Raw genomic sequence first — 72089 nt, 5'->3', positions numbered from 1 at the left:
ATCAATCGGATGAGTGACACATGTGGAAACCTATTGTCATACTATCCAAAGTGCACAGAGTTTCACATGTTCCTCTTTGTCTGCATACTTTCACCATTAGGTGCAGGTTGCCAAGGTAGACTGTTGGGATAACCGCTGGACATCAATCAGCTAAAACCAAGTAGTTTGCCATTGCGAACACTATCTGGCAACTTCCTGCTGCTTGTCCACCGAGGATAACCATTAGGCTGGGGTACCAAACACATTTTCTCCAGCTTCTCCTTAACCAGTAGGAAAAACTAGTTGCAAGTTCCAACCTGAGATTGGATCTTGAACATAAATTCAATTATGCAGACATGAAGAGTTGAGCACATCTACTTGTGGTTGCTGTGAACATGACCCACACCTTAGTAATCTCATTATACCCGGTCAGAAATTTTTTCTCATAGTGTGGGCGGGAAGATTGTGGCAATTCTCTCTGATGTTGAGCAATGCAGGGAGTTTCTGATACCTAATATTAACTTAGTGAGGGCTCAAACCTATGGTATTCTGATGTCAAATAACCAACCAGTGACTATCTTCCTGTGGGGAGAGGTAAACAACTGGCTCCAAGGTGACATATTTGGCAACAGAATCAAGCCAACCCTCTGTGTTCCTGAGCCAGATGGGACCACAATATTCCAGGACACTGCTGATGATAACACAGCCAGCCTGGGACATGGACAGAACTTGGAAGGGCAGACCAGTCACTGGGAACAGGTCTCTTCCCACTCTGCTCCCATTAACCCTGCAAGCCCAAACCCTAATGAGTAGGGTGGTCCTAGCTTTATATGGCTCTATATCAAATGCTTTCAATGGCAAGCTATGCAGTTTTAGCTGGTTGGACTCCAACAGTACCCCAACACACACTCTGGGGTCCCCAAGCCTTAGCTCTTGCCCAATGTGCTTCATGCTCTCCAGATTAGTTAAGCAGGATGCTTCCCTGCAGGGAGAGAGTGCGCATTTCATACCAGTAAATAGCTCGGGAATTTTCACGGAGCTCTTATTTTTATTTGGATATGCTTAGATAAAGTGATGAGTTTCCATCTGTGTCAGACACCTGGCTGACCACCCACCCAAAAGAAAATCTCATAGCGTGAAGGTCTTGTAATTTTTACGCAGTATGGAACTTTTATGCACTACAGATTTTGGGTCAAAAACTGACAGAGAGAGTTAGTGTCAAAGAGCATGAAGAGCAGAGTATTATCATCAGCAGTGCCCTGGAATACTGCAGTCCCGCCTGGCTCACAAACACAATATAACTCCCGATGGAATAGCTTTTCAGTTTTTCCTTCACCCACCCATGCTAATCAACAAACAATTCCCCATAGCAAACACGGTACAGTGTAAACAGTGTACAGCAGACCTGCATTAAACAAACGTGGTTGGCGTTGGTTGTTGGTGCTTACAGTCGCAAACATGAGAACATAAATTGTCTTTTTCACTATTTTGAAGAGATAAGATTACCTATTACATGGAGATGTCATTATTCTCTGCATCACTTTAATACCCAGTAAACGTAATCAAGCTTAATGTGGCCAGTTGCCAAAAATTCAAATAAAAAATGAATGATTCACCACTGGTGTGTAAATTGATCCGCATGGTATGAGATTTTAGTAGGATTCTAATGTTATGCTAACAAAGGCAAATTTAAACAATACTGTAATGTAAGATTCTCCCTAGAGCTGCTATTAAAAGATTATTTTGATCATTTGTGTACAATTTAATACAATAACTATGAGATATTCAGTACTAGATTTCTGCTCACAAGGCTGGAAATAAGTTTTCCAGTTACTTTTATTTTAAATCTCCTCCTTTATGGCCTCTGGTCATGGAACACTTTTTATCTTTTAAATAATAAAATAATCCTCGCATTTGATATAGTGGCTCATCACATATCTGAGACGTCTGAGAGCATTTCACAGGATATACTGTAGAGTGTAGTGATTGTGTGTTTTAGCTCTCAAATGTAGAAGGTAAGTGACTTGGTTGGGGGCGGGGAGAATAGGTGACATGAATGAAAAAAAAACATTAATGCTAGACAAAATATTTGTTTATTTCGTCATTAGTGCTGTTAAGAACTACAGCAAACTACAGAGAAAAACATTGTGAGATATTACAGGCCAATTGATAGTGATGTTTCTTTACATTAAGATCATTTGGTGAACTCCATTCCTCACGCTAGTGTATTTTTACAATTAATTAGATGAAGTCTTTAATCAAATAAAACCATTGATAGCAAATAAATTATTTATGACCTGTGTGTGTAACCATTTTTGCTATTGTCACCTGCCATGATTAAAACAAAGATTAGATTTAAAATCTAGGCTATCGTTGCTGTATAGGTACTTTCTCTGTAGAAAGGAAGCAGATAACTGGATAAACCACCATTTTTTGATATATCATAATTCAATTTGTTTTCAGTTTTTCTCAGGTTAAGCTCAGATGTAGGATTTACAGGTGGAACGCATTCAAAAAATGGAAGCATAAAATATTGGTGCATAATCGACCACATTTTATTGTGGGTTTTACGAATTTAATGAGGAATTTCTCATTAGATTGAAGGCATCCCTCTGCGTTTGCCATCTCCTTTTTGTTCAAATGGGGAATTATTATTACTATTACTAATTAACTTAAATGTACTTCACTCAATTGCTGCACGGTTAAGTATTCTAAGGGGAAGTACCTGTTCATTTATTCGTATTCTGGTCTTCACTTACACCAAGCTATGAAACTGCTGTTCAGAAGTAAATGTTTCGGTAGAAATTCACCATTTGTGTCACCGAGTTGTCCTATTTGTGAGTCGAGACAATGAGTTAGGAGCACCTAAAGACAAATCGCTTTACGTACAGAAAGAATTCAAGAAAAGATAATGTAAAATGTGACTGGAAACATGATAAAAGAAGCCAGCATTGTTCCCAGCAAGTGTAAAACAAAGTTCATTCTGATGTGCAATAAAGTAGATGCTTGTAGATGATTTGAGCCAAAGCCAAATGTTCTTCCAGTAAATAGCAGAAAATATTGCCCAAACTTTTACACCAAAGGTTGACATCAGTTGTATTTTAATTATACAACTTCTAAGGTCCACGTGTTATCTAACCAGTGATGGTTCAGGCCAAAAATAAAGTACTACCATCAAGGAGCGGGTAGGGCAGGGGACATGAAAGACCATCAAGGCTTCCAGCCTTTCTGCCTCCAAATTCTGGAACTCCATCCTGGTGTGCCTCCAACTTGCTCCCTCCTCCACCTTGTTCAAGGTCCATCTCAAGACCTGCATGCTTTTGGTTATCTTTCTCCTCCTCAAGTCTTTATTGTCATATCCCCCCCATGTGAAAGGTCCTATATAAATGTAACTTGATATTGTATTATTCTAACCACACAAAAGTATGAAACATCCAGTTATACAATTGGAGTCCTGTAGTGTCGTGGTTAGCACACTAGCCTCGTAAACGGGAACACCTGGGGCGAAAACCTTTGGCAAGTTTCCTTACTCCACATTCATAGAATCATACAGCACAGAAGGAGGCCATTTGGCCCATCATGTCTATGCCGGCTCTTTTAAAAGAACTATCCAAATCAATCCCATTCCCCTTCTCTCTCCCCATAGACCTGCAAACTTGTCCTCCCCAAATAATTATCTACTTCTCTCTTACAATTTGTTATCGAATCGGCTTCCACCACCCTTTCAGGCAATGCATTCCAGATGCTGTGTGAAAATATTTCTCCTCTCCTCCCCTCTGTTTCTTTTAACAACTATTTTAAATCAGTGTCCTCGGGTTACCGACCCACCTGCCAGTGAAAATAGTTTTTCCTTGTTCACCCTATCGAATCCCCTCATAATTTTGAAAACCTCTATTAAGTCTCCTCTTAACCTTCTCTGCTCCAAGGAGAATAACCCTAGCTTCTCTCGCCTCTCCTCATAACTGAAGTCCCTCATTCCTGGTACGATCCTGGCAAATCTCCTTTGCACCCTCTCCAATGCCTTGACAACCTTTCTAAAGTGTGGCGCCCAGACCTGAACACAATATTCTAGTTGATGCCTAACCAGTATATTATAAAGTTTTGTCATACCTTCCTGACTTATTATAAAGTTTTATCATAACTTCCTGACGATGTCCCTATTTATAAAGCCTGGTATCCCAAATGCGTTTTCAACAGCTTTATTTACCTGTCCTGCAACCTTCAAATATTTACTTATATGAACCCCCGGGCCTGTCTGCTCCTTCACCCCCTTTAAGATTATACCGTCAGCTTATATTGCCACTCCTCGTTCTTCCTCCCAAAATTCATCACTTCACATTTTTACACATTAAACTTCATCTGTCACGTGTCTGCCCATTTTACCAGTCTGTCTTTGTCCATTTGCAGTCTGCTACTATCCGCCTCACTGTTCACTACTTTTACAGGGCGAAACGTTGGGCAAGTTTCCTTATTCCACATGCCTCTGTTTACCAGTAGTAAGAAGGAACCCGGTTGTTAGTAAATTGGTAGATCACTTTTCTGGAGGTAATAATTCGTTCAAACATAATAATAAATTGGTCACTCAATCCAAGATTGTTTGCGGGACACTGCTGTGCTCAATTGGCTGCTGCATTTTGACCACAAAATATACAGTCAATTCACTTCACAGTATATTCAGTATGAATCGCTATGAGACATTTCGAAGATGTAATAAGCAGCTATATAAAATGCAGGGATTATTATTATTATTACGTGCTTCATGAACTGGAGTCAGAGCATTTATCTGAAAATAGCTTCTGGTCAGATTTTGACCCTGCCAAAGTTTAACACTAAAAAAGGGCAATTTTCATCTCTAATCTTTTTGACGCAAAACAAGTATGATCGTCGCTCCCGATACACAAAGACCACGTGACTAATGGAATTTCAACCCAAGAGTGACCTCTGGGGTGATACTTGATGTTAAAGAGGGAAGTATTATGATAGTAAAAAGGAAGTGCCACATTACAGGGATCACAACAGTTAAGCAACATATATTGTCACTTTGCAGTTTATTTGCAGAGCAGTATAACGATAACTCAAGGATCCAAAGTTTACAAGAGAAAAAAATCTTAATTGCTTTTACAGTAAGAAAAGCAATTAAAATGGCAATCATCCAGACATTGTTGGTATAGAAGTGCATATCTTAATTCATGCATAATAAATATTATTTAGAGTATTAAGAGAAGGGTCCATGCCAAAAATTCATCACACTGCCCAATCTCTCCCACGGCATCAAGAAAAGCACTCACCGGAGGTCAATTTGGTACTCAGATTATATGATAATAATAATCCTTGCATTTGATACAGCACCTTATCACGTCTTCGAGACGTTTCAAGGCGCTCCACAGAATATATTGTATAAAGTGAATTGACTGTATATTTTGTGGGCAAAACAGGGCAGCCAATCGCTTACAGCAGTGTCCCACAAACAGTCGTGGATTGAAAATGACCAATTTATTATTGTTTTGTTTTTTTTGGAGGGATTATTATTTTGAATCCTGGTGGAATTAGACATTTCGCCCACAAAATCAATCCACTTTACAGTATATTTTGTGAAGCGCTTTGAGACGTCTCGAAGACGTGATAAGGCGCTATATTGAGTGCAAGGATTATTATTATGGGGATAAATTCCATAAATTACACTTGAAAAACTTCTAATATGTTTTACTACAGAGCAGATTATGCAGGTTGGAGACCATAAATCTTAATGTAGCACATGTATAATGTTGTCTGCAACATGAGGCAATGTTAGAGGAGGTGAGGTGATTCCCCACAGGGAACAGATGCTTTCACATTTCCCCAGCACCTAGAAAAAACGTACTGTAGGCAAAGGGTCAAAATAGGCCTAAGATGCTCAGATAATAGTTGAAAATAAAAAATGTGTGACTTTCACTTGAATGTAGATAAATAATTGTTGCACGTACAGATCAGAAATTAACATGGAAGATATTGCTTTTAGGATTGTATACATTAGATCAATATATGATTAAGTAAAATTAACCTTATTAGAAATGTAGGTATACGATTTTATGCTTGACCAGTTTTGGGACTTATTTTAAGTACATATGATTGCTAAAATGCTAATTATGCATCACTGCAGAATATCGGATGGATTCTACTGTGGATTTAATATATATAATTTATGAATATAACAATAGTAATAATTATCTTTGCATTGGCTATAGCACCTTAACACACCTTCGAGGCGGCTCAAAGAGCTTCACGGAGTACACCATAAAGTGTTGTTACTGTATATTTTGTGGGCGAAACATGGCAGCCAATTTCGCACAGGACACATATATAAATAACATTTGGACAACAGCCATTTGATTGCTTCATTTTCCCGAAAAAGCAATTAAACTTTTTTTTCACCTGTAACCTTTGGATCCTTGAGTCACTATTATCGTGTCATACAAACAAAGTTATACTATATCTGTTGTGAGATTTACACTCTGGTTTAATCATTTTATTAGGTTGTACATGGTACTGACAACCAAAAATGGTACCAATAAGTGCCCATTCGTGAGTGAATGAGTGTAAAGCAAGGCATTCCAAATGCACTTTGCAATAATATTCTAGGGGTTTACTACTGTGCTTTTCATAAAAAGATGTATTTGGTGCATAGGTACTCAAAATATTCTTCTTGTAAACACTACATAATGCACAGGATGGAACATGTAACTTAGGGTTTGACACACATTCTCCAACGTCTAAGCTTACTATGTATATTGGGTATGGCCTAACATCTCCATGTATGCATCCAATAATAATAATCCTTGCATTTGATATAGTGCCTTATCACGTCTTCAAGACGTCTCAAAGCGCTTCCCAAGATATACTGTAAAGTGAATCGACTTGCGGGCGAAATATGATTGAGTTGCTCATGGGTTACTTTGGCGGCACTGACGAGATCAGCAGCTACCAGCGTACAGCCACATTCTGAATCCACCAACCCTGAACCGTTCTTCGTTTAATATCTACCATCATCTGGAATTTCTCTAATCCTTGCTGTGCAGTAGCCGGGAGACACAACCAGACATATGAGCAACCCATAAAATTACAATCTCTGATGTCTCTGTTGACCACAAGTCCAACATTCAGGATTATCTTTCTCGGATTCCGTGGCTCATGATGGGGTGGTTGGTTGCCGAGATATAACTATCTGTACCCCTGTTCTCCCTAACGCCCTGTAAAGACCTCATCAGTTGCTCGTTGGATACATACAGCAAAATGGGAGACGTGTTTGCCGACCTCTGCGTCTATTTCTTCACCTTTATTTTCTGTCCTGAAATTTTTGTCGTTTTTGCTATTGATTTGCCCTGACGTCGTTAAGGGGTCAGCAGGGGGAACAAGGAAAGGCTTTGTTTCAATTCCATTTGCAGCTGCCACCAACGTCTACCGTTGTAAGCCGTCACTGTGCTTTCAAGCAGACACTGGATCTATCTGTCTGGGTCAGGCTACTAATCCTCATTCTGAATCCCATTCACACTATCCAGAGAGAGAGCCATTTAAAATAAGAAACTAATATTAATATTAAAAAGCGTCATGTTATAAGCTTAGACACTAATTATTTGGGCAGTGCAAACAGAATTAGATTCCGGACTTCTGTTTCTTACTTACTGAGGGATAATTATTTCCAAACGAGTATTTTTAAATTCAAACAGTGGTGTTTGTCAAGGAACAGATTAAAAGCTATACTCCACGCCCTTGGAGAACTGTATGTTCTAACAAAAAAAATTGGTCACCTCAATCCACGACTCTGTTTGTGGGACGCTGCTGTGCGCAATTGGCTGCCGCGTTTCGCCCATAAATATAGTCAATTCACTTTACAGTATATTCTGTGAAGCGCTTTGAGACTCCAGAAGACGTGAAAAGTGCTATATCAAATGCAAGGATTATAATTTTATTTTATTTGATTGCTCTTCAGTCTGGATCGACATCCTGGCTTATCACTAGAACTCCAATCATGCAGCCCTTGTTTGCTCCCTTTGAAAGTAGATTGAGCACCAACAACCATAAAAGGCAGTGACAGTGTTTCCCCACCCCCCCACCTCTCACACAAGGATACAGATGATTCAAAAACAAAATAGGAGGGTTAGGAAAGGTTTCCATGTATATAAGGGATGCATGTCAGGTTAAGGTTGTTGAGCCTACATCATAGGATCAATCATGGTATGAAATCCTCTGGTTAGGTGAGTTCTATAAGAAAAAGGGCATACTAACATTTCTAGTTTCAAAGGCCAAGGGAGCAGGTAGTGGAATTTATGCTAGAGATAAGGGAGAAGAGGTGTGAAGGAGGTACAGGGTCAAATGTGTGGAGTGAAGAGTGGCTGGCGGAAGAGGAGAGGGTAGGGGAAAGGGGGTGGCAGAGACAGCAACAACAACAAAATTGCAGATCCTTGCAAATTTGGACCCAAGGAAGTCCATTAACTATTCACATTTGGAATTGGAGGAGAGGATGAGGAGGCTCGGAAAAGTGGCCTAACAAGGTGGTTTGTGGTGGAGATTAGGAGTCTGCAGCACAAGTTATCCTTGGGCTCCAGAAAGATTCTGAAGTAGGAGGTGAGGGTGGAGCGATAGTTTTTTGTTTGGTCCAGCCAGATCTGGATTTAAGTCTTGTGTTTCAAGCACGTACCTGTGATTTGAGGGAGTGGAGATGATTGCTGTACCAGAGGGACTTGCGGAGATTGAAGGCAGTGCGAGATATGATGGGGGCAAGGGTGTTGAGAATGGTGGTGTAGCAGTTGTGCTGGAGGGTGGCGGAAGAGGTAAGGTCAAGGCAGGGAGAGGGCTAGGAGGCAGAAGTTCAGGAATTCTGGTTTCACCTTGAAGAGGGAGTGGGGGATTATTTTGTTCCAGGAGCGTTAAGAGATGGTGGTGTGTTTGGTGGCAGGGAGGGGGAACGAAGGAGTTTAGGGAGATGAGGAAGTGATCAGTGATGACATTGAGAGTGAAGGTGATATCGGAGACGGAGAGACTACGGGAGACCTATCTCTGATCAATAGTCATTGAGGACCCTAATACCCACATACCAAGATGCTCAGCAAAACACCCAATGACCCCTGAGGGATACCACTATTTACACATCTTTGTAAATAACACCCTCTGTTTCCAATCCTTTAACAATTTCTCAAATCACTAACTTTCCATTAATACCGTGCTCCCCAATTTTTTTTAAACAAGCCTCTTATGTAGCACCTTATCAAACGTCTTCTGACAATTCATATGTACATCGACAGAATTACTTTTATCTATTTTCTTAGTTATTTCACCAAAAAAACTTTACATTTCTCAGGCAAGACTTGCCTTTAACAAATCCATGCCTTTAATCAACCAACCTGTGCCTTTCCAAGTGGTTATTAATATTATCTCTTTTTTATAGCCTCTAAAAGTTTGCCCACTATGGACATTAGACTTACAGGTCTATAATTATTAGGGCTGGTCCAAACCTCACTTTTTAAGCATATGCATTCCATTAGCTATCCCCAGTCTCGTGGCACAACTTACGTATCCAAGGATGTTTGAAAAATTGTAGTCAGATCATCTATCTATCTCCTCAATGTCACTCAATGCCTGACTAGCACTCTCTTCTATAAATAAAAGGCAAAGTATTCATTAAGTATCTCTGCCATCTATTTGCTTCTATATTTTCTATTTGCTGTCTGGTTTTCTTTTGTATTATTATTTTTACATTTATTTTAGGTCTCCCTTGCCTACTCATACAAAGAACTCCAGTTTCAGCAGCTCCCCTTCATTAATTATAGGTATCTGCCCTGCTTACCTTGGCTTTGAAAGTTTACCACTTTCGCAGTGTTAGTTGTCAGTCTTTCTACTCAATATTTTTATCTCTCTGTAATACCTTTCAATTTTCATCTCCTTCATAAGAGGAAGAGACTTGGATACATACCTTAAACGATATTTATGCTTGCAAGTTCTATCACTCTAATGTTCTTCCTTCCTGTTATTTTCAGTATTGGTGTTAAAAGTTCATGCACTCTGACCTGACTAAAGCTTCATTGATAATAATAATCCTTGCATTTGATATAATGCCTTATCACGTCAAGGCATCTCACAGCTCTTTACAGGATTGACTATTTTGTGGATGAAACGCAGAAGCCAATTGCACTCAGCGGTATCCTACAAACAGTCGTGGATTGAGTGACCAAATTATTATTATTTTATTTTTTTGAAGGGATTACCCCCGGAAAAGTGATCCACCAATTGACTAACAACCAGGTTCCTACTTACTGTTGAGTGAACAGAGACGTGTCGAGTAAGTAAACTTGCCCAAACTTTTCCCCCTGCCTGGGAATCGAACCCAGGTCCTCTCGCTTAGGAGGAGAGTGCTCTAACCACTAAGCTACGTGCCTCCACTAGTCTCCTGAAAGTGTGCATGTTTTTGGAGTTTAACCTTCTATTTGAAGCTACCTTGAGGAAGAAGCCCAAGCGTAAGAACCTGTATCGAAACAATGAAAGCAACATCCAATTTACCCGACAATACAAAAATTTGATTCATAATCACTGAATTGGACAATAGTTTGTACAATTTTTATTATGTATCAAATGAGCATTAAAACAAAGAAGGAAATTATTTAGTAGTGTACAAAATATAAAATATATTCACAACCAAAAAGTTTTATAAAAGAATATCTTGGTGCACGTGGACATTTTTGTTATTCACGCAGAGATGGTGAAAGCATAGAATGCACCTGAGGTACCACTATCTAAACCAAGATATAATCATTATATGTGATAGTCACCTCTACAACATATCATACAAATTTTTAAAGGGACTCATTAGCTAAAGCATTTACTTGAAGGCAAATTTGTGTTACGTTGGAAACAGTGTGACATAAAGTAACCTAAGTTCTGTGTTAGATGTAATGCATGATTATAAAAATAACTAATAATCTGATAATTATCATAATAATGTTGCTATTTTTGAGTGGATTTGTTCCTCATAGAAAAGTTAACTCTGACGTTAAAGAGTAACATATCTATGAACAAAATCTAGTTTTGCATCTTTATTTATTGTGACTGCAGATGAGCTTAATGTCAAAATAACATAAAGCATGATTCAGTCTTTGTTGCTGGTAACATCCACGCATTGACAACTAACTTTGCGTTACAATGAGTTCTCAAAGAAAGAATTGGAAAACTTTCAAACTGAAGCAACTTTAAAACAAATAGGCTATTGCTGTCCTTGTTAAGATTTCTACAAATGATCTAACCACATAAATAATTGACAGGACTTCAATTCAAATAGCAGCAAAATATCTTGTTCAACAAACAACAGAATTCCTGGCCTTACTAAACTTGGTTTCCCTGTGCCGTGCATGTTCTCGCTCTGTTCAGGAGGTCAATTGTGCTAATAAGTACCGCTATAAAAATATATTCTTTCTGATTTTTATAACAGCGGGCAGAAACTTGCAAATCAAGCCGACAGGATAAGAGTGAAGTCCTCATGCCAATGAAACGTGGGGAAAAAAATGTACATCGTGCTTCCTGCTCCGTTGGACGACAGTCTTTAATTAAGTGCAACTGATGAGTGATCCAGCCCATGTACCGGAATCAAGCCAGGTTACGAGGTCTGTTGCTGGTTTCACATCTGTATGAAGTCTGAGCTCAAATTCACCTGTAACAAATGTTTTTAAAAAAATTGTTAATTTTTCATGATATTTAAGGTCACCTCATTTCCCACTGTAAGATTTTGCTTTTAAAAAAAAACAAAGTCTATTAAAAGCATGCAAGGCAGTTACACTAGATTGAAGAATCAATCTGATTTTTTAAAAATACCAAAATATATCTGTTGATCAACGAGATTGTACATCTAAGACTTTTTCTTAAAATTGATCAAATCGCAGGTTTTATTGTGAATGGGAGTGTCTGTGGGTGAATAGACTAGAAACACAACATAGATTACAACAGGTTTATTCAAGCCCAAGCTATTATACAATGAGACAAAAAATATACTTAAATGTATAGAAGGCTGGTTTGTGTCATGAGAATGAATGAAGGCAGTCGGAATTTTATCAGTCAATTTGTTGGAGCAGAGTGGTTCTTAGTTAAACATTTTGCACCAGATGAAGCTGAGGGGTCCCTCCTCACCAAGAGAATGACAATTATTAGACGTCCAAAAATGTGAGGGGATTGGTACCTGTCGAGTCTGTCCAATTGCCATCTTGAAGTGCCAGATGTGAGTTGGTTGCCTGCTCGCTGGATTTGAGGTCACATTCGCTGGTAGTTTGTGACATTGTGCCCACTATGTTGCTGAAGTAGCCTTTCCCTTCAATGTTACTGTGCTCCCATTGACTATGTTCCTGTCCCTGTAATAGTTCATTTGCCATCTAAAAATAATCGCAAAATTTGAAGTATAACACTCTGCATCTTGAGAATGGGTTCTTAGTTTCATCTCAACTGCCAGCATTTCTAACTGATTGAAATTCATTAGTATGGGGAGCATGCGGAGTTTTGTTTTAAAACTACCGTGATCTCACGACAACCATAACAACAAATTACATTTATATAACACCTTTCACTTGGGGAAGACGGCCCAAGGTGCTGAACAGACAACATGTTGCCTGAAAATGGTTTGCTTTCAGATAATCCATGTTAGTATTAATCCATGTTCAGTTAATCCATGTTAGTGTACACATCCTATTTAAACTGCCTTCTTTCTTAAGAAATCATTTGACCTGATTTTCATCTCTACGTTTTGGGCCATTTAATGCATATTGGGAGAATGCAAGCACTGCACACTCGAGATCAGAGTTCCTACCACAAGAATGATGGGATTCAGACTTTGTTGTTCAGTTTCTCTGGATCCCAGTCATTCTGCTTTGAAGAGGCTTGGAAGTGATTCTGGCGTTTTCATTCGGAAAAGGAGGGAAAAGCAGAGGAACCACTGCCTTTCGCCCAATCCCGTGTTAGCACCAATGATGTGATAAGGCACTTTATCAAATGCAAGCATTATTATTATTATTATTATTGCTAGGAGTCTGGAAGCAGATGCATATGCACCCTTTAGGCCTGGAGACCAGTAGTTTGAAGGATTGAATCCTTAAAAAAGGCCCATTATCGTAACAGTAACTAACTGTGCTCAGGAAGAATATCTTATTGATCAACCAAAACTTGAAAGCCATATAAATGAGCCCAAATCATATTGAACTCAAACATATTATGCATAATCCAATTTTATCTAGTATATTTAGTACCATCTACTCACCTCAACCATATCGTCAGGCAAGAAGTTCTCTACTGCACTGGCAGCTGTAAAGAAAAAAAGCAAAGAACATTTAGCATAAACACATCTTCCCTCAATTCCCAAAAGAAGCTACTAGAACCACTCTTAATGTTTCAAGAGAAAGCTTCATGAAAGAGACAGAGGAAACAGGAAACTTAGTGACCTTTTGATGTTTAGTAAAATGAGGTTGTTAGTGGGTGAGGATGTGAACACTACCATCGGTGTGAAGGGTGAGAAGTTTCACTGATGAGATTTCAGCTTTGGTTTGCAGACATTGCTAACAAAATGTGGTTTTAATGTAAAGCTTAATCTGATACTGGTATTTTATTTATTTTTCATTAATATATTTGTAACAAATATTTACTGCATTTATTTATCAAGTTATATAAGTTGACACTGATCTTGCTGAGATAAGAATGCTGAGATCCACAGATATTTGCAACATGATTCTAGGACTTTGCATTGTTTTTCTATATATAGACAGTGTACTCAAGCAAATATTAACCACAGAGTTATGAGACAATGGCTTTCTGTTTTGTGTGTCCTCTCCTCCATGCCCACTAGTAAAGCGCTTCACAGCATATACTGCAAAGTGGATTGACTGTGTATTTTGTGGGCAAAATGTGGCAGCCAGTTTGTATATCCCACAAAAAGTCATGGAGCGAGTGACCAATTTTATTTGGGACCAAGAGTTTGAATAAATTGGCTGAAAGCTTGTCCTTTGATGTTGGGGCAGAGGATATGAAACAGGCTTCAATTGGCAGAGCAGAAGTATGGCGGCCATAAGAGATCATAGGGTTAGTGTGGGGTAATGCTGTGGAGGATATTAATACATCAATCTGTTGGGGAATAAGGAGCCAGCAGAGCTTGGTGATGATGGGGGTGATGGGTTTGTATAGCCTAGTGTGGGAGAGAATGCAAACTTCTAAACCATCTCGAGTGTGTGGAGGGCAGAGATGCAAAGGCAAACACGGCATTGGACAAGTCAAGTTTGGAGGTGACAAAGATCATGAGGGATATACATGAAGGCTTAAAAGAAAATGAGGGTCAAGCAAAACACTGAGATTTCATATTAGATATGAAAGCTGGTGTGAGCAGAAGTTGAGTATTAATGCTAAATGCATTGGCAACTCAGCCATATTAATGCCATCCTTCAGATGAGACACTAAACCAAGGTCCTGTCTGCCTTTAAGGTGGACTTTAAAGATCCCGGTGTCCTGGTCAACAAATCCTGCAAGTAAAATTGGTCACTCATTTCATGGCTGTTTGTGGAACATTGCTGTGCCAATTCACTTTACAGTATTGTCTGTGAAGTGCTTGAGATGTCTCAATGAAGTGATAAGGCGATATATCAAATGCAAGGATTATTATTATACAGGTTTTCATGACTGAGATTTCATGGTAACTTTCTTGAAGCATTTGAAAATTCAAACCTGCGGCAATTAATTCTCAAGTTTTTAACGCTAATATCTAATCAGATATAACAATAGGCAGCATTTATTCACCATCATAGCAGGTCATTATAACAGAGCTTCTTGCACTAACCTGCGGGAGAAGGCAATGGAGAAATCTGGAATGGATACACATCGCTTGTGCTGGCAACTTGAGCTTCATCCGTTGCTATAATTTCACTTGGAAAAAACCACCCAGACAGGTCATCATCCACTGTTGTGCTGGATTCTGATGGATTGAAGGCAAGAGGACACATGTTTAATGCTCGGCAGGGCTTGAGTTGTTTAGTCTTTATCCACTGAGGGAGAAGAGTAACTACCAATTTCCGACATGCACAAGTACAGCTTACTGATGTACTATCATTTCAACACAGCATAACTTGCTCAATAATGGCATTATCAACTGGCCGCAAGAGTGAAAATCCCTTTGACTCTGACGTAATGGTTAAGATGAAGTCAATTCAAAGATTTCAGCAGCCACCATGATTAATAAAGCTGCTAATGACTTGAATGTCAAAATACATACATTGTTGGTATGTTAGGGCTGGTGTTTACAATTAATAATAGGAATGATTTCTCACCCTTCCATGTCTCTAGATGGCACTGAATTGAGATGCAGGACAACATACTTCCCCACTTCTAAGAGCACTGGGTCTTGAATCAACATCCCGCTATCCTTGCACCCCTCTTGAAAAACTAGCAAAGGGCTCTCCCTCCCTATCAGCGGGGAACTTTGTGTGACATTAGTGAAGAAACAAGTTAAACAAACAACTTAAGGAGGTAGGTGGGAGTTTTGAAAAAGAAACAGGGGAATGAAATAGAATCTCTCACATCTACATTTGCTTATTTCTATTAAAATAATACTCCTTTGTTGCATTAGTTTTGCAACCGTGTCTAGAAAAAAAAACAAAGTCAATTGCAGCCTTCGGCTTTCTCACCGTCCATATTTGTGCTATCAATCACCATTTCCTGTTGAGCACAATCATTCGGTGAAATGAATGAGCTGCGATCTGCTGGTTTTGTCGGCTCTATCGCTTCTACTTTGAGCTTTGACTTTGTTTCCTGCAAGAGATAAAAATAAATTGATATTTTTTTTTAAAAAAGGTGTTTAAAAATCTTTAAGATTTGGGTCCTAGAGTGATTGGTTTTATACTCTATAACCCCTATTAATAAAGCCTGGACAGCTTTACCCACCTGCCTTCTCACCTTTACAGATTTATGTACATAATTCCTTAGGCTCCCTGCTCATTTTACCACCTAACCTATACACATGTTTCTCCTTATGTATAACCTCATGTTATCTGCATTAAATTTCATTTACCATTTCTCTGCCCAATCAACTAAGCTGCCTATGCCACCAGAAGTGGCTTACATTATTATTATTATTCTTTGTTTATTACACTCCCTAATTAAAATTGTGCCCTTTATCCAGTTATTTATATCAATGGAGAAAAGTGGTCCGCACACAGACCCCTGGAACAATACCCTTTACATCTCTGCATTGTGAATAACAACTCTGTACTCCCATCCTCTGTTTACCATCCTTTAACCAATCCATGTTACTACCTTTCCATTAAATTTCATGAGCCTTTTTTTTAATATAACACCAACAACTTCCATTCATATAACACCCTTCACACAGGGTAGTACCCCTGGAGCATTTAACAGTGGAGGAGCCTAGCACAGAGTCAGGGGGAGGTGAGTGTAGGTGTAGTCGAAGAGGAAGGTCTGGGCAAGGCATAGACATTAGAGAGTGCAAGGCGTAGTGGTTGAAAGCACAGCCACCCATCAATTTACAGTAGACGTCTCGAAGATGCCTTAAAGGGTTGTAACTAGGCTGCTCTTCAAGCCTCTTCCAGCTTAGCATCATAGAATTGTACAGCACAGAAGGAGGCCATTCGGCCCATCGTGTCTGTACCGGCTCTTTGAAAAGAGCTATCCAATTCAATCCCACTCCCCCACTCTCTCCCCATAGCCCTGCAAACATGTCCTCCCCAAATAATTATCTAGCTTTCAGACACACAAATAATAATTGATTTAATCAGAAAAAGAAACTGAAATCCAAAAGGTAAAGTTATTCAAAAGGGTATACTTACTTTTTTCCTATTTTTGCTTTTTGAATCTTTGGATGACTTTGAATATTTTTCTGTGGGGAAATAAAACAATGGATCTTTAAACTTCCAAATTTCAGCATTGATTATTAAAACTAGTTAAAAAAACAAGAGATTTCATTTTCAAGTACTGTACTTGCATTGCACCTTTCACAAAGGAAATGGCTTAACGACATGTTAAGGTGCTTATCCTAAATCATTTTTAAAAATTGGTCATTCAATCCACTACTGTTCATGGGACGCTGCTGTGCGCAATTGGCTGCTGCATTTTGCCCACAAAATATACAGTCAATTCACTTTACAGTACATTCTGTGAGGCACTTTAAGACTTCTCGAAGATGTTATAAGGCGCTATATCAAATGCAAGGATTATTATTATACGCAAGGATCATTATTATTATTTTGTTCCAAAACACATTTGGGAGATGACCAAAAGAGCAGTCAAAGAGGTCACTTTTTAAAAAGATTTTTAAAACAGCAACAACTTGCTTTTATATAGCGCCCCTCACACAGGGTAGCGTCACAGAGTGCTTGACAGTGGCGGAGCAGTACACTGAGCAGGGGCGAGAGGGGAGGGGATTGTAAGCAAGGTCAAAGAGGAAGGTCTTCGCGCGCGACATGAAGATGGGGAAGGAGGGGGCAAGGCGGAGATATTGAGGAAGAGTGACGGGGCATAGTGGCTGAATGCCTGGCCCCTGATGGTGGAGCAGAGGCACTAGGGATAAGCAGGAGTTAGGGTTTGAGCTGTGACTTAAAGACAGAAAGAGAGAGGGCGAGAGACCAGGGAGAAACAAGAGGCATTGCCTTTGTCTTATCCATATTGGTCATGTATTGATAAAAAGGGACAGAGGCATTTGAATGAGGATCCTAAATGCAATTCACTGAGAAATATGGAGCCTAGCAAGAATGGGAAAGATGGGCTCCTTCAAAAAGGAGACTTGGTCGTTGCGAAGAAAGGCTAAAACAAGAGTTGGGGATCAATCAAAATGCCAAGATTGGACACTGGTTCCATGAACTGAAAGAAGCAATTAATACTGAAGATGAGAAGCCAAAAGTGAGGTGGCTGAGCAGGTTGTTATCGAAATTAAGGCTCATGGAGGACTTGATGGCCGGTCAGCAGATGTCCTAGAGTCAAAGGTAGAGACAGACAAGTAGAATTTCCTGCATGCGAATCATGTGTCAAGGTGTGTAGATAATGGAAAGGTAAGGACCAAAGATAGAGCCCCGAGCAACACTCCAAGTAACTATGTGGGGGGCAGGAAGAGAAAACATTGGAAGGGACACAGGGAAGACACTGGGATAGGTTTGAGTGGAACAAGGAAATTGCTGTACCTTTTTGTTTTGGTTTGTCAAGGTGACGCAGTATGTTGTAGACTCGAATAGCACCAGAGCCTCTATTGATACTCTTATCCTTCACTTCTTCTATATCAGGCAATGAATTCATTGCACAACGGAAATTAGCTTTCCATGTTTTAGGGTCTGGGGAATCTTTTCCTGGTCTGAATCTGCCTGTAAAACAATAAAATATATATTTTTGAATAATTCATACACGCTGAATAATATTTAGCGGCAATTCAGAAAACTTGTATTTCAGCAGCGGTATTTAGACTGAATTATCAACCCAAAAGCAGTGGTTATTAATGAACGTAAATCCCCAAATTATTTTTCAATCTTTAATGCACTTTCACATTGCTTTTAAGTAACTATATTTGTAAACTAGTTGAGCTGTTGTATTTGTATGATATAGATGTACAATTTGAGCTGTATAACGACAATATAATAAGAATAAAATAATAACAAAAAGAGTTATCCTTGCATTTGGTACAGAACCTTTCACATCACATCATCCCAAAATGCTTCACGGGATATAATAAAAATAATGGAGTGACTGTGTATTTTATGGGGTGTCAAAGTAGCCAATTTGCACACAGTGATGTCTCACAAACAGCCATGGACCAATTTTTTTTTATTTGGGAGATTGTTGGCCAGGATAGACAAACTCCTTTTATAGCATCATTTGGAAAACATGCTATAGTGTACATTGCTTCAAGTTGAATATATATATATATTATATATATATATAAAATATACACACAGTGAAAGCTGGTTAAGCCGGACACATCAGGGGACGGACATTTTGTCCGACTTAAGAGGCGTCTGAGGTAAATTTAAATACCATTCCCGCCCGGCAGAGGAGCTAATACATATATATATATATAATACCGTATAATAATGTGCAATAATGTTGTTTCAACTTGAAGTAATCTAAACAATGTAAAGTTAAAATACTCACAAAATTCAGTAAAAATATATTTACCCGTGTTTGGCTACAGTACTTACCCGCCCAGCATTGCCGTCCCCATTGGACGGGAAGGGGGCCAATTAGCCGCGGGATTAGAGGCGATTGGCAGCCGGTTGTGAATAGAGGGGCATTCCAGCCAATCACAAGTGACTGCAGACTGTCAATCAGTCGCGATTTCCCGCCCTTATTCTGCCCCCTTCCTCCGCCCTCCTTCACTGATTGACAGCCCAACTCCAGCCACTAGTGAATGGCCGGAGTCCGCTGTCAATCGCAATTTGACCCCGCCCATCCACATCCTGGAGCCACCAGTGGCCGAATGGAGCCGCCCGAGACACTGACGGTGGCATTGTATCCGTAATAACCGCACCGTTGTATGAATTAACCAGCGTTTAAAACGGGTAAGAACACAAATGAATTGGGACCCCCCGAGTGTTTCACCCGGTATCCACGGTCAACTGGTGTCCGGTAAAGCAGCTTCCACTGTATACAGGTTCTCTGTCGTAAATATTGTTGTAACATTTAGGAGTGATTGCAACGGATTGTAATTATCCGATTGTAATTATCTTATAATTATTATTATTATCATCTTATATAACATTACTGACACACTTTCCATTTTACGAGTAAAGTTGTACGTATTGATTGTATGGCAAGTGCATCATTTCTTCACTAACAAACATAAAAATCGTGTCCTCTACCTGTATGTTCCGCCCAGTTTCTGAAAAGACTTGCGTCGGTTTCTAAGTTCCATCCGTGACGTGCAGCATGCTTCCATGGAATTTGGAATATTCTCTCCTCCTGGATTTTTAAAGGACCCCATTTAATTATTTTCAGTGCTTATTACATCTAAAATACATGTTACAATTTGACAATTGTAGTCATGCTGGTTCTCAAGTGTGAATAATTTTGACTTTCCGGCCGGGTGGTTCACCCGATGTTGCTCCATTGAGTCAGGTCCCATGATCGGAATACTCATGATGGAAGCGCTCATCTTTGGAGGCCGGTAGCTCAGTGGTTAGAGCAGTCGCCTCGCAAGCGAAAGGACCTGTGTTCGATTCCCGGGCAGGGCGTAACTTTGGGCAAGTTTCCTTACTTCACACTGTTTCCCAGCAGTGAGTAGGAACCCGGTTGTTAAGTCGATTGGCAGATCGCTTTTTCGGGGGTAATAATCCCTTAACAAAATATTAATAACAATTTGGTTGCTCAATCCACGACTGTTTGGGGACAATGCTGTGCGCAATTGGCTGCCATGTTTCGCCCACAAAATATACAGGCAATTCACTTTACACTGGATTCTTTGAAGCACTTTGAGATGACTCAAAGACGTGATAAGGCGCTATATCAAATGCAAGGATTATTATCTCCCCCACCCATATCTTCAAATGCTCCATTTCACACAAATCATGGAACAATCCTGAATCAAAAGTCTCCTGTGCTTTCTCCCAAATTGAAGTACAGTAGAAGCTTTGTGAGCTTTGCTAGAAGGAAAGTTCCTTCCTCCCCATGTCCACTGCAGAAGCAAAAAAACATATCTGGGAAATGATTTTTTTTTTAAAAAAGGTGCGCTAAAGTTATCTTTGATTACTGCATGGTGAAGAATAGAAATTACTGTAGGTTTGGGATGAAATAAACAATAAATATTTACCTTGTTTAGCCAAGCCAAGCCTGGAATTGTGTTTGAATCTATCTGCATTTCCAACCAAGGTCTCATACGCATTCTTGCCACAGGCATGATGTCTGTGAAACAGCAAAAAAAAAGTATTATGTAAACTGTAGTTGAATAACCGTATGCAACTTTCGAACATAATTACAAAGTGTTTGGCTTAATACGTAACGGCAACAACACGGACTGAGCTGTACAAACAATTACAGTACAGTACAGTTGTCTCGCTGAGTTGTCTTATTTCAACTGGAGCAGGCCTACCATCAGCCACATGAGGTGAGGAAAGAAAAATAATCAGGAATCTTACTGGGGATCAGTTACGCCTTTGGTAAGGAAATGCGTGTGTGGACTCAGGCTGAAGATAGGATATCTGCTACAGTTGAATTAACCTGTCAGCACTCTCTGACCAGGCTTACACTTATAGAATTGTCACCTTATTATATTCAGAATAATAATAATAATCCTTGCATTCGATGTAGCAACTTTAGTGTGGTCGAGACATCCTGAAGCGCTTCACAGGATATATTGTAAAGTGGATTAACTGTGTGTGTTATGAGCAAAACATGGCAGCCAGTTGCATACAGCAATATTCCCCCAAACATCTGTGGAGTGAATGAGCTGTATATTTGATTGTAAAACCTGATTTATGGAATAAATCGATCAAGCACTCCTGGTAATTCGAATTCACTGCCGCATATCTTTTTAACCATGGAAATTAAAATGCAATGTTCGAAGGATTAACCTTTGCACCTTCAGGATGCTGTGTTGTTTCACCAAACAATTTGTGAATCGAACCACTAGGTGGACTGATCCAGCCAGAGGTTTCGGAGAAGAGGGAGGAACTTCCTAATGTGTTGTGTCACACAGTGTGTGATAATGAGACATACCTCACTCACTCTTAAGCGGTGGGTAATAATACCCCCCAAAATACTGTACAAAACACCGAAGGTTTAAAGTGAACTCTAATCCAATTTTAGTCTTATTTGTCAAATACATGAAGGAACACCGTTTTTCTTCTCGCTCTCCCTCTCTCTCTCTCAAACGCAGTACGGTCAAAAGGTGGGAAATGCACATTTATATTTAAGATTATTTTTACATCCAATCGCCCAGCTTTGTGAAGTTCGGCGTCTGGTGCAAACTGCAAAACTAATGGAGCAAAGCTAACACCGTGCAACCCATTACACTATCAAGCCTGCAGACGTCTTACGTGTTATAAACCTTTAGATGTACAGTTCCTGTTGCTGTTTGTCTCAAGTAACCACAGCACACAAATGGCTCTAACACGGTGCATAATGTGCGCATATCTTTACGGCTTCCAATCGGAAACCTGTCTTAAATACGATTCGACGGCCAACACGTACAAAACCACTGCTGAAATATATACACATATATATATATATATATAATTTTTTTTGAATTTTTTTTACTGTATTGATTGCAAACTGTTACGTTACAATGACACTGGAGTTGGTCACATTACAACCTCCTAATTTATTTCCACACTACTTCCTGATTGCTATGTTATGTTCTGCCAAACCTTGTGTTATGCAGAGAAAGCGTCGTTCGAATCCTTTTCGACTCTGGAAACCAAACTTAACCAAAGCCACTGATCAATGGGAATAGATCACAACCAATTTAAGACCGAATCTACTGTCAATTTAGACAACTTCAGTTATTGGCATTTTAATGCAATGCTTAAGTGCCAACAATACAAACATTATCAAAGTCTTATTGTTTCTAAAAATGTTTTTAATCATAATCGGTGAACATTATCTTAGCATCTGATTAACAGAGACTATATATGTGTATATTATATATATTTTAAATTAACAATAAACAATGCATTCCGACTACTTTCTGCACCGCTTCACATTCGCACAGACAGCACACGCTTTACACACCGAGAGTGGAAGCGCCAAGAAAGGATCACGACGGATTCATTATTAGTTAGTGATTCTCACGATCGCGACGATTCAATTAATTTGGACAGTTTAACGGGCGAAGTCACGCTGTTTTTCATTTAAAACCGGGAAAAACGACGTCGGCAGCGTTCACACGCACACACATGGGGGGGGGGACAGAGACACACACACACATGGGGGGGGGGACAGAGAGATACACACACATGGGGGGGGGGGGCAGAGAGACACACACACATGGGGGGGGGACAGAGAGACACACACACACCACACACACACACACACACACACAGAGGGGGGGGGGGACAGAGATACATACACACACACCACACACACAGGGGGGGGGGGGGGGGGGGAGAGACAGAGAGAGAGAGAGACACACACACACATGGGTGGGGGGGACAGAGACACACACACGCACACACACAGGGGGGTGACAGAGACACACACACACACACACGGGGGGGGGGGGGGGACAGAGACACACATACACACAGGGGGGAAATGATGGTATTTAGCAAAAAATAAAAATAAGAGAGAGAGACTCAGAGAGAGAGAGACATAGAGAGAGAGACATAGAGAGAGACAGAGACACAGAGAGAGAGAGACGGACACGGACGCCGTTGGAGACAGAAACGGGAGCGAAGTGGAGGGATTGATTACCTGCGTTATATCACAAAAAGTGCACCGACACCTGAAACACCTGAAACACCACCAACGCGCAAAAGGAGAGTCCGAAACCGGAGCGGTGCGGGGAGTGGGGGGAGTGGGGGGCGGTGAGGGGCAGTGCGGGGAGTGGGGGGAGTGGGGGGGGGCAGGTGAGGGGAGTGAGGGGCAGTGCGGGGAGTGAGGGCAGTGAGGGGAGTGAGGGGTAGGTGCGGGGAGTGAGGGGCAGGTGAGGGGAGTGAGGGGCAGGTGAGGGGAGTGAGGGGCAGTGCGGGGAGTGAGGGCAGTGAGGGGAGTGAGGGGCAGTGCGGGGAGTGAGGGGCAGGTGAGGGGAGTGAGGGGCAGTGCGGGGAGTGAGGGGTAGGTGCGGGGAGTGAGGGGCAGTGCGGGGAGTGAGGGGCAGGTGAGGGAGTGAGGGGCAGTGCGGGGAGTGAGGGCAGTGAGGGGAGTGAGGGGCAGTGCGGGGAGTGAGGGGCAGGTGAGGGGAGTGAGGGGCAGTGCGGGGAGTGAGGGGGCAGGTGAGGGGCAGCGCGGGGAGTGAGGGGCAGGGCGGGGAGTGAGGGGCAGTGCGGGGCAGGTGAGGGGCAGCGCGGGGAGTGAGGGGCAGCGCGGGGAGTGAGGGGCAGCGCGGGGAGTGAGGGGCAGCGCGTTGCGGGCGCGTAAAGGTGAGGGGCGGACGGGGGCTGTCGGGGAGGTGACGGGCGGCGAAGTGCGGCTCCGAATGGGGTTTGGATCCGAATGTTAATAAAGAAGCGGCGGAGGAGGAGGAGAGAAAATCAAAACAGGACTCGGGATTCCCCACCGACTCCCATCACAGAGCTCGAGGCCAATCACAGCCCCGACCGCCCGCCCCGACCCCGGGACCGCCCGCCCCGACCCCGGGGCCGCACCGCGGCTCTCATTGGTGCTGCGCCGCATCATCATTTCGGGGAAATCAGACCGTTTATACAGCGCTGCGGCCCCGAGAGGGGGGAGAGGGGGGCGGGGGGGGGGACCCCACTCACTCACTCACTCACACTCACACACACCAGGAGGGGGGGGACCCCACTCACACACTCACTAACACCACTCACACACACCACCACTCACACTCACTCTCACTCACACACACCAACACCACTCACTCTCACACCAACACCACCACTCACACCGGGAGGGGGGGGACCCCCCACTCACACACACTCACTCACACCAGGAGGGGAGGGGACCCCCCACTCACATTCACTCACTCACACTCACTCACACCAGGAGGGGAGGGGACCCCCAACACACTCACACACTCACTCACACTCACACCAGGAGGGGAGGGGACCCCCCACTCACATTCACTCACTCACTCACTCACACTCACTCACACCAGGAGGGGAGGGGACCCCCCAACACACTCACTCACACCAACACCACTCACACTCACTCACACCAGGAGGGGAGGGGACCCCCCACTCCAACACACACACTCACACACCAACACACACTCACACACTCACACACCAAGAGGGGAGGGGACCCCCCAACACCACTCACACTCACACACACACCAACACACACTCACACCAGGAGGGGAGGGGACCCCCCAACACCACTCACACACACCAACACACACTCACACACACCAACACCACTCACACACACACACTCACACACACCAACACACACACCAGGGAAGGGACACCCCAACACCACTCACCAACACACACTCACACACACCAACACCACTCACACACACACACTCACACACAGCCCAACCCCACACACCAACACACTCACACCAGGGAGGGAGGGGGGCACCAACACACACACACACTCACATACACACACACAACCCAACACACCTCACACACACACCCCAACACACACACACTCACACCCACAAACACCCACACACACCAACACACACTCACACCAACACACACCCACACACTCACACCAACACACACTCACCCACACACTCACCAGGAGGGGAGGGGGCAGGGGGGGCACCAACACCAACACACACACCAGGAGGGGAGGGGACAGGGGGGGGCACCAACACACCCCCCCCAACACACACACACCAGGAGGGGGGGGGGCACCAACACACACACACACACACCCCAACACACACACACACACACACCAGGAGGGGGGGGGCACCAACACACACACACACACCCCAACACACACACACACACCAGGAGGGGAGGGGGCACCAACACACACACACACACATCAGGAGGGAGGGGCAGGGGGGGGGGCACCAACACACACACACACACCCCAACACACACACACACACCAGGAGCGGAGGGGGCAGGGGGGGCACCAACACACACACACACACCAATACACACACCAACACACACTCCCCCAACACCAACACACACTCCCCCAACACACACTCCACCAACACACACACACACCAACACACACACACACACCAACACACAGATACACACAGACACACACACACACCCCAACACCAACACACCCCCCAACACCAACACACAGATACACACATACTGATACACACACACAGATACACACATACACACACACACACAGATACACACACTCACACAGATACACACACACACATTCTCACACCGCCGCCGCGAGTTTTATTTATTTATTGTAAAAAATATTTTTATTTATTTATTATTTATAAAAAATATTTGTATTTATTATTTATAATAAAATTAGTTTTATTTATTATTTATAAAAATTATTTTTATTTATTTGTAAAAAATATTTTTATTTATATTCTAAAAATTGTTTTTATTTATTATAAAAAATATTTTTATTTATCATTTATTTGTAAAAAATATTTTTATTTATTATTTATAAAAAATATTTTTATGATTATAAAAATTATGATTATAAAAATTATTTTTATGATTATAAAAATTATAAAAAATATTTTTATGATTATAAAGACGTTATTTGGTGAAGCGCTTTGAGACGTCGAGAAGACATGAAAAGCGCTAATACCAAATGCAACGATTTTTAAAATATATATTAAAAAATCAAAAAATTATTATGATTTTAAACGAAATTGGGGTTAAAAACCTTTTTTTTAAATTTTTTTAATCAAATTTTTTTTTAAAAAATATTTTTTTATATTTTCAAAAAAAAATTTTCTGTTTTTTTTAAAAGAAATGTTTACACAAATTATGTATTAACTTTTTAACTTTTTTAATACAATTTTAACCCTCCCCTCCTCCCCGAGCCGCCGAAAAAATTATCATTTTTTTTAAACTCTTCTAAATGTCACGGCCATCGTTCGAACGCACCCCAGTTTGTGGCCGTCTTGTGGCGTCGCATCTGGACCCGGGTTGGGGGGCAAATTCGAATAGAAATGTTAGAAATGATGCATTAAAAATATAAAATAATAATAATAATAATCCTTGCATTTGACACGGCGCCTTATCACGTCTTCTCAACATCTCGAAGCGCTTCGCAGAATATACTGTAAAGTGAATTGACTGTATATTTGTGGAGGAAACAGCCACAATAATTGTGGGGTTTTTTGGGTGTTCCTCCCTCCCCCCCCTCCCACCCCCAAGGCTGTTTGGCTGCAGTGTTTTTGTTTGTGTTTCTGGGTGGGAGTGGTGGGTTGGTGGGAGAGAAATTTGAATGCATCCTTTCTATATTTCTATTGCATTTCTATTTGAATTTGCCCCCAGCACGATGCGATGCTACAAACCCGAAGCTGGCATGCAAAAGATGCGCAAATCTTCAATCATTACTTGTTTTCAGGTGTAAAGTGACACTGGACATGCATGGTTAAAGCTATTTAACTTGTCTGTACCACTGCCCATTAATATCATTTAGTCGATCGTTCTCCCCTGATGATTTCCATGAAGGTTGGTAACTGACAATGACATGAAAACACCAAAAGCTTAAGAATCGAAGAATACAACACTGCACATCACTGTGTTAATTATTCATTTCAATAGCTAGCAAATAATGAATGAGAAAGATGTTATCTCACTTGGCTCTTATGGTTTTATATAATAATAATCCTAGAGTTTGATATCGTGTCCTATCACATCTTCCAGATGCCTTAAAAGGCTTCGCAGAATATACTGTAAAGTGAATTGACTGTATACTTATGGGCGAAACACAGAAGCTAATTTCGCACAGCAACTAAACAGACATGGATTGAATGACCAAATTATTGTTTTTGTTTAGGGATTATTAACCCCAGAAACAAACGGGTTCCCACTCACCACTATGCAAACAGAGGTGTGTGGAGGAAGGAAACCAGCCCAGGGGTTCAGCCCCGCTGTGTTTTTGTGACGGGGTGAGGGAGGGGAAGGTTTCCTCTACGCATTCCACTTTAATAATAATAATCCTTGCATTTGATATAGCGCTTTTCACGTCGGGAGGACGTCCCAAAGCGCTTCACAGAACACACTGTAAAGTGAATTGACTATATTTGTGGGCGAACGCGGCAGCGAACTTTGGCGGAGGGATCAAAACATACCCGCCGCGGGATTCTGCCACCCTTTGCAGGGCACAGTCACCATTAGGGTCTCCGGCCTGCTTCACGTCCCCCCGCCTCGCCCGCCCGCTCCACCATTGCCGGGTGGACCTTCAGCCACTCTCTGAAACTCCGTCCCACAGTCCCTCCGCTGCCTCCGTCAAGACCCGCCTCCAGACCGTCTTCTTCGACCGTGTCTTCGGTCACCCTCCTTCCGCCCCTGCCCTCCACCATCCCCGATCCTAACCCCCGGCTCGGGGCCAAAGCATGGATTGTCCAGCGGCTTGGGATGTCCTCCCGACGTGAAAAGCGTTATACAAGTGGAATTTTGCTGTTGTTCTTGTACCCCCTCCCTATCCTCCCCCTTCTTAGTAGGGAATGCGGACGTGACAACAGCACGCAGGATATGTACACGTTTGGATTGGGTTCGGGGTGGATAGGAGCGCAGTTCCATTGAAAGAATTTTTACGGACTTGTCAGTATCCATAACACCACCATTTACAGCAAATGACTTTCATAAAATTTGGGTTTTCACAGAGCTGATTTTATGAAAGGCAATAAGCAACGGGCAACCAAGTCTATTTTGTTACATGTGTTGACATAAGATGCTTCATCTACATCTCTAGAATGACGCTATTTTTCAATAGTGCGTATTTGCATAGAGAGAAAAAAAAACAACCAAATTTGCATCGTGGGTTTTCCTATGTATTGCACAAAATCTATCCCTACAAAACAACATTTGTGTACAACAATATCCCACACACAGCCAGTAACGTCCAAAAAACACAAAGTGAAAGATCACAGCCAAGAAGGGAATAATAATATAATAATAATCCTTGTGTCTGACATAGACCTTATCACGTCTTCGAGACGTCTCAAAGAGATTCACAGAATATACTGAAATGTGAATTGGCTGTATATTTTGTGGGTGAAATGCGGCAGCCAATTGCACACAGCAGCGGCCCACAAACAGTCGTGAATTGAGTGACCAAATTATTATTTATTACCCCTGAAAGGTAATCAGCCAATCGACTAACAACCCGGTTCCTACTTACTGCTGAGTAAACAGAAGCGTGTGGAGTAAGGAAACTTGACCAACTTTTCGCCCACCCGGGAATTGAACCCAAGTCCTATCGCTAGTGAGGTGAATGCTCTAACCAATATCTTATAGGACACCATAAACATGGAGTTTGGCTAATGTGATACAACATGGCTGATGTATCAGATCTATCAGAGAAGGAAATTGTAGCTCGGCATCCTGTAGATAAAGGATGGCTGAGTAGCCTCATGTGTAACTGCTCTCAGTAGATAAGGCAGCAGAAAACCTCCCAGCGCAAGGGGAGTTGAGTTGTTGTGGGCTGTATCGTGAGGCTTATGTCACCATGTTTCAGGTATAATCGGGTGACGTTCGACTTGTAATATAAGTGGGTGGGGGGCAATAGAGAGGTGAGGCAACTAAACAAAAGCAGAACCCTGGGGCAGGGATACCGTGATTACCCCCCACCTGAGTGGAGTGTGCAGTGTCCCCACAAACAACAACAAAATGACATTTGTACAGCACCTTTCATGTCGGGAGGACACGTCCCAAGGCGCTGGACAGACAGAGTTTCAGGCCTGAGCTGGGGTTTGGGGTCGGGGCGGGTGGAAGGCAGATGGGGAAGCAGGGAGATCAAAAGCACAGTTGAAGAGGAGGGTCTTGAGATGGGTCTTGAAGGTGGTAAGGGAGGGGGCGAGACGGAGGGACGTGCGGGATGGAGTTCCACAGGGTGGGGACAGAGTAGCAGAAGGCCCGCCCGACAATAGTGGAGCGAGCGAGGCAGGGGGATGTGAAGCAGGCCGGAGCCCGCTGAGCGGAGGGAGCGAGCAGGATGGTAGGGGGTTTGGAGCTCAGAGAGGTAGGGGGGAGCAAGACGGTGAAATCGGGTCACACCCGCACAAAAGGATTCTCTCGCAGTTTGTCACACAAATACACACACACACACACACACAAGGAGCTGGGTCGTGTGCTTATTGTACGGGACATTGTTCACGTTGCACTTTTCTTTGCCGCCCCAGGAATTTTTTCATGCGAGCGTAAATATATGCTTTATCGATAAAAATATATTTTCGACATAAAATCACTCCGCTCAGGAGCACCCAATCTCTACTTTCTGAAAAGCTCCGGATCATCCCACAGAAATGGCCCACTTTGACTTATTTAATTTTTGGGGGGGAAAATATATATTTTGCTCGCTTAAATATAATATTTCGTGCAACAGAAATCCAAAACAAACACAACACCTTTTGTTACAATTTCTCCCTTTTCTCCCAATACATAAAAATGTTCCGTTGTTTACGGTACGTTCCTTCTCACCGCACATAGCTTGTGCATGCATTTTTTGGGGGGACGTTGCCTTTAACACAGCTGGGCGTGGCCCCTGTGTATGCACAACATCCATGTGCCCGACCTCACACACCCTGATAAGGCGGGCTTGTTGCATTTGGAAAGCACCCAGATGTGCACCAGGCACGCATGTATTTACATTTTCAGGATGCTCTTTGGTTATAGCTTGAGCGTCCTTCTGGAACCCCTACTTCACTCAAATTTGGGTGCGTACCATTTGTGCAGGAGCGCCTTCTGCCGGGGTCAGGCCCCGTCTGGCCTTTGCTGTGGTTGAGCCGAGCTTCAGCTTGTCCCTCGGTATATGGTCCCTGATCCTAGCGTGCGCGAGCCCAAGGCAGGCCCTCAACGGCAACAACTACTTGGATTTATATAACGCCCTCCACGCCGGACGGCGTCTCAGAGCGCTTTACGGTAACGGATCCCGGGACCGAGCCAGGGGGAGGGGGCGGGGGGGAAGGACCAAAGGCGAGGTCAAAAAAAAAAGGTCTTCAGCAGAGATCTGAAAATGGAAAGAGAGAGGGCGACGCGAGACGTCCCCACGGTGCCAGAAGAACATCTGGTTTCGGGAGTGGCCAAAGGGCATCCTTCACTGAGTTTCTGATCCTCCAGGGACACTCCACGTGGGTTTCGCTGTGAGTGCCAGAGAACAGGCCGTACAGCACAGAGTCCTGTGACAGCAGGTCCCGAGGGACGAACCGAGAGAGAACCCATTCCATCTTTCTCCAAACCGCCTTTGCGAAACAACACTCCAGGAAAAGGTGGTCCACGGTCTCCTGGCCTCTGCAGCCGGCCCGAGGACAACATGCAGACCTCGACCGTGCATGAAAGCCCTGAGGGAGTGGGTTGGGCCTCTTTTATCAGCAGCCAGGCCATGTCTGGTGACAAGGCATTTTGCCAGATGTAGCTGGCTATCGCCACAGGGTACCTCCCGATCAAGTCTGGCCTCTCCCCCTTTCGAACTGTTTTGATTACCTGCCGTGCGGACCACTCGGTGATTGCGCGGGGATCTGGGATGGTGTTCTTCAGGAATTTCTCAACAGAGAATAGGTGGTTCGGCACACTGCAACTGTGTGGAATGTTTTGAGGTGGTTCTGCCAGATCCACCCTTCTTAGCACCGGGTACAGGTAGAAACCCTGTACGTAGCGGCATTTGTTGCTGGCGTAGCGGGGCTCCAGGGCTCATGCAGCTACACACAAAGGTGGCCATGAAGATCAGAGCTACGTTAGTGACCCTTTTCCCCCTCTTGATAGCCCACAGGGCAGTCAACAAACCCCCCCACCTGAACATTCGCACATAAATCTGTGTTCGTCACCTCCCGATTCTACTTCTCAAATGGCCTCTTTGCCTTTGCATGTCTGGCACCTCCTTATCTTGCCGATCCGCTTAACATCCAACCCACAACCCGCTGCCTCCGCTCGGCAGGCTCCAGACTTCTGCATGTCCCTCGTGCCCTCCGTTCCTCCATTGGTGGCCACGCTTTCAGCCACCACGCCCCGAAACTCTGGAACACTCTTCCTCTATCCCTCCGACTTGCCCCTTCCTTCTCCATCTTCAGGTTGTACCTGAGGACCTTCCTATTCGACTGTGTTTATGGTCACTTCCCCCTCCCTCTGGCTCTGCCTCGTGCTCTGCCACTGTCAAGCGCTCTGGGACGCTACCCTGTGTGAGGGGCGCTATGTAAATGCAAGTTGTTGTTTGATCAGTAGTCTGTTTCCAGTTTTTACTTGAATGAATACTTTTTGAATTATGCCTTAGTCATCAAACTCTATCCTCTAAGATTATACTTCCCCCTAGTGACTCACGTATTTAAAGGATATTTCTTGAAACGTGCCTTCAGTTGCCTCATACCCTTTTGGTTTTTTCTATGATCAGCCTAGTGTCCATCACACACGGAAGCCCATCAAAATGCGTAAGAGTATCCACACCAGACTGAGAGTTACACATATGTGTGTTACCCATACATGGCAAAGTTTCCTATAAATGGAAACGCACCCTCCCTCCCTGGAGGGATGAACACTGCTTAACCCAATCCCACAGAGTATTAGGTGCAGATTGGCAAGAGCCAAGACATGAGGACTCCAGAAATGCACACAGGTGTACTGCTGGAGTTTAATCAGCTAAAACTGCGAAGCTTGTCATTGAGAGAACCGCCTGCCAAAGTTTCCGTTGATTGTCCAGTTAGGACCACTGTTAGGCCTTTGGCACACGGAGTTAACAGGAGCTGAGTGGGTTGAATCCCTGCTGCACCTGGATTGCATCCCAAATTTCTTACTGATGAGACAGTTGGCTGATCTGTAGTGCTCGTCTCAGAATTCGACATAGATTAAATAATTGATGGTAGATTGAAAACAAAGTACTGCAGATGCTGTAAATCTGGTACAACCCAGAAGTCGCTCGGAACACACAGCAGGTCAGGCAGCATCCATGGAAAGAGGAAAATGATCTTTCTGACAAAATAGACCTTTTAGGACGATGATGTTCTGACGAAAGGTCATCGACCTGAAAAATTGACTCATTTTCCTCACCCCATGGATGCTGCCTGACCTGCTGCGTGTTCCCAGTGACTTCCGATGCTAGGTTGATGCTGGCCTTGAACCTGGACCTCTGGAACATTAAGGTTGGCACGTCACCAGCTGCCCTGTAAAGCCCGTCCCACCACGCTGAAGGCCCATCAAATAGCTGATGAGGATCTCTGAGACTTGCAAGATGTTACCTGTAGCCTGGGTTGGTGAACGTACATATGTATATCCACGTTTTGATATCTACTTTGATTAGTGTACAAAGAGGAACACAGTTTCTTCTCAAGTTCTGTAACTCTAACTGGTGGGATTATTGTTCAATCATGTATAGAGATGCATATCTGTGTTGTAAGGAGGAGGATAGTGGCAATAGTCTCATACATTTCATGCTGAGCCTCTTGCAGTGACTTCTTGGTACTTGCTTTTCACCTAGCGAGGGCCCAAACTTGCACTTGTCGATGTCAAATAGCCAACTAATGCCTATCGTCCTTGGTGGGGAGGTCAGTGGGATCTCCTTGGAGCTGAACTGGGTACAAGGTGATGCCCGTGGCAAAGGACTGTCAGAATCGAGTCAATCCTCCGTGGCACTGTGAGTTTAAGCGCTCTGGGATGCTGCCCCGTGTGAAGGGTGCTGTATAAATGCATGTTGTTTTTGTTGTGTAGTCCAGTTCGTGAGCTCTGCTGGTCCACTTACCCTTTTGTGTGGATAGTAAATAAATAAATAAGTTTCATCCTTTTTGTTGTGATATTTCCAATGAATGACAATAAGCTGCGCACTTACAAACATACCAGCCTGCCAACTACTTATGGATAACAGCGTACTTTTAAACATATTAGGGGTAAAATTGCAGGTTTCCTTTAAAACGTTATTCAATAAAGGCTTCGAGAAATACTAGCAGATGACACCCCTCTCCAGATAAGTGGTTTGTTTCTCTCAGAATCCTATGACCACCAATTTTATGTGACCCTGAGAAGGTATTTGATTTTGCAAACTTTAAGCCCTATATGAGGCTCCAGTTTTTTTTCTTCAATATTCACAAGATCCCAAGAGGTTCGGAAGAAGCACTGTGCTCGCATCATGGAAAGGAGAGGTATTTCATAATTAAATTATGTAACATTTGAGAAATATTGGGGAGCAAATTTACAGCATTAATTATTAGCATTGCAAAATTATATTTATCTTATTACCTTTAGCACAAATGCCTGCAAATATTGCAAACCTAAGTAGCAAAGTTGACCTATGTTTCCTACCATTCATTTGGAGATTGCAGGAGGTTAGTAAATAACACTCGTTTTTTTTTTAAAAAATTGTTCATGAGATCAGAAAGTTTTTATGTCCAGATCCTGACCTGGGTTAAATTAGATCATGGAAAATCCACTCATTGAATTCAGATGCATTGTAAACAGCTGGGAATCCCGAAACACTCAAGACTCTAAGACGCCTGCAGTTATGCAGGGAAAGGGGAAGTCCAGCCAAATGAAGTGAGGAAATAAGTTGCTTGGCAGGAACCGGCAGAATCGAAAGACCAGCAGATCGTTCACCTCTTCAACACTCTTACTGACCTCCTGAAGCTATTACCTACTGCCTTGTTACCTACTGCTGCACATCGCGTTTCGATTGAAAGTTAAACACTGGAATGGGAGGAATCTTTCAGGACAGGCTTTTACTAACAGCGAAGCCCACAAACAGCGATCAGACGTGATGCTACAGTCACTCTTTTGGGGTTAAATGGGCCTATTCATGTATTCTGTATGTATTCTAAAATACTGATCCATATTTTTAAATGGGTTTGTAATGTGGGTTATGCTTACTTATCATAAGTACTACTTCTGCTATTTCGAAGCTTCAAAGCATTCTCGATTAATTCAAAGAACATTCCAGAACACTTTTTTTGTATACGCAGGAAAAACAAGTTTGGAATTGAACGTTGCCAACTTTCGAGGTTGGTCGTTTTCTTCTTTATATGCGAGACAATAGCAACAGATTGAGTCTATTGCAGGATATAATAATTGGGGTTTAATAGCTCAGTCCTGTATCCTAGTAACAGTTTAGTAGGAGTCCTGTAGCTCAGTGGTTGGAACAGTTGGCTCGCAAGCGACAGGACCTGGGTCCAATTCCCAGGCAGGGCGAAACGTTGACCAAGTCGCCTTACTCCACCCGCCTCTGTTTGCCTAGCGGTAAATAGAAATCTAGTTGTTAATCAATTAACGGATCTCTTTTCCAGAGGTAATAATCCCTTCCCCCCAAAAAAGTGGTCACTCAATCCACGTCTGTTGTGGGACGCTGCTGTGCGCAATTGACTGCCGTGTTTCGCCCACAAAATATACAGTCAATTCACTTTACAGTATATCCTGCGAAGCGTTTTGGGACGTCCTCCTGACGTGAAAAGCGCTATATCAAATGCAAGGATTAAAAAAAATCAAGTGCAAGGATTATTATTATCAGTGTGGTGACCTAATAAAATGAGGTGCTTAGTGGTTATTAGATGAAAGAGGAGTTTTCTATGTATTGCCTGAATAAATGTCATTAAATTATCGCTTCTGATTCTCAAGTAATCTTACGCGAAAAAATGATTAAATTTTAATCAAATAAACATTCGAACACACATTAATTTCAATTAATTCTCCCCGTTACAAGCAAGACTAAGTTTGTTGCTCTTGTTATATTTGGTTATTTTTCCAGACCTTCCCCTCTTTGTAGAGATTACTTAGTGCCATCTACTGGTGGCTGATCTCTGAGAAGAAATGGATAACATGTGGTTCCAGTACACAACAGAGAATAAATTTACAGAAACTGCAGATTACTCAATTGAAACAAAACAATATCACCTTGACATGTCCAAGCACGTATGAACTGGAAGTTTCCCAAAAAGGCAAGATTCAGTTCCAGCAGCGATATATTTTATATTTATAAGGTGGTATTTTATATTTTTGTATGTTCACAAAGGTTTTGCACGCTGAGTTTTGCAGTGGTTGCATTCGATACGTCGTACAGAAAACACACCAAATAATTAATTAATAGCAGGATTGCATAATCATAAATTATATGAAGGGTACTTATCTCAATAAATCTTTTTTATACTTTTAATACAATCAAACCATAGAACCGTAGAAATGGATGGCACAGAAGAAAGCCATTCGACCCATCGTGTCTATGCCACCTCTCTCAAGAGCAATCTTTTCAGTCCTATTTATCTGCCCTTTCCCCCTTACACCTTTAGCCGACTTTTTCAAAGGTATCTGTCTAGTTCGCTCTTGAAGGCTAATGTGCATTTTACCTCAAAGACTGCTCCCGGTAGGGCCTTCTATATCCTAACTATTCTGTGCGTGAAAACATTTCTCCTAACCTTTTTATTCACTTTTTACTAGCTATCCTGAATTGATGCCCTGATCATTAAATTTCTCCCTATTGACTATCAAAACTCTCATCATTTTAAAGACCTTTATCAGGTCATCTCAAGCTTCTTTGTTCCAGCTTAATACATTTACTGAATTCTGTGAAAGTATTTTAACTTCAACTCTTAGGTTAAAATACTTTTCGTCCTGTTTGGTTAGCTTATATTGCCTTCAAGTGAAACAACATTATTACATATTATTCTACGTCGTCGGTATGGCTCCTCAGATGGACAGGAATGGTATTTCGGCTAACCTCGGACACCTCCTAAACCGGACAAAAGGGCCGTCCACGACTTGTCCGGCTTAACCGGCTTCCAATGTAGTTTGTTCCACGTTAAACAGAGTGACAAGTAAAGCAGAGCCCTTTATTAACATTCGGCATGGGCAGTGGCATGACTACTTAAATGGTAGTGACTAGTTAAGGCAGTGTCCTGTTATCCGGAGTTGACTGTACCCTACAAATTTAGGGTAGACTATATGTCAATTGATTCTTTAAAAAAAAAAGTAGATTGACATTGAGTTAGACCTGCAGGTATTTAAACAGGCCAACACCCAAAGCTTGAATTGATCCCAATGGGGAAAAATAAAGTTGATAGGAATAAATTTACTCCATTCGTATCCGAGATAGGTCTAAATGTTGCACAGCTGCTTTGATTTTCATGAGGAAAAAGTTGAGTTATATGAAAAGGTGGTGGCTGTATATAGAAGGCAGCAGTGCTAAAAAAAAATGGAGAAAATGTGAAGTGCAGTGGAGCTATATGATGTAGTGATAATTACAACTCAAATAAGTGAGATGGCACACGTTCGATTTGCCACTCTCTGTGGTTGCTGATGTTATATCCATGAGACAAAGAATAAAGGTAACATATTTCCTGGGCAGGCAGTCAGCAAGTCCACTGCTGGTTCCTGCTGAATGCCTTCCACTTGAAATTGTCTTAAGAATGGTCGAACCTACCAGGTAGCTTGTTTGAACCAACCATAAAGAAAGGAAAATCTTGTAAATAAATAACTCTTTATCATATTGAAATATGTCACAGGTAATTACCAATGTTTTTGTAGGAAAACGTGACGTCCATTTGCACTAGCAAGGTGCCACAAACTACCATGAGGTGAAGGAACAATTAATCTTAGAGGATTGTTGACCACAAAACTGGTTGCAAAACTTGTTTGAAAAATAGTGTCATGAAATTTGTACTGACCAAATGGCCTTAGTTTAACATCTTATCCAAAGACACCTCTGACTAAATGTTTTGTATTTGCACTTGGAGGAAATCATAGGTGGGCAGAGCTTTAGGGCATGATGGAAGCTCACGACAAATGGAGAACATAGGCACGCAGAATATTTTTTAAAAATGTTGCACAAAGAGCTTAATTTAATCATATTCCCTTTATAATCTCTTCCATCCTAATTACAATAAGATATTTTGTCAACACTAAAAGGAGTTAAGGTTCAAATCTTATGAGTTTAGTTTGCTCTTGGCATGAATGGATTTCTTTGTTTATTCCTTTCCCCTCCGACTAGGTCAAAGTTTGTTGTAATTATGTGAATAATAGATTTATCGTTTCTGAACCCAGAAGCAGTAGTTCTAACAATAATATTAGAAAATATCCAGTTTTGAGACATAAGCCTTAGTGTCCTTAACTGTACACAGCAACTTTGAGACTTCCTTGTTTGTCAGTACATCATCATATACCAGAATCATATTGTTTTTGCAGAGAATTGCAAAGTTCCAGTGTCCAAGTCACTTACATAATGGTGCAACTAATATTTTCAAGGCTGCTCTATGCGTACAAGGTGCAAATACACTCAATTGAGATTTGGCATCAGTTGTAAAAGATGAGGCTCTCTGAAGCATTATTTACCCCTGATAGCAAAACCTTCACTGGTATCACCCTGTGTTTGGTGTATTCCTCAAGTAGCAATTACTGCTTTTTATTTGATTAAGAATAATAATAATAATAATAATCCTTGCATTTGATATAGCGCTTTTCACGTCGGGAGGACGTCCCAAAGCGCTTCACAGAACACACTGTAAAGTGAATTGACTGTATATTTGTGGGCGAACGCGGCAGCCAATTGTGCACAGCAATGTCCCACAAACAGTCGTAGATTGAAAATGACCAATTTTATTATTGTTTTTGTTTTTTTGGAGGGATTATTATTAGGCTCTGGGTGGAGTAAGGAAATTTGCCCAAGGTTTCGCCCTCTGCCTGGAATTGAACTCAAGTCTCTCACTTGCAAAGCGAGTGCTCTAACCACTGAGCTACAGGACTCCAGAATGGACAATACCAAAAACATTATAACAATCATAAAAATATATATTTTTAAAAATCGTTACTTTGAATTTTTATTTTATTGGCTACATTATGTAATTGCCAAAATATATTGGTCTAATGATCGAGTGTGGTTCCTGAGAAGCATTGCATTGTCAGAAAGCTGTCCTTTAGATGAGACATTGGTCTGTTCCGATGGCAATGTTGGAGGTGCCATCCTTCAGCTGATTCATTAAACCGAGGTCTTATCTGTCTGTTCAGGTGGATGTTAAAGATCCAATAATAATAATAAATAATCTGTGCATTTGATACAGCGCCTTATCATGTCTTTGAGACGTCTCAAAGCGCTTCACAGAATATACTGTAAGTGAATTGATTGTCTAATTTGGTACAGGTTGACCAAAGCCAAGGTTCAGGGATAAAATCTGAAATAAAAAATCTGAAGTCGCTGGGAATACTCAACAGGTCAGGCAGCATTTATGGAGAGAGGAAAGTGGGTTAATGTTTCAGGTCAATAAGCTTTTGTCAGAAAGGTCAGTTCTGCCGTTAGGTCATCAACCTGGAATCCTAACCCACTCTCTTCTCTCCAGAGATGCTGCTTGACCTGCTGAGTGTTCCCAGCAACTCCTGGATATATGAATGTGCATTCACAAACCAAGACTCCAGGTTGCTCATGAAACCTCGTAACAATGTGAGGTAGGAATAAACAAGGCTTAATCCCATTTAAAATTGTTTCACCCAAAAAATACACACTCACTACACTTTACAGTATATTCTGTGAAGCACTTTTAAGACATTTCGAAGACCTGATCAGACACTATATCAAATGCAAGGATTATTATTATTATTATCTCGAACAGACAAAGTTCCATGAATGTCTTTCTGCAACCCCTTGGCGGGAAACGTTGATCACATTTCTCTTATTTTAATTACAGATAAGGCCCCCCCACCCACCAAAAACATCTTGTGGCGCCAGGATAAGTTCCATGGTATAAACTAAGGTATAAACTTGGTTACTAACTGCTTATCAGCTGATCTTAAAAGCCTGTGAACTGTTATCTCGTAACATTGGCATTCATAACTTGTATGATGATGTTTCTCAGTGTTACACTGTGTAAGTATCTAATCTGATGTATTTCAGCATTGTCGTCATCTTTGCATTTGATCTTTGCGTGTTACAGCCTTATCTCGTCTTCTAGACGTCTGACCCGCTTCACAGAACATACCGCAAAGTGAACCGACTGTTTATTTTGTGAACAAAATCCCAATTGTCGTCCAGATTTTCACTTTGCGATAAAGTCCTGTCGTTTCGATGAGCGTCAGGAACGGTAGCAGGTAGTCCAATATTGGGAAAGGTTATTTAATGACAATGTTGGCGTGAGGATAAGACATATGTTGAATGGATGGTTACGAACAAGGTGGTTCACATTTTTTTTTAGACAATCCATGGCTTGCAGCATGCTTTAACCTTGGGGATTTCATTGGCTCAATGGGATGATGTTGATGACTCATTCCTATAAATCCACCATCCTGCTGCAGTCTGTGCTGCAGTACTGTGAGTGGGTGCAGCACATAAGATTGCTGGAAAAAAAAATGGATACACTACTTCTTGTCTGTGGCTGTACATACCTGCTTTTCAGTAAGTGATCATCTCTTTATGTGCTAAGTGTCATTAATGAATCAGGGTGGTTAATAATTCTGAGCCACTGCTGCAAGAACAAGTACAAAGCTGGAAAAGGCTGTTTGGTACCTTTATACCCAAACACTGTCATTCACACAAGAGGAGATTTCAGCCTTTTCAGCAAATAGCATCTAAGTTTTGAAATGGACATTTATTTTGCCAATCTAATTAAACCGAGCAGTTTAAAAGAGTTTTGTGTCAAATCTTGAACAGTTCTTGGTTTTCTTTTATTTGGTGGCTATATAATTATGCAGCAGACATGTATCTAATTTTGATTTCCCCTGTCCTATTGCCTGTGTATAATGTCTCTTTCTGGTTTGTGACTGCATTCATGTAAATCTATTTCGTGTCAAATTTGAAATGGTAACGTTATTTGTGATTTGCAGCAGACACTTAGCAGCTGAAATCCTTGCTTTATGATCAGTCAGCAATCCATTTTATTTTCTTGAGGACTTTAATTGCCACAGGACACATTTTATTTTGCATTTCTTAAGGAGGCAAAAGGGAGAATTCTCCAGTGTTTCTAAATACTTTCACTGACTTCAGCAGTATGCTGCTCAAAAATGTGCAGTTGCCTGATAAATAATGAATGAGATTGCAGGGTAACAAAGGTGTACAAGGGCAAAACCTTGTTAAATGGGTGTTACATTGCATCTTTCACACTGGTGTAGTGGGCTCACTGGTCACTTTGTACACAAGCAGAGACAGAGAATCAAAATGAAGCATGTGCGATGTGCGGATTAGAACATGTTTTCAGATACTATCCAGCAGAAGGGAAGGCATGCTATATGTGCAATTGATATGGTTAGTAATGGAATGAAATGCAGAAAGTGACAAGGGCCAGAGCAGAAAATTAGATGGAGAACAAGATCACAGGACAGAAGGCATGTGTGGTCAAGGACTAATGTGAGGATAGACAGTTTGGATGTAGAATCCAATTTTAGTGAAAGGGAAGAAGAATACAGTATTGACCTGCTCTGCCTTCCCCCACCTCTGCAATATTGCCCTCCTACCCCGCTGCCTCTCCCCTCAGGCCGCTGCATTTATTACATCTCTGCTCGACTATGCCAACTCCCTGCTTGTCGGCCTTCCCAACTCTTCCCTCCACAAGCCTCAGATCATCCAGAACTCTGCAGTCTGCATCCTCCCCCGCACCAGGCTCCGTGACCCTATCACCCCCACCCTCGCCCAGGCTCCAATGGTTGCCCATCCCCCAGAGGATAGAATTCAAATCTCTCGTCCTCACCTTCAAGAAACTCCACGGCCTTGCTCCTTCCTACTTCTGTGACTTGCTAACCACATATCAACCTGTCAGCTCCCTCCGCTCAGTAGGTTCTGGCCTGCTCCACATCCCTCACCTGGCCCACCCACCATCGCCAGTCGGGTCTTCAGCTCTGCCCATCCCACAGTCCCTTCGTCTTGCACCCTCTCTTCGGAAGACAAGACGCCCCCCCCCCCTTCGACCGTGTGGAGTGAATACAGAAGAAGAGGAAGAGAAAGAATGGGTGGTATTTATGGTGCACAAAAAGAGAAAAATACATGAAATGCAAATTAGCTAAGTAGCAGAAGCAAGTATCATGTCTTTAGAGGAACATCAAACTGAAAAAAAGATGAAAATGAGAACAAGTTGAGATAGAAATAAAGTACAAAGAACAATTGTATAAAATAAAACTTTACACACTACAAGTGAAGGCAGAAACCTTGATTGGACTGCAAGACACAATCAAAATGAGACTACTTTAAAAACTTTAAAATGTGAATAAAGAAGAAAGTAAATAATTAGAAATTGAGGATTTATTGGAAAAATACAACCAGACTTTTGGAAGGAGAGGACTAATGAAAGAAAGGACCAATAATAATAATAATAATTCTTGCATTTGATATAGCGCCTTATCACATCGTTAAGACATTTCAAAGAGCTTCACAGAATATACTGTAAAGTGACCTGACTGTATATTTTGTGGGCGAAATGTGACAGCCAATTCCACACAGCAGTGTTCCACAAATAGTCATGAATTGAGTGACCAAATTGTTATTTTTGCTTTGGAAGGATTATTACTCCCAGAAAAGTGACCTGCCAGTTGACTAACAACCATGTTAACAACCACTTACTGCTTGGTAAACCGAGGTGTGTGGAGTAGGGAAACTTGCAAAGGTTTCACCTGCTCGGGAATCGAACCCAGGTCCCCTCGCTTGCGATGCGAGTGCTCTAACCAATATGCTACAGGACTCTGCAAATGGAGTCGTTATAGGAGATGGAGAATTATTATTATTATAAATCGTTAAGGATATGCTTAGACCCACAGCAGCTAAACAAAGCAATAAGAAGAGAGCATTATGAAACACCATCCCTTGTGTTACCTACCGCATGGAGAAAAAAAAAAATTCAACATTGAATTGTTCAGGAAGATATTGGCAGGTTAAGCTGACAACGAATAGTGCTTGCTTAACAATTTTCTTTTTTTGCTCAGCCGCATGCAGAAACCCATCACCACGCTTAAGAGTATCCAAACCAAGATCCTACCAAAGCCCTCCAAGGCCTTGCTCCTTCCCATCTCTGTGACCTGCTAATGCCATATTGACCTGTCCATTCCCTCTGCTCAGCTGGCTCCAGCCTGCTCCATATCCCCCACCCGACCCGCCCCACCATCGGTGGCCAGGCCCTCAATCTTCCTGCCCCCACCCTTTGGAACTCCAACCCACAGTCCCTTTGCCTTGCTCTCTCCCTTGCCTCCTTCAAGGCACATCTCAAGACCTTCCTCTTTGACCATACCTTCGACCACCCTCCTACCCATACCCTCCCTGCTGTCCACCCCTCCTGATCCCAATCCCCTGCTCGAGTCCAAATCCCTGACTATCCAGCACCTTGGGACGTCCTCCCAACGTAAAAGACACTGTACCAATGTAATTTGTTGTTTTTGCACAGAAAATATTCCAAAATATTGGAAGGGATACCTGAGGTAATAAATTATATCGATGACATTAATATTCAGAAGGACTAGAAAAGAACATGATGAACATTTGGCAAGATGCTGCAGAGGTATCTGGAGCAGAATGTAAAACTAAACAGAGGAAACTGCAAAATAAGAGTAACAGATCAAGTATCTGGATGGAATAATCACACATAATGGGTTGAATGTAGATCCTAAGAAAGTGGAAGCAGGAACAAAGTTGCCAGAACCCAATGATAAAAAGGAATACAAATATTAATGGGGATGGTGAACTGGGTGCCAAATTCCTACTGAAGTTAATAAAAATTATGGAGCCAATAAGAATTAGTGAAAGCAGACTGGGAATGTATCTGGGAAAGGGAGCAGCCAACAGGAATTATTAAAAGAAATTCTATTGAAGGTCCTTCTGTTTTTTTAAACAAAGATAAACAACCAGATAAGCTGGAATAAGTGAAATAATACCATATTGCAGAATGGATGGCCCAAAAGCTGGAAGGAGAAACCAATAGAGGTCAGACCATATTAACACAACTTGTGCTGACAAAAAGGAATATGGTATTGAGGAGAATCAGATAATTCCAGACGAGTTCAGAACACAATTTCTGACAGATATAAATGAAGGACACTGGGAAGCGGAGAGAGAGAAGAGAGCAAGAGGTAATGTTTTGGCCGACCTGGCATTAATAGTCAAATAGAAGCCATTCGTTGGAAAATGTGACCGAAACCAAAATGAGGTTTGTTCTCAGGGAGGACTATCATTTGGCTTGAGAGACCAATCTGAGCATAGACAAAAATGGGAGCAGACTTTTTCTAATATAAAGAAAATTAATACCTCATAGTTGACTTGCACAGTATTTTGAATAGGCAGAACTAAAGGAGTTGTTTGCAGAAACATTAATCAACGATACAAAAGACATGTTTGTACGGATATGGAATATCCAAGACTAATCGGTGACCATGTATGACAATTGAAGAGAAGAACACAGAAGATTTCACAAAGAGTTGGGGGACAGCCACAGATCAACAGGGTGGTGGAGAGAACAATCCAAACAAAGAAAATGCAGAGAAAAACTGGTGACACAAGAGGAGGACAAACACTTGCTGAACTGGGCATACACACCAATAAAGAATAGTGAAATATCACCAGCGCAAATATTGTCAAGGAGATCAAAGGACTTGTTAATAAGCAGTGATAAACCGATAGAGCCAAAGGTACCAAAAATAGTGAAGAGAAACGGATGGCAAAATGGAGAAAGGAAAGTTTTGAGCCAGGAGAAAAAATATGGTTCAGGAAAGAATATCCGGACAGAATATTGGACAAAAGGAAAGAAAACGAGAAGTGATTACAAAAAATCGAGGTCATATTGTATAAAAGGCACGAGAGAAAGTGTAGAGAAGAACATCCAGGGAAATCAGGAAAAGGGTAATTGATGAGGAGGAAGAACAGAGTTGGAGAAAAAGGGGGAAAATAGCAAGACAAGCAGAGAAAACAAAAACAGAAGAGCAGAAGAAAGAAGGAATAACCACCAGTTTGAGCAGAAAGAACAGAAGGCCAGAAAGATTCTTCAAAAGAGTGAAGAAAAGTCTGGAGAAGGATAGTGTGGAGAGATCATCAGATTGGAAGATAATGACAACTAATAGACAATCAATAGGAGGGATTCAGGAAGTATAAAAGGACTCTGGGAAAGGGGCATTGGGTTTATTTATTGCAATATGTTTGAAGTGTATTGATTTGAAAGGTCCCTTTGTGAAAGGTCCTTTTATGAGTGTAAATAGTTTTAAATATTTAATGATAAAAAGAGATTATTCTTAAAAAGTTTAAAGATAAACAGAGTGCTCTTACCACTGAGTTTAGCAGTTAGTGAGGACCTGGGTTTGATTCCCAGTCAGGACAAAACGTTGAGCAAATTTCCTTACTCTACACGCCTCTGTTTCCCTAGCAGTAAGTAGAAACCCGGTTGTTCATCGATTGGTGGATCGCTTTTCAAGGGATGATTATCCTTTCAAAAGAAATAAATAAATAGTAATTTGGTTACCCAATCCACGACTGTTTGTCTGTTTGTGGGACACTGCTGTGCGCAATTGGCTGCCGCGTTTCACCCACAAAATATACAGTCAATTCACTTTATACAATATATTCTGTGGAGGGTTTTGAGACATCTCAAAGATGTGATTAGGTGCCATATCAGACTCAGTACTGTGAAACACTGAACTACATGCCTGGACTTTGAAAGTACGGATTGGGCATTAGGCCACTTGTGGCAGCACTCGCAAATCAATCAAGCGATGCAACTTTTGTCTCTTGACAGTTATAAAAGATACACTCGTGTCCGCAGCATTCTGTTTCAAATGGAAAGTTCCTCAAGCTCCTTCTCTACCAGGGATCCTGAACGCTTAAGGTAGGGGGGCTTACAAAAGACATTTTTGCTATGTACAATGTGTGCCTTGAAGGGATCCAGATGATCTTGTCTTGACCTCGTGAGCAAAACAAGAATGTTACATGAAAATATAAAGTACTTGTTTTCTTGTAAATTTCTTGTTTGGTTCCACAAACCGCAAGATATTCGTTCAATCCAAATGATGATGATGGAATGAATAAGAAATCTGTACATGTGAGATTTGTAGAGATTCATAAACTTAGTCACTATGCAATATAATAAAATGTCTGTGCTTCATTTACCAATGTAATCAATGGCATATACAGTATACTTAAGCGCTCTGGGACGCTACACAGTGTGAAGGGTGCTATTATAAATACAAGTTGTTGTTTTTATTGTTATTTGTGGGGAGTGAAATGTTTTATGAGAGTAATCCCCCCCTCACTTCTAAAATAAGACGTCTCGACCATGTGATAAGGCGTTATTGCAAATGCAAGGATTATTATTTTTCTTGGGCCTCCACATCCATAATCCTGGCTACGCGGCCTACAGCTGTTCCGAGGCCTCTGTCAATCTTGCTTTGAAACTGGCCATTAGAGACGCAGCCAGTTGGGGAGGGTTCAGCTGATTTCCCAGCGTTGCACTGGAATGAGGCTTCTGATCTTGAGAGTCGTCCTGACTTTCCTCCTGAGTCGTACGCTATCTTTTCACATTCCTAACCCTCAACGGAAAGTGATCTGACTGTTTCCTTCCCTCGCATGATTGCTTTGCAGAGGTTCTGAGTGCACTCGTTGAGAAGATGCGAGCACAGGAAATTCTTAGGAGCCTGCGACTGCCAGAATTAGATGAATTCAGCCAGTTTGTTCATATGCTTCTTCCTCCCACACTGGTGGGAATCGCTTCATTTGCAGCTGTTATAACGTACTGGCTGGCGACCAAACCTAAAGCCTTGAAACCACCTTGTGACCTTTCTCAACAATCACAGGAAATTGAGGTAAGCTCTGCGTTCAAGTCGATAAGTCTGATCACACTGATGCATCAGAATAAAGTTTGTTGCCTAAAATAATGTCCCAACTTTAGTTTTGTTCTTCAAGAACCAGATAAAATTGAACTTCCTAAATCTGCCCATGTTGATGAGGATTAATATGCCAAACTAGCAATAATTGTATTCCATTGCTCGCTAGCAATCTCGTAAATTTGAGTGCTTTTCAAAAGAAAATTGTGCCTTTTTTAAAAGCTTGGGAACCTTTCTTAATTTCTCTCCCCTTCCTAGTTCTTGTATCCTGACAACAGCCTAAGGACTGGGTGTACAAGGTATTCCAAGGCCTGTATCCTAATTTGAAATCGACTTGGGGCCAGGGAAGAATATCCTAGATTCTTTCTCTCAATTTCCATGAAGCTTCAGCTCAATCATTCCACAGTGTAAAAAGTAATTGATGAACCTTTCTGCTTTTCTATTCCCAAGTTTAATGGAATGTGAAAATGCTTCCAAAGATAAATGTATTCCATCAAGGTCAATGGTAAGGCAGTAACAAGCAATTCTCGCTTGAAACATGCTCTTTCTTCGACCAGTCTCCCTCTGCCGCCTACTCCTCAATCAAGTTGCAGATTGACATGGTTTATTTGGCACTACAGTCTTTGTGAGTTAGAGATTTATTTGAAGTAGAATCATAGCGGGAGCATGTAAATGAGGAAACAGCAGTATAGTTTCCGGTAGTATCAAACAAAACGTGAGAATCTGATTGCATTCGTGCCAGTTGTTGAATGAATGATAAAAGGCTTGAGAAACAGAGACTAGCAAATAATCTTATTTTCTCCCAATTTATAGAAATACCGATCAGAATAGAATCTGAATTAAAGACTGAACTGTTTTGATAAGCGAGTGATGTACTTATTTATGATTTGACTGTGAAGCACTGTGCAGTAAACTGATAGTAATACTTTGTTTTCATTTTCTTTTGTTAGGGTGGTGAGCAAGCTCACAGATCTGTATTGAGTGACAGCCCAAAGCTTCTAACTCACTACTATAATGAAACACGGACAATGTATGAAGTGTACCAGAGAGGATTACGTATCACAGGTGAGTGTCTGTTTGTGCCCTAAAGATTTAATTTCAAATATGAAAGGACTTCCCTCAGCCTGAGTGGCTGTGAATTCACTTGAGGGGGTTAAGTAAATAAGTGTGAGATCTTCGATTAAATCTCTTGATTGGTGTAATGTGTATCAACTTGCTGAATAGCATTAGTTTTATTTACGATATGTCAATTTTTAATAATAATATAATAATAAAAAATTTAAGTGTAAATGTGTTGAGTCGTCGTCAACAACAACAACAACAACTTTATATAAATATATAGCGCCCCTCACCAGGATAGTGTCCCACAGCGCTTGACAATGGTGGAGCACAACTGCAAGCCGGGGGAAGGGGGTAGGTGACCATAGGCACAGTCGAAGAGGAAGCAAATGTTATGTTTCTGTAGGGAAACCCAAAAATATTGCTTTCTTAAATCACTCAGAGGGCACTAGTACGCTTATGTAGACAGAAAGTCCAATCCACCACGCAATCGGTGGTCGGGCTTTCTGTCTACCCGCCCCACCCTCTGGAACTCCATCCTGGAGTCCTCCAACTCATTCCCTTCCTCGGCTCTTTCCACATCCATCTCCAGACCTACCTCTTTCACTGTACCATCTGTTCGTTCCCAACCCCAGCTCAAGGTCCAACCCAGGACTCTTAAAGCACCTTGGGATGTGCTTCCGACATGAAAAGTGCTGTACAAATGTAATTTTTGTATTGTAGGCAAACTCAAAATCTCACTACCTTTCTCTTCTGTAAATACTGAGGTGAAATACCCTTCAAAGACATTGATATCTTTAATAACTGGAACTAGCAAAATGAATAGAGAAATATTGTGTACAGCCAGAATGTGTTACTTTGGGTTGTGACTTGGGACGTCTTCCCGACATGAAAGGCGCTATACAAATGTAAGTTGTTGTTGCTGTTGAATTGGATATTATAAAATATTTTAGTGCCTTTTTAGTGTATACAGTGATGTGTGATTTATTTCTGTTTAGGTGATGGTCCTTTTTTAGGTTACAGAAAACCTGCGCAGCCTTATCAGTGGCTTTCCTACAAAGAGGTGAGAAGATCCTTTATTTTTTGGCAGTCGTTTGAGTGTCTGACACATACGGAAACCTATGCATCTCATCTATATGTGAAAATTCCTCACTATGGAAAGCACACGCTCTCCCAGGAGAGACGCACCTTGATTACATAATTTTGGAGAGCATTATGCACAGGTCGGCAAGAACCAAGGCTTGGGGACCCCAGAGTGTGTGTTGGGGTACTGCTAGAATTTGCCATTGAAAGCATTAGCTGGCAAGCTTCCTGCTGCTTGTCCCAACTAGGAGCACCGTATCCCATGGATTTCTCACAGACACAAATCATCTATATATTCCCCACAGGTCTCAGACCGTGCAGAGTACCTAGGATCTGGATTACTCCAGAAAGGTTGCGGGTCATCCCCAGAACAATTCATTGGTGTTTTTGCGCAAAACAGACCAGAGGTGAGAGACAGCTTCAACAAATAATGAATCGTTTACAAAAGAAATTGTGAATTTTATTGACGTGCATGAAGTTTTTCTGGTTTTCTTTCCTTTCGGGCACTTGTTTCTGTAATTTTATAATTGCAATTTCTCGACAGTGGATAATTGCTGAGTTGGCATGCTATACCTACTCCATGGTGATTGTTCCACTTTATGACACACTTGGACCTGAAGCCATTCGCTACATAATTAATACAGGTAAAGGGAACAACAATACACTTCTCTAAATCATTTTGTATCGCATTTAGAAACTTCAAATGTCAAAAAGGTGAAATCAAAGGATCTTTAAATGAAGTGATTTAAGAGGACACAGTTCTGAGGTGCTTCATCTATCTATATTAATAAAGTGACAATGTGTGTGTCTGTGTATCTGCCAATAACGTAATAACCGATTGACGTAGAGACATGATTTATACCTCATTGGAAAGCTCTGGCATGTGCAAGTGTCATGGGCATATTTTTGGGGGGATCTCCTATTGTTGATGAGCTACATTTAAAAATTGATTTATTTAAGCCCCAAATTACATGGCCAAAGGAGGAGAAATTGCAAATGTCATCTACACGGAAGCTTGCAATTATTCAGGGCCTGCTGGTTCACACAGTAAACCCCTTCGGTTAGCGTAACTTTAACAGGAGTCCTCCCACAGGTGTCCTCCTAAAAGGAGTCCTCCCACAGGAGTCCTCCTAACTGAGTATAGATAAAGACAAAATGTCTGAATCTGTGTGTCCGTCTGGGTGTCAATTCACATTCCATATTGGATCCTTGGACGGCAATTGGTACAGCTAATCTCCTCTAAGAGGTTTAGATCACAAGTAAATATTCTATAGAAATCAAGTGGACCTTTAGATTCTGACCTAAAAGAAACAGATTAATTTATTCCTACATTTTACCAGTTTTTAATGCCTTTTGATTAAGTTGCTTTCCAGCTCCTCCAGGGTCATCAGCTATTAAATCAATTTAGCGGAAAGTCAGCCACATAACTTTTGATTGCTGAAAGTTATTTATTTAAATAGGATCAAACCAGCCTGTCTATGTCCATTCACAGTCTGCTACTGTCCTCCTCGTTGTTTACCATGTTTCCAAGTTTTGTGTCATCTGCGAACTTTAAAATGTTGAAGTAGAAGCAAATGTTGCTGTGCACATTTTAAAAAGATTTGTGACTCCACATAAGTGTTTCTATTATTTATTATGCAAAAGTCAAAAAACAAAACCAGTTCATGCCATTATTGGTGGAAAATACAATACCATATACAACAGTTAAGTCAAACTATTGCTTTAGCCATTGGAGGCTGAAAATATTATGCATTTGGAGTTACAAAAAATGTAACATTGAAAAATGCCACAGCTCTTGCTGTTTAGGGTGAAACTGGTTCCCAAAGATGAATAATTATTTCCAAGGTATTTGACAAGGGGTCTTTCATAATAGTTCATCTTTTATAGTGCCCTGTCAATGTTTTTCCTTTTTAAGCTGAGATTTCTACAGTTATCTGTGATAATGAAGAGAAAGCAAAAATTCTTTTGAAGAACGTCGAGAAGAAGGAGACTCCAGGCATGAAGATAATTATTCTGATGGATCCATTGGAGGCGGAATTGGTTGAGATGGGAAGAAACTGTGGAGTGGAAATAGTGGCACTGCAAGAAGTGGAGGTACGCAGACAATGTTCATGCAATGTGTGTAGTGCCACGAGGAGGCTGGTGTGGGGAATTCTAAGATTGAGGCAAGGGTTTGAGAGACAGAGATTTAGGTTGCTTCTGATCTGGGAATGATCAGTGCTCATTGACACTGAGTGTAACATAGAAACAGGAGTAGGCCATTCAGCACCTCAAGCCTGTTCCGCCATTCCATAAGATCATGGCTGATCTGTACCTCAAGTCCAATTGCCTGTCCTTGCCCCAGATAGATCGAAGGGGTTGCATTTTACACCAATTATAGCGTGAACTATTTTTGTTTTTTGACTTTTACACGGTGCATAATAGAAATACTCATGCGGAGTCCCAAATCTTTTTAAAATGTGCGTGGCAAGTCTGACTGAAATAGGTTGTATTCTGTATGCAGATGTTCATTGAAATGTTTAGAATTATTCCTATTTTCACTCTGCAATGTTCTTTGTCTGACTCTCAGAATCTTGGCCAAATGAACAGGCGGAACCCTGTGGTGAGTGACTCACCTGATTTTATTTGCCGTTTAAGTAATGGAAATTTTAAAAGTATTTACGTGAGAATAAATCGAAAGCTCAGGACAACTTCAATCAGATTAGAAACATGCATTTTGTGCGTGTTCAGGTTTTAGTGCAGATTTTTCTAACCAGTTTGAATTGTTCTTCCTTTCTTGATTTCTATATTTTTCTTTCTGTTCTCAGCCTCCACGACCCGAGGATTTGTCCATTGTCTGTTTTACAAGTGGAACAACAGGTATCTGTGTCATACACAGTCAATCCACTTCACAGTATATTTTGTGAAGTACTTTGAGACATCTCAATGATGTGATAAGGTGCTATATCAAATGCAAGAATTATTATAAAGAAACTACATTGTTCCGTAAGTCTCTAGGCACTCAGCACTGATGTAAACTCGTATGTCAATATAGTGCTGCCTCAGAGCTTTTAATTCATTCAAAGGGCCATTATAAACCAATAATTGATTCAAATATGCCACTTAACTCACATTATTGCAAGCTGACACCATTTAACTTGTCTGGAGAGGTCTCGAACGTCTTATTATGAGGTCACCACTGCATTTCATAAGAATATTTGCCTACATATACACAGTCACTAACTTAAATCAAGATCTTTCACTCTATCTGCTGTCTATATATCCTTCCAAAAGATTAAACTTGAATTGAAAGATTTTAAATAATAATAATAATTGGTCACTTCAGTCCAGGACTGTTTGTGGGACACTGCTGTGTGCAATTGGCTGCTGTATTTCGCCCACAAAACATACAGTCAATTCACTTTATAGTGTATTCTGTGAAACTCTTTGAGGTATCTCGAAGACGTGATAAGACGCTGTATAAAATGCGCGTATTATTACCTCGGTTTAAGCACTGTTCTTTGCCAGAAATGCCGAAAGTTTTCTCTCTGCTTTCCACTTTTGTGATAAAGAGATCTTGCTATGCTGATATTGCAGAAAACCTTGCTCGCACACCCGTTCCAAGGAACAGTGTTCTTACGTGATTGATTTATCCTCTTCAGGAATCCTGATGCTTTTTTAAAAAGAAATCTGCCGATGCTGCTTATTTTGCTGGCTATTTTCGAATGCCCTCACAAGACCTTGCAAGTCAATGTGCTGCACAGTTTTACAGCCACAGTTTTTGTTTAGTTTTTTTAATTCTAGTCCCAAAACTATTGCGTTTTGATTTAAATATATGCCCTCTCCAAATGGGAACAATATGTTCTACTTTAAGAGCCATTAGGAATGATTCTTATCAGTTGCTAAGTAAGGAAGGTTGGGAGTTGAGTCACCACCACAGACACAGGGGATTTGTTGTAGTCCTCCAGTGCTATTTTCATTGCAAACTTCTGAATCCTATTGATGCTTTTGAAATATAATGAAATAAGTTATATAAACAATTGAATTCATGTCTTCAGTGGAACATGAGTCACTTCAGCAAGTCTGATAGCTCTACAATCCGTTGATCTCATTATTAATTTCATTTTTAGAATTAATGACTGGTTCTTGACTTGACTTGTTTTCTCACCTAACAGCAACTCACCCATATTATTTCCCAGCACAAGTAATAGTTATGAGAGGGACGAAAAGCTTCACGAGCGCTGAATCAGTAGAGACGTGCATTAATTTGCGTGAGTCACCGAATCAAGTGGGCACGAATTGGCACTGAGTTGACAGTCTCTGTCACAGAAGTGCATTGTTTGTGGGACGCTGCTGTGCGCAATTGGCTGCCGCGTTTCGCCCACAAATATGCGGTCAGTTCACTTTAAAGTCTATCCTGTGAAGCGCTTTGAGACGTTGAGAAGACATGAAAAGCGCTATATCAAATGCAAGGGTTATGATTATTATTATTGCTACGGTTGGCATACAAAGAAAAAAAAACGGTTTGTTGGTAGAGGGTGGCCCCCCTGATCTGTTCCAGTTGACCGTGACCTTCATCAATTTGTATCAAATTACGATTGCTCTGGAACCAACGGACTCAATACTTTGCCAAAATCTTTTTTATTCAGGACACTAACGGTCAAAAAAAAAAAGGAATTCCATCCCGTTAATCACGGCTGGATTTGAATGGGCTCCCAGATTTGAAAGAACTGCTCCGATCCAGTTTCCCAGTGTGGGAGTTTTTGTGAGAATAAGATAATGCAGTGGTACTGATACACTGTGTAGTTTTGTCAAAATGAACCTCTAGTAATTTTTTAGTCACATTGCCAGTGGGAGTGGGTTAACATATTGGTTTATGCTTCCTCTCCTGAAATTAACCCATCTGCTCTAGATATAGTTTGACCACTTCACCCTTCTGTGCTCAGGTTTCATGCTCTCCACTTGGCACCTTTCCATAACTGTTATAGCAGTTTATATTGTCATTTGATGGCACAATTTCAGCATTGCTCCAGTCGCCTGCACGAAAGCTTAGAGGGAGAGGGCTTAAAATAATAATAATAATAATAATAATCCTTGCATTTGATATAGCGCTTTTCACGTCTTCTCGACTTCTCAAAGCGCTTCACAGAATAGACTGTAAAGTGAATTGACCGCATATAATTTGTGGGCGAAACCAACAAATCCCTGTTACGGATGAACCGTACCCCCCCCCAGACTACTTGGAGGGAAAACACAGGAGGTTTGTACAGTGCCGACGGACATTGTGAACTGTAGAACCATTGAAATTTACGGCAAAGAAGAAGGCCATTCAGCCCACCTTGTCTATGTTGGCTCCCATAATAATAATAATAATCCTTGCATTTGATATAGCCCTTTTCAAGTCTTCGAGACGTCTCAAAGCGCTTCACAGAATATACTGTAAAGTGAATTGACTGTATATTTGTGGGCGAACGCGGCGAGAGCAATCCTTTCAGTTCCATTTACCTGCCTTTTCCCATTACAGTCAATTCACTTAACAGTATATGCTGTGAAGTGCTTTGAGACGGCTTGAAGATGTTATAAGGCGTTATATCAAATGCAAGGATTATTATTATTATTATCCCTGTAATTGGCTCTTGAAGGCCAATACAAATTCTGCCTCAACCACTGCTCCCAGTAGGGCATTCCATATTCCCAACTACTCTCTGCGTGAAAAACAATTCTCCTAACCTCCCCATTTACTTATCTGATAGACTCAATCATCACTGGTGAGGTTGCAACAACAACAAGATTCCATTTATAAAGCGCCTTTCACGTCAGGAGGACGTCCCAACAGTTGGGGAAACAAGCAAATGTGGTTCCTATATTCAAGCAGTTGATGGAATCATATGTAGTAACTGTAGCTTGACCTCAATAATTGACGCTATAATGAAAGACTCCTTCACAAACTCTGGTCGCTGGATATCAAGGGCAAGACATTGATATGGATTCAGGTTTAGGTAGGATGCATCAGGGAGTTGTACTGGGTGTCCTCCTGTTCCTTGTGTGTGTGTATATATAATATATATATATAAATTTGCAGGTGACACCAAGATGTGGAATCAGAAGGGGCAGCAACGATCTTACAAAGAGAGCTTGCTAAGGAATGCATATGGGCATCTAACTGGCAGATGACTTTTAATACAGATAACTTTAAAACATTTCATATAGCGAGTAAAAATCGGAAAAAACATGCGAGTTGATTCATTTCTCACTACATCACAAACGTGTGCAGTGGCAATAAACAAGTTAAACAGGATGCTGTTGCCAAATCAGTTGAGTTCAGATCTCTAGACATCATACACTGGCCATATATTGCTCTGCTTGAGGCCACACCTAAAGTACTGCATGCAGTCTAGTCATTGTGAAACAAAGAGGCTGCCAAGACCCGAGAGACAGTGAAGAGGAGAGCAGCTAAGAATGATCCCCTGTGTTAGAGGAGCAACGAGGATGATCCCATGTTTGAGCAACATTTAGAAAAGCTGAGGCTCTTCAGATCTTGACAGCAGATGCCACTGTGGGAAACTTATTGAGTTGTATACCATCTGCGCAATTGGCTGCTGGGATTTGCTCACAGAATATACAGTCAATTCACTTTACAGTATATTCTGTGAGCTGTTTTGGGACGTCTCGAAGACGTGATAAGACGCGATATCCAATGCAAGGATTATTATTATTTTAAATGGGATTGAAAAAGTGAACCGAGAGCAATACTTTAGGATGCACCAAGCCAGTAGAGCAATTATCCAAAGGATAATTAACTGAAACAGGGTTGCCAGGAATGATGATTGAGGCTAGCCCTCTGGATTCATTTTTTTAAAAAAGCAGCTTGTTCCTGTTATGGGCAGACAATAGAGTAGGTATTCCGGAAATATTAGATCAAATGGGCTGAAGGGCTTTCTTCATCCCAACCAATTTTTGCTTGTGTAGCTCCTTAAGTTGTCTGTCACTTTTTCTGTCTATTTTGTAGGATTTCTGTAATGCTAATGGAAGTACAATTTTCCTTTTCAGGAAATCCTAAAGGAGCCATGCTTACACATGGGAATGTGGTGGCTGATTTTTCAGCCTTTTTGAAAGTTACAGAGGTGAATATAAATGCACATATGATTTTGCCCGCGAATGTAACTGTGTAAAGCAAATTATAATTTTCATGGCAGCTCTGATGGTATAGTGGATAGAGTTGGGGTTTGCAGACAAAGGCTGTAAGCTGCAGCTCTATGCACGACACTACCGGTTTAAATCCCAGTATTTGCTGGTCTCAGCCAGAGTTGCATGCAGAGATTAAAATAGCTCCAGTCCTGGCTTGGAGGGTAAAATCAGATAAGGTTCTGCCTGTGAAAAGGTCTTGAAAGCATTGTCACTTTGCATGCTAATGTCAAATATTCAATCAACAATTGCTTTCTAAACTTGGGTTGTTGAATATTCGTCATCGGATGGGTTGTGGAATGTGTATCATTGCATGGATTGCCTATGACTTGAGCATGTGTTCTCCTGTTTCACTTGTGTTCCTTCAGTAGCCACCCGAGTTGTTTCCAGATACAATCATATTATGCTGCCTCATACCACCAGTTCCGGGAAATTATTGATTTAAAAAAAAGCAGGAAGCTGTCAAACGACTATTACAAGAGTAACTTCCTGACTAGAGAGGACTGTGTTAGTATTTGCACTGTTGCAAAATTTAATGAGATGAAATATAAAGTAAGAAGAAGAAACTGGAAGAGATTGCAAAGAAAATAATCTTAGGTTATTTTTTTTCTTAGATTAATCTCTCTGCATTCCGTTTCCCACTTGCCAATGTATTTAATGGACGCAATTGTGTTAAGAATGAAAATGAACTTCTTGCAATATTGCTCTTGTGCTGCTGTGCAGAAGCTGGTGCAGTGGTTAATATTGATGATCAAAATAGTTCTGTTAGTTTTGATTCAAAATTTTCTCTGAAGAATGTTTTTATGGACACTGAGCACTGCCCACTACCTTACTCAGTGTCAGTCTTAATTTGTGAACCTAGTCACTGGGATTCTTTAGGTTGTTTGACTGTGAGGAAGAAATCCCATCTGAACCAAATTTGGTCCTTGACTGACATTCGTCCATGTGCAATTTTTATTAAGGATCATTGGAAAGTGATAAGAAATGGGAACCTTGCCAAATTATTCCCCTCCCTAACAAAAACAGAAGTCGCTGGGAACACACTCAACAGGGCAGGCAGCATCTATGGAGAAAGGAAAGTGAGTCAACGTTTTGGGTCCACGTCTCTTTGCCAGAACGTCAATTCCGACGAAGGGTCATGGACCCAAAACGTTGACTCACTCTTGAATCTGCCTCAATCTTGGCTCCAGAAACGTTTAATTATTATTAAAAATATAGTGGAACCCAGTTGTAATGGACTTTGTTACACAAGGATTATTTTACAGTGCAATTAGCAACCCCATTTGCTTACCAAAAAATGCAAAATACTTACAGAAATTCAAGTTGTTGTTATTATCTATGCTTTTAACCCTCTATATTGAACTGTAAACACTGTTTTAAACATAACTAGTTTACACTATTTGCCTTTTTTTAATTTGCTGGTCATTTATATTTCTGAACTGGGTGATGTATTGCATAAACTTGGTTGTGGTAACAGCACAGACTAGGATCTTATCAACTTTTACTTCCTTTCCACTCACTCGCTCCTTCAATTCACGTTCATAGCTTCTGGTGTCATTTTCTTTTTTTTCTTCTTGTAACTTTCTCTTTGTATTTCTGTCAGTGTATTCTCTTTGTCTCACATTCCCCAATGCCCTCTGCAGAAAGTGATCTTTCCAAGGCAAGACGATGTCCTCATATCCTTCTTGCCTCTGGCTCATATGTTTGAGAGAGTTATCCAGGTAAGAGTCCATTTCACCAGGCATGTCATTTATTATGTTTTACAGAGCCAATGGTTACCTACATCTGATGATGTATACACATGTCCTACTTGCCATTGGCACACTTGTTTGAAAGAATGGTACAGGTAAGAAGGATGTAGACAGCAGAACAACACCTATTCATTACAGTATAAAGTGTGAGGATCTATTCGCTGGTAAAACTATTGACAAACAGTGGGAAATATTCAAACAAGCAATTCGTACAATATGACACTAGAGTATACCCTTTAAAGGCAAATATGGAGCTTCTGGATTATTGCGTTGGTGTTCTACAATGATGGTAAGAACTAGTATCAAAGAAAACGAAAAGGCTTATGCAGGTGGCAAAGGAAAAGAATAGGCCAATGGTGAAAGGATTGTGTTACTGCTGTATATCTCTGATTACTAACTACAATGGTTAGTAAAGTTTAACCAATAAGGCTGCTGAAAAGTAGCCGTTTCCTCTTTTCTGTTTTTGGTTTTTTTCCCACTCGTGATCTGATGATCTGGAAGTCAGCTAATTTCAGTGAGAAGTTGTCTAGTTAATCCTGGAAGCCGGACGTAGCCAAGTGTACATGTCAGAACCAACACTTAAGTCAGGGGGTTTCTAACGAGTTGCCCTTTATTAGGAAGATAGAGCCATAGAAATTTACAGCACAGAAGGCCATTTGTCCCATCGTATCTTCGCCAGCTCCTTCAAGAGCAAACCTTTCAGTCCCATTTACCTGCCCTCTCTCAGTAACCCTGGGACTGACTCTTTTTAGGGTATTTTTAAAAAACATTTTGCCCACAAAATACACAGCCAATCCAATTTACAGTATAGTCTCAAAGTCATGATAAGGCACTATATCAAATGCAAGGATTATTATTAATCTAGTTCCCTTTTGAAGACTAATATGGATTCTGCCTCAGTCTTGGCGTCTGGCAGGGCATTCCATATCCTAACTACTTTGTGTGACAAAAAAAAACTCTCCCAAATTCCCTATTTGCTCATTGTAACTATCTTAAATTTAGTTAAGATATCCCTTTAGTTACTGATGTACCGACCAGTGGAAATAATTTCTCTGTATTGTCTCTATCAAAACTCCTCGTTATTTTTAAAAAAGTCCCAGTTTCTCCAGTCTCCGCTCATGGACTAAACCACTCATCCCTGGTATTATTCTAATAAATTTTCTCCGCATCCCCTCTATCATCTTGATGCCTTTCCTAAAATGCGGTGGCCAATATTTCTAATTTAGAAACGATTTAGAAAAGTTTAGCATAACCCGTTTGCTTTTATATTCTATACCTCTATTTATAAAAGCTAAGATTTGTCTAGAGGTCTTGCCACCAATTAGGATTTATGTACACTAACCCTTAAGTCCCTTTGCTCTTGCCCTCCTTTTAATATTTTATCACCTAACATACATTTGTTCTTATTATTCCTCCTAAAATGTAGAACCTCACATTTGTCTGCATTATATTTAATTTGCCATTTCTCTGCTCAATGAACTACTCTATGTTCCTTGAAGTTGCTTATAATCTTATATACGTTGTTAGCTGCACTCCCTATTTTCATGTTGTCTGCAAAGTTAGAACTCGTGCCCCTTTATACCAGAATCCAGATTCTTAAACATAAATGGAGAAAAGCAGTGGTGCTATCATTGACCCAGAGGGACACCACTGTTTACATCTCTCCATTGAGAATCCTGCACTCCATCCACTGTTTCCTCTCCTTGAACCAACTTTCTATTCCTACTGCTATCTTTCCAATAATCCCATGTGGTCTTTTTTTTAACAAGCTTCCTAAGCAGCACCTCATTAAAAGCCTTCTGAAAATCCATATATACCGAATCCACAGCATTACCCTCATCTATTTTCTCAGTTATTTTACCAAAAACCTCAGATTTGTCAGGCAAGACTTGCTCTCCTCTCAATGTATTGTGTTCAACACTTTTATACTGTATTCTCATACCAGCCCCTAACCAGGTGTCACCACCGGTTTCACAGAATCTACTCGTGGCCAGTTCATGTTGGTTCTTTATCCGTTTTACCTTTTTAACTCATTTGCATTCTTTCAGTCCTCCTTAATCACTGGTTTCACATCCTCTTATCAAAGAGAATATCTTTGTTCATTTTTGACTCCAGGAGCCATCTGTATCTGGCACCATTACATTCTTTTTCTCAACGCTGGAATGATAAGCCTTGCATTTGGTATAGCGGCGTATCACATCTTCAAGACATCTCAAAGCGCTTCACAGAATATACTGTAAAGTGTATTGACTATTCTGTGCGTGAATACGCAAAGGCTGAAGAACAACTTCTTCAAGGTCTCTCTCTTGTCTTGTGAAAAACATGTTTGAGTTGAGGAGGAAGGTGACTGCAGCCTTCCCTGTTTGGCAGGATTCACTAAGTGTAAGAACACAGTGTACTTAGCAAAAACCACCAGCTTACAATCTTTATCATCTCTGCTATAACTTCACTTTCTTTGACTAGATTTCCCTTTTCATTTCTAATGGGCCCTACTTTTTCTTTAACTGTTCCTTTACGTTTTTTTAGATAAAATCCTTTAGTATTTTTCTTTTGTTCACTGCCAATCTTTCCTCGTATACCCTCCTGGCCTTTCGAATCTCCTGGGAAGATTTATATGCAAGGAGAAAGCACGGTACATTGGCAGAATGCTATGGAGAATACTATACCATGGAACACATTTGATTTCGAGGTCTCACTCAACGGGATTGTTTGTAAAAGTAATGGGTTCTCAATGTCAGGCTGCTGCATTGGGAGGCATGTAGTCGAACCTGTTTTTTCCACTCAGAAAATGTAGAGAAACTTTGATGCCCAATTTGGATGCCCATATTTGTTCAACAAACTTGTTCAGAGCAACATTGAGGCAGACGACAGGTAGCCTACCATACACCGGTAAAGTCAGAGTGCGCTGAAGTCTAAACGATGATATTTAACAAACCTCATTTGTTGTGTTAGCGGCAACTTCCGGATTTCGAAATCCGTTTTACTTGTGTTTTTTTATTTGTCAGCCTCTTTTGGATGAGCCCCCTTGAGATTCACAATTTTGTAAGTCACACAAAGTGGAGATCAGGAACTCACTTCCCCCATCCTGGATCCATTCAAATTTTCAAGACCTAAGGTGGATAGATTTTTGTTAGGTCAGGGGATATAATAATAATAATAATAATCCTTGCATTTGATATAGCGCTTTTCACGTCGGGAGGACGTCCCAAAGCGCTTCACAGAACACACTGTAAAGTGAATTGACTGTATATTTGTGGGCGAACGCGGCAGCCAATTGCGCACAGCAATGTCCCACATACAGTCGTAGATTGAAAATGACCAATTTTATTATTGTTTTTGGTTTTTGGAGGGATTATTATTAGGCTCTGTGTGGAGTAAGGAAACTTGCTCAAGGTTTCGCCCTCTGCCTGGATTGAACTCAGGTCTCTCACTTGCAAAGCGAGTGCTCTAACCACTGAGCTACAGGACTCCACAAATATGGGGCAAAGGCAGGTAATTGTAGTTGAGGTACAGATCAGCCATCATCTAATGGAATGGCAAAACAGGCTCAAGGGGCTGAATGACCTACTCCAGTTCCCACGTTCCTGAACCACAATCTGGTTTGTGAATATAATGCTTTAGACGACGCCTCATTTTTTTTATTAATTCAAGAAAAGAAAGCCAATATTAATATACATGTGAACATTAAGAATTTTCCCCAGCCAAGGATCAAACTTTTGTAGTAATTTACGGAAATATCAATACACATACAGATAGAAAAATACAAGTGTTTGTGTAAAATACTATGCAACCTATATGGAAATCCAGAAAATGTTCTCTGCATGTACAATGAAAAAAAGGAACTATAAATTGAAGAAATATTGCTTGTGCAACAGGTGTGAGAATTGGTATTGATTCTGGACAGAGATCAAGTAGAATATTTTGAATATCAAAAAACATTAAACCAGTGAGTGGTATGTTTTTTTTCAGTGGGTAACACCTGTTGAATAAACAACTCACATTGTTAGTGATAAACAAAATCAAAGTGTTCGTGATTAATGCTGGTTCAGGCTGTGTGTGCGTCAGTGCTAAGAACGCCACCCAAATGCCTGAATATTACTGGTTCCCTTCCAACTTTTATTGCACACATTCACAAGACCAGCTGTATTATCACATTCCATATGCAACGGCATCAAGTCCACGCGAGGAACTGCTGAAACAAGGAAGTATTAAAAAAAAACAACTAACGCTGCATCTTTTTGGTTGTGGTGTCGACACTGAGAAGGGTAACCTACTGACCCACGGCATAGAAATGAATCTAGAAATGAATTTTTGATCCATTTACCCCGATAAACACCGTTGAGGCTTAATCTATAGCAATAACTAAAAGGTGCGTTTCCACAAGGCTCTTTGTGGATGGTTTGAAAGGGAGATGCTAAGTGGAGCCAGATGATTCCCCTCTTGAGAAGGAAAGAAAATAGGAGGGAGAGTTACTGCCTACGTCGCGGAGTTATGCTGAGGGAGATAAAGCTGCTGCTCACTAAAATGGCTTGGCCTGATTAGGGAGTGGACTATTTATTCAGAGGCATCCCCTCCTAACAAATGTACAGCCTGGGCCAAAGGGCGAGCTGGCCAGGCTAGAGTCAGTGAACCCCACCGACTCACAAGAGCGCACACATTTCTTTTCAGTAAATCGTGGAATCTTCCACTATAAAAATGTGAAAAGATCCAGTATAATGACACTAATCTTTCCGATGTTAGATTTGTTTCGCAGTGAAAAATACGGCTCCGACCTGAGCATATTTTAAGTGAATATTGTTTTCATTTTCTTTCAGTCTGTAGTTGTATGCCATGGAGGCCGGATAGGATTTTTCCAAGGTGATATTAAGCTTCTGTCAGATGATATGAAGGCACTGCGACCAACTATTTTCCCTGTTGTTCCAAGACTATTAAATAGAATGTATGATAAGGTGAGTTTTATTTGATGTGGTAATGTGTAAGTTATTAAATAGAGCATAGCAGATAGACTGGTTATACATTGAGCTAATAAACAAGTTGAGAGGATAACATAATCTGCAAGAATAATCAAGGTATATAAAACACATTCCAACCTTTTTCAAGTTCATACACTCGAGGGTGAATGCCATCAAATGACATTTACAGATACACCGTGATCCACAGTATAGCAGAAGGGCATTAAGCCTCTCATTTCTGATGTTGGCTGATTTCCTGGGCAATGTATAGCCGCAGAAGGCCTCTGGATGTCTGTGGTATTCCAGTAACTCCTGGAAATGGTAACAAGGTCACCACTGACCACTGTCATTTATTTCCACCTTGGGACATCCTCCCGACATGAAAGGTGCTATACAAATTTGTTGTTGGCATGCTGTTTGGCATTCTAAAGTTGGCGTTCTGAAGCGCTCTGAGACTCTACCCTGTGTGGAGGGCGCTATATAAGTGCAAGTTTTTGTTGTTGCTTGTATGTATGCGTGTTTAGTGACATTGTTGGCAACTTGACAACATGAAACCCTGACGATTGGCCGTTGTTGCAATGTAACCTGTTATGCAATACCGCAAAGTTCTGAATGATCTGCAGCTTGTGAAGGGAAAAGCTGGGGAATCCAGTGAGCAGACGTAGCGTAGTGAAGCCTGGATCTGATAAAGGCATGGCTGAGGGTCTTGACAGCCTAAGAGTAGAGTTAATGGCAGAGGAGGGCAATGTTACTGAGATGGAAAGCTGAGTGGGTTAGAGCTCAGATGTGGGGTGTGAAAGTAATTGGGAATCAAACAAAACACTGAGGTTCCACACCAACACCACAAGGTGGAGTGTGCACCCATGGAGGTTGATGCTGTCAGCACTCGAGGTGAGAAGATGCTGATGGGAGCAAAGCAGGACCGCCTCTGTCTTGTCATTATTCAGCTGAAGAAAGTTAAGAGGTTCAGAGAAGGGGACCAGAATGGCTGAAAGCCCGCCCGTTTGCTGAGTGAATGGGGGTGGGGGGTGGGGGGCTGAGCTGATCGGTAAGGTTGTAGGTGATCGCAGAGGCAGGGTGGGGCAGAACCATGAAGATATTTGTAACTTCTTCTTCAACAACGTCCTTTCATCTTGGCTCAACGTCAAAAGACACTAGTCTTCGTGAAGGGCAATATATAAACACAAGTTGTTGATGGGTAAAGAACTTAATTGGCATATATGTGACAATAGGTCTGATTAAGCCACTTGATTGAACACGAACACAGCATAATAAGGGGAGTGAACGTTCACTAACATTTTGGGTGGGACATTCTGAACAAGAGAATGGTAAATAGAGAAGCTAATCAGCAAAGATGTTCCTCGCTTGACTTGCAAAAATACTCTGTGAGGAGGTAAATTCAACCCGTTCTTTGACTTTGCGTACGTATAATGAGAAATCGCCCAAGTCATTAAAGAGCCCCCAAAACACTATCCCATTTTACATGACATTTGTTCTATTCATTTTAGATATTTAGCCAAGCAGGTACACCAGTAAAACGCTGGCTACTGAAATTTGCAGCCAAGAGGAAGGAAATTGAAGTGCGAAATGGTATTATAAGGAACAACAGCTTGTGGGACAAATTCTTTTTCAATAAAATACAGGTAAGATTTCACAGAGCTATTATTCCGTTTTTAAAAAAAATTCCATATGGATTATTGACAGCAAAGTTTTGTGCTCAGGTGTGAGAACATCATATTGTCTGTATCACCTTGTGTGCAGACGTTTAAATTGCAAAATTGCTGAAGCACATGGTGAAGCAAGGCTTGTCGTGATTTAATGTGTAACGTAGGAAGCAGCGATTAATATCGGGTAAGCGATTGTGTTCTGGTTCCTTTCGATCTGCTGTTCTCCTGGACACTTTCTTGAAGCACACTCCCACCTAAAATTCCCAAAGACCAGACCAGTGGTGAAAACATCCTGTCCACATTATAGTATTTGCTGCTCTGCACTGTGTGCGTATTTGATTGTACACACATGCAAATGTCATCATTGTTAACTGAATAGTGGAGCTGGCAGATTGTAGTGTGAGTGGTGTACCTCCAAAGACTGTTCCTAACACTGTGGCAAAACATGGAAGTCCCTGGGATAACCAAAGATTAAATGAAAACCAAACAAAAGAACGTGAGAGGCTGCAGACAGTATAATTACATTCCAGCATCAAACTCCTACAGAGGTTTCCTGGCTTGGACGTTTTGTCATTCAGGATTGGCTTGCTGATGACCCCATGGGTTTAACTTCTTCATAAGGCCTTTACTTCTTTGCGCCTTGGGACGTCCTCCTGACGTGAAAGGCGCTCTATAAATGGAATCTTGTTGTTGTTGTTGTTGTTGTAACATGACAAAAACAAAGTCCCTCGCAAGAGAGGAATTTGTTATTGCACATCAGATATTGTTTACGAAGGATACAAGCAAACCAAATAGCGATTGCCAAATACCTTCATTGTTTTTCTGATTACCATATTCCTTTGAATGACTGAAAACGCTTTTTTACACAGAACAGTCTCGGAGGGGAGGTTAGAATGATCATCACTGGTGCTGCTCCTGCTTCTCCTGCAGTACTTGGTTTCCTAAGAGCAGCCCTGGGGTGCCAGGTATGACAGTGTTACAGTGCTTATAATTTTTCTTTTTTTAAAATGTGGTCACTCAATCCATGACAGTTTGTGCGACGCTAAGCTATAGGACTCCAAATAGCTGCCGCGTTTGCCTATAAATCACTTCCTTTGCGCATGCAACTGAATTCACTTCATAATGAAGTGCATTATAAAAAGGGCTGTACTATATTTCTAATTTGCTTTTTTTTTAAAACTTCAATCGCGGTACCAGGGATTTTGAGAGATACCATGAAATACATCGATGTCTGTCTCCCTTTGTAGTACAGTATTAAACATTATGTGAAAATCCACAGCACATAATCACTTTTAAGAAGTTGCTTTGATTAGAATTTTATTCTAATAATTTTTTGTTGAAAAATCTAACTGCTGTCATATGCTAGGTCTATGAAGGTTATGGGCAGACTGAATGCACAGCCGGATGTACCTTTACCACACCTGGAGACTGGACATCAGGTATGTGTACCTCTTGAAATTGCCAAATAGAATTATAATTATTACTATTAGCTTTTTTTTCGTTGTGTCTTGTCTGATCACAGTCTGAACTGAACACTTTAAAATGTGGCTAGCCCCTGGAGTTTGCCATTTTCTATTTCCTAATGCAGGCCAAAGACGTCAGAAAGTTTCAGTGCAATTGAATCCTGGAGAAATTATGAAATTAGTTAACATTTATAAAATGGAAGAATGGATTTCACGAATTGCTCGAAAAAAAACTAATAATCCAATCAAGAGGTTCAGAGTACATAGCTCGAGATGTTTATGCCCTGGTGTCCATTACAATTCAATAGAAACCACTTCAATTTTAGTTGCAATTATTCAGCCTGGGCTCAGTTGGCAGCATTCTTGCCTCTGAGTCAGATAGTTAACAAGTTTTGAGCGGGTGGTTAGTTCTATATTCACAATTGAGTACCCCACCTCAAATCTCACTTAAATGTATGCCTCCCATCTCCTGAGATCAACTCTCAAACCTTAACTTTGATGATTAGTGCTGCTTTTCATCTTTGTAGGTCATGTTGGGGCTCCTCTACCTTGTAATTTTATCAAACTTATCGATGTAAGAGATATGAAATATTTTTCTGCAAAAGGAGAAGGTGAGGTAAGCATTGTTTTATTTACTAATACGGTAAACTACTCATGATAAAACACTGGCAGAAATTGTCTAATGGCTTAAACCACCAAGCACCAAGCTATCCATATCCCAGCTGCTTCCCATGCAAAATGCGAATAAGGGACTCTGCTATATTCATCACTCCGCTTAAAACGCAAGTAGACAATCCCGTAATTAAAATGTAAAATAAATTGCCGAACCACACTTATCTGTACTGGTTGCTAATTCAGCAGTTACAGTGTTAATGGTGCTTTGAAAGAGTTTATATTCTGATATAAAACAGCTCTGTTTTGAAACCTGTTTGGTTGTGCCATTCATTGTACAGTACATGCTTTCTGCACATGAGCTGCTACAGCGCCGTGCAGTACTGTGTATGGAAAGAATGGGCTACCATAGCTTTAACATGTATGGGTTAGACATGGTACAGAAACTTTGCCTTAATGTCGCCAGCCAGTTCAGTAGCTTTTATTTGTTAGGCATATAAAATCTGACTTATACATAATTTTATATAAGTCATATATGATATGACTTATGCAAGTTCGACTTAACTCATACTTTGACCAAAGTCATATTAGACGTTACGGTTTCAACCGATACGACTTATATGAGTTTTACCGCAGATAAATAGTCACTGAGCTGTTTTTTCCCTTGGAGTGGCAATTTATCAGGCGTTTACTGCAATAGGTTTCCCTCAGGCTTTGCACCACTTCCAAATTAAGGCAGCAGGCAATTTGGTGACTAAGTTGCTAATTTGTATTATCTTTGTCATTCCAATTTGTCCACTTGACTTCCCATAAATCAGATTTTCAGTTGTGCGTATGCCGCCATGAATGTGAATGTTTGATCACAAATTTGGAGTAATACTTGGCAATTACCCTGAGCTCCTCTTATACATCTTTCAGCTGTTTCAAGGACGGCTTAGGCAAAAGTCTGGGAGCTGATGTAAAATGGGAGCCTGAAAGAAAAAGTGAAGGGGAGGTAAATGTACATGTTTATTTTTTTTTTGATTTGTGATTACTTTTTAATTGATACACTTTAGATCTGTGTGAAAGGACCAAATGTATTTAAAGGTTACCTCAAAGATCCTAAGAAAACCACTGAAGCTCTGGATGAAGATGAATGGCTACACACTGGAGACATTGGCAAGTGGTTACCTGTAAGTGACTATCATGCATTTGTGATCCACTGAGCATGAGCATTTTTTGATAACTTCAGATTTGTTATGACGAAGCATTAAAGAATGTTGTCTCTGTAACCTTATAAGCTATACAAGCTCCCCGAGAAGCTGACCGGCGTGAAGGGCGATATATAAATGCAAGTTGTTGTTGTAATACAATAAGTTCAAATTATACGACTATGAGATTTACCTGTTCAGCACAAATGAAAGGTGAATACCAAAAACACAGTAAACGATGGTCTTGAGGTGGAGCTTGAACAAGATAATGGAGGGAGTGAGTAAAGATATCAGTTTAAAATCATATTATTTAAATGATCAACCATGACTGATAAACTTTACATGTTTCCTTTTTCGGTTTGTTTCCTGATGCACAGAATGGCACCTTAAAAATCATAGACCGCAAGAAGCACATATTCAAACTTGCTCAGGGTGAATATGTTGCTCCAGAAAAAATTGAGAATATCTATATACGCAGTGAGCCAGTTGCCCAAGTGTACGTCCATGGAGACAGTTTGCAGGTAAACGTATATTTAAGTTATTCCATGCAATTAACTGCAAAAATGAATTTACACAAAACCCAATTGAAGACCCAATTGCAGGACATTTTTAGTTGCTGGATAAATTTTTAGTTGCTGGATACATTTCTAGTTGTAAAACACTTATTTCTCTGCAACTTCATTTCATCATGAAAAACCTTCAATAAAGTGGTTCAGATATTTTGAAACTTTATTTCAACTGAATATATTGTGAAACGTTCGTAAATGTGTGTTTTTTTTCCCTGCTTTGTCGTAGTCCTTCTTAGTGGGTATTGTTGTACCTGATCCAGAAGCCGCAGATGCATGGGCAAGGAAAAGGGGATTTGAGGGTCCATTTGTAGAGCTGTGTAAAGCAAAGGTAGGTTCTAAGAATGACATTCAGCATTGAATGCATTAGGTAAGTTTTATTTTTTTCTCTCTGGGACGAGCAAAGCCTCAATGATACTGTGCGCATTGTTATATGGAGGATTTTTACGGATGCAATGCTGCAGATTTTTGCAGATGTAATGTGGCCATCTAACACAAGAGGAATGCTGTCATTACAGTCCATTACAGTCCACTGTATACATCTTGTAGTTTTTTTTGGTCTGCTGTGGGTCTTGGTGTAATATGGAAACCCATCATCGTGCCAAGGAGTATGTAAACTAAACCGAGGTCCACCTACACATGGACATTCCCATGTTTGGGGATCGAATGCAAACTCTCTCCCTGAAGGAATACATCCTACTTAACTAATTCTGGAGAGTATTGTGTGCAGGCTGGCAAGAGCCAAAGCTTGAGGACTCCAGAGTGCGTTGGGGTAACTGTTGGGAGTTTAACCACTTAAAAAAAAAACGCATAGCTTGTCATTGAAAGCGCTGCCTGGCAAGCTCTCCAACTGCTTGTCCAACTAGGACCACTTTAACCATTAGGGCTTTGGCTTGCAGGGTTAACAAAAGCTTTGTGGGAAGAATCACTGCCCGAGGGACTGGTCTGCCTTTCCAAGTACTGGCAATAAGCCAGGCTGGCTGGGCTGATTTCAGCAGCGCCACGGAGGATTGACTCGATTCCAACATTAAATCGATTTATATGCAGAGTTTAAATAAATGAGATAGATGAAATAAATAAAATATACAACATTCTTATTTTATGTAAATATACACAGAAGTGCTGAGTCTTGGCAGTTTAAACATTGCAGTAGACTGGTTAACTTCCTCATTTATCTTTGATGAATGATAAAACAATGTGGTATGTTTACATTCTTTAGCATGCAAAAGCAGATGTCGTTTGTCTGCCATCTTGAACTTCAAAGCGGTGTTCAAGAGAATAAATGAACTATTGACCTGTTGCAAAAATATGCTCACGTCATGGGGATAGAACCCACGACAACATACCCAAAGTGGAATTTGTGTTTCATTTCATGGCTGTTTGTGGAGCACTCCTGGGCATAAATTAGCTGCCACGTTCACCTACATAATCTATGGTCATAACACTTTACAGTATACACTTTACAGTTTTGCCCACTAAGTATACAATCAATTCACTTTACGGTGTATTCTGTGAAGCGCTTTGAGTCGTCTCGAAGACGTGATAAGGCGCTAAATCAAGTGCAAGGATTATTAATATTATCCTGTGGTACTTGAGACATCCTGCCAATGTGAAAGGTGCTGTATCTTTGTAAGTGAACGGATTATTTATTGTCTGTAACCCTGGCACTTCAGATCTGCTCAACGAAACCTCATAACCTTATCAGAGATCTGTTAGGTTTCCCTTCTTCACCAACCTTGCAAAGATTGAGTTGCTGTTACGTGATATTATTGATCTCATTGGTGGGAACTGTTCACCAGCTGGAGGAGGGAAGGACAGATTGATGCATTGTGTAAAATATATATGGTAAGTATTTGTTTTCTGTGACTTGACTTGGAATTGGAGGAACTTTGGTTTTTCCCCCACCCAAACCGTCTGAAATATTCCTGCGTAATTCATTCAAGGTAGCTTCAGATTTGAGTAAATACGGTACTTTATTTTCTTTTATTAACGGGGAATTTACAGGAGTCTTCTCCCTCGTGTTTTATACTTAATTGATTTTGTTGATTATATTTAGGGATTAAAAAAGGCAATCATGGAGGACATGGTAAAGCTTGGAAAGCAGGCTGGCCTTTATTCTTTTGAACAGGTAAGATGTTTTGGGCTGGATTATTTTCCTTAAATGGGCCGAATGGCACTACCTCTGCCCTCAGGCTGCCAAGACACTCATGCATGTGTTTTGTCAACCTCTGACTGATCAAAAGAGTTTAATGAAGTTATCTTTAAGTCTCATCTTTTTGAAATAGAAACAAAATGTGAATACAATGGACAGAATGTGATGGGAGTGGCCTGAGTAATTCTTGTAAATCTTTTAACATTAAGAGCAAGCAACATTGGTTGCAGATCTTGGAGGGAGTTAGCAATCTATCCCCTTGTGGTTGAATAAGTTTGCATCAATTGGGCAGCAAAAGGAAATAAATAGAAATGCTGCATTATATTTTCAAAAAAATGACAGGAATGACTATATGAACAAGTGAATTGGTTTGATTACTTTTGGTTTGTAGGTAAAAGACATCTATATCCACTGTGAAATGTTCTCTATCCAAAATGGTCTACTGACTCCGACCCTGAAGGCTAAGCGGCCAGAGCTCCGGAATTACTTTCGGAAGCAAATTGAAGAGCTTTATACGAATACTTCCACATGAAAATACGTGACAGATGTCCGGTCATGAACATTCCTATTCCCAGTCTTAACGCTGGTTCCACTATGTTAAACAGTCACGAGGTAAAGATAGATTTGCGTATATTCAGGAATCAATTGTTTCTTCAATCAACTGGAAAGCATCTTGTGTAATAAAGATTTGCACTTACATTTTTAAAGCTGCATTATATTAGATGTGATTTTGTACATTCTTTGAACAGCAGTATGGATTTTGTTTTTGATGAGGTTATTCCTATCAGTTTCAAAAAAATCAAAACGTACATAAAAATGGAAAAATAAAATAAGGCTAGGTTACGGGAACATCCTTTAGATTTTTTTTATGTGCATATAAATCAATATTAACATAAAAAACGAGCTGGCATAAAATGGATGTATTCATCTGTAGCTGTAGTACATCTTACAGGTTTATTTTTTTCTGTTGACACACATCTTAAACCTTTTTAATACAGTAGTATTTCAGCACAGTTTTGGCCAGCCAGTAATCTGAAACAAGTGGAACCAGTTGCCGTGCTTAAGTGTATCGAAACCAGGTTGAAAGTTCTACGTATGTTTATTAGCTATGCTTGGAAATTTCCCATTTGTAAGGAACGGAATGTGCACTTTCTCCCTTGAGGGATGTACCCTGTTTACCTATTCCAGAGAATATTTTTGCCCACAAAATATACAGTCCATTCACTTTACAGTATATTCTGTGAAGGGCTTTGAGACGTCTTGAAGACGTGATAAGGCGCTATAGAATACTCTGAATCAAGATGTGCTTCTTAGCGACATGCTAATTTTAAATATTTGGTGATATAAAGAGTTCATAAGGAAGATTCATATTTGTTGAGGAATTAGGTTAAAGCTTACAATATGTTGTCCTTGCTCTTTTTTCCTGGTTGGGTCAAATCACTGACTTATGTGGGTAAAAGAGACGCGGGGAGGGAGGAGGGTTGGTGTCTGTGAATTTACTCGAAAGGTGGGAATTAAAATTGAACACAGCTGTGAACAGAATGCAAATTTTCACAACGGGATCCAAAGAGCATCTGAAACAATCATGCCGTATGAAATAAATATACATTTCCTTGTGTAGGAGGAAAGAAGCTACTTTACAAGACATTCATTGAATGTCCACATGCGGCTGGAACGCCATAAATAGGACAATGCTTTGCAGTGTGCAGAGAATACTTTTGATTTGAAGATTTTACAAGGCAGGTCATTTATTTTTTGTTTCTTCTTAAATTTGGAATGAGCACCAGCAGTGGCTGTTAAGTCTGAATGCTAATGTTTAGTGACCGAATGTGAGTTGTTCCAGCTTGGAGCTTTGAAGATAATTTTCAGTCTGCTTTCAAAGATGACCGCAGGTGGAGTTAGATCTAAGAAAGTCCTTCTACTGAGCGACAAGGTTTCCTGTCAGTAAGATGATTGCAGTGTAGGATACATTAACTCATTCGTCCTATGTGTAGACG

General features: G+C 41.0%; 2 protein-coding genes across 5 annotated transcripts; one reads left to right on the top strand and one right to left on the bottom strand.

The window, feature by feature from the left end:
• Nucleotides 1-10544: 10544 nt before the first annotated feature.
• LOC103183671 (interferon regulatory factor 1) lies at nucleotides 10545-23477 on the bottom strand. Of its 2 annotated transcripts, none has more exons than XM_042340039.1 (10): nucleotides 23371-23477; nucleotides 20771-20862; nucleotides 19824-19923; nucleotides 18156-18332; nucleotides 16809-16858; nucleotides 15651-15774; nucleotides 14807-14941; nucleotides 13244-13287; nucleotides 12176-12365; nucleotides 10545-11653 (listed from the first exon to the last, which is right to left on the bottom strand). In XM_042340039.1, the coding sequence occupies exons 2-10, from the start codon at nucleotides 20855-20857 to the stop codon at nucleotides 11550-11552; spliced, it is 1011 nt and encodes a 336-aa protein (XP_042195973.1). In that variant the 5' UTR covers nucleotides 20858-20862; nucleotides 23371-23477; the 3' UTR covers nucleotides 10545-11549. The 2 variants fall into 2 exon arrangements, with proteins under 2 accessions (XP_042195973.1, XP_042195974.1); XM_042340040.1 differs by having other exon boundaries at nucleotides 12176-12344.
• Nucleotides 23478-39946: 16469 nt separating this feature from the next.
• On the top strand, nucleotides 39947-70803 carry LOC103183672 (acyl-CoA synthetase long chain family member 6). Of its 3 annotated transcripts, XM_007901268.2 has the most exons (22): nucleotides 40008-40047; nucleotides 45350-45439; nucleotides 46192-46412; nucleotides 47384-47498; nucleotides 48491-48555; nucleotides 48881-48982; nucleotides 49120-49219; nucleotides 50491-50669; nucleotides 51145-51177; nucleotides 51383-51434; nucleotides 55605-55678; nucleotides 57383-57460; nucleotides 62305-62439; nucleotides 63951-64085; nucleotides 64979-65074; nucleotides 65476-65548; nucleotides 66100-66188; nucleotides 67240-67356; nucleotides 67752-67895; nucleotides 68170-68271; nucleotides 69997-70068; nucleotides 70484-70803. In XM_007901268.2, the coding sequence occupies exons 3-22, from the start codon at nucleotides 46218-46220 to the stop codon at nucleotides 70622-70624; spliced, it is 2097 nt and encodes a 698-aa protein (XP_007899459.1). In that variant the 5' UTR covers nucleotides 40008-40047; nucleotides 45350-45439; nucleotides 46192-46217; the 3' UTR covers nucleotides 70625-70803. The 3 variants fall into 3 exon arrangements, with proteins under 3 accessions (XP_007899458.1, XP_007899459.1, XP_007899460.1); XM_007901267.2 differs by lacking the exon at nucleotides 45350-45439 and having other exon boundaries at nucleotides 39947-40047; XM_007901269.2 differs by lacking the exons at nucleotides 40008-40047; nucleotides 45350-45439; nucleotides 46192-46412 and adding an exon at nucleotides 47130-47148.
• The last annotated feature ends 1286 nt before the right edge of the window (nucleotides 70804-72089 follow it).

The sequence above is a fragment of the Callorhinchus milii genome, unplaced genomic scaffold, assembly GCF_018977255.1.
Source record: "Callorhinchus milii isolate IMCB2004 unplaced genomic scaffold, IMCB_Cmil_1.0 Scaffold13, whole genome shotgun sequence".
NCBI lineage: Eukaryota > Metazoa > Chordata > Chondrichthyes > Chimaeriformes > Callorhinchidae > Callorhinchus > Callorhinchus milii.
This window is presented reverse-complemented; position numbering and strand designations above follow the sequence as displayed.

What these genes read in the sequence shown, in the direction of transcription:
- LOC103183671 (XM_042340039.1), bottom strand. Translation starts at nt 20,857, where the DNA reads ATGCCTGTGGCAAGAATGCGTATGAGACCTTGGTTGGAAATGCAGATA. An exon ending in TGATAGCACAAATATGGACG is followed by an intron (nt 14,942 to 15,650) that starts GTGAGAAAGCCG and finishes TCAATCCATCAG; the next exon opens with AATCCAGCACAACAGTGGAT. An exon ending in CAATTGGACAGACTCGACAG is followed by an intron (nt 11,654 to 12,175) that starts GTACCAATCCCC and finishes CATTTGTTACAG; the next exon opens with GTGAATTTGAGCTCAGACTT.
- LOC103183672 (XM_007901267.2), top strand. Translation starts at nt 40,002, where the DNA reads ATGGATACACTACTTCTTGTCTGTGGCTGTACATACCTGCTTTTCA. An exon ending in CTGCAAAAGGAGAAGGTGAG is followed by an intron (nt 66,189 to 67,239) that starts GTAAGCATTGTT and finishes GATACACTTTAG; the next exon opens with ATCTGTGTGAAAGGACCAAA. An exon ending in TAGAGCTGTGTAAAGCAAAG is followed by an intron (nt 68,272 to 69,996) that starts GTAGGTTCTAAG and finishes GATTATATTTAG; the next exon opens with GGATTAAAAAAGGCAATCAT.